Below are 72,089 nucleotides of genomic sequence, written 5' to 3'. Positions count from 1 at the left end.
TTTCTCCACACCCTCTCCAGCATTTATTGTTTCTAGATTTTTTGACAGTGGCCATTCTGACTGGTGTGAGGTGATACCTCATTGTAGTTTTGATTTGCATTTCTCTAATGATTAGTGATGTTGAGCATCCTTTCATGTGTCTGTTGGCAGTGTGTATATCTTCTTTGGAGAAATGTCTGTTTAGGTCTTCTGCCCATATTTGGATTGCAGTGTTCATTTTTTTGATATTGAGCTGCATGAGCTGCTTGTAAATATTGGAAATTAATCCTTTGTCAGTGCTTCATTTGCAAATATTTTCTCCCATTCTGAGGGTTGTCTTTTCGTCTTGTTTATGGTTTCCTTTGCTGTGCAAAAGCTTTTAAGTTTCATTAGGCCCCATTTTTTGTTTTTGTTTTTATTTCCATTTCTCTAGGGGATGGGTCAAAAAGGATCTTGCTGTGATTTATGTCATAGAGAGTTCTGTCTATGTTTTCCTCTAAGAGTTTTATAGTCTCTGGCCTTACATTTAAGTCTTTAATCCATTTTGAGTTTAATTTTGTGTATGGTGTTAGGGAGTGTTCTAGTTTCATTCTTTTACATGTAGCTGTCCCATTTCCCAGCACCACTTATTGAAGAGGCTGTCTTTTCTCCATTGTATATTCTTGCCTCCTTTATCAAACATAAGGTGACCATATGTGCGTGGGTTTATCTCTGGACTTTCTATCCTGTTCCATTGATCTATCTTTCTGTTTTTGTGCCAGTACCATACTGTCTTGATGTCTTGTAGCTTCGTAGCTTGATGTCTTGTAGCTTCGTAGTAGATTCTGAAGTATGGGAGGCAGATTCCTCCAGCTCCATTTTTCTTTCTTAAGATTGCTTTGGGTATTCGCGGTCTTTTGTGTTTCCATACAAAGTGTGAAATTTTGTGCTCTAGTTGTATGAAAAATGCCATTGGTAGTTTGATAGGGATTGCATTGAATCTATAGATTACTTTGGGTACTATAGCCATTTTCACAATGTTGTTTCTTCCAATCCAAGAACGTGGTGTATCTCTCCATCTGTTTGTATCATATTTAATTTCTTTCCTCAGTGTCTTATAGTTTTCTGCATATAGGCCTTTTCTCTCTACTTAGGTAGGTTTATTCCTAGGTATTTTATTCTTTTTGTTGCAGTGATAAATGGGAGTGTTTCCTTAATTTATCTTTCAGACGTTTCAGTATTAGTGTATAGGAATGCAAGAGATATCTGTGCATTAATTTTGTATCCTGCTACTTTACCAAATTCATTGATTAGCTCTAGTAGTGTTTTGGTAGCATCTTTAGGATTCTCTATGTATAGTATCATGCCATCTGCAAACAAGTGACAGCTTTACTTCTTCTTTTCCAATTTGGATTCCTTTTATTTCTTTTTCTACTCTGATTGCTGTGGCTAAAACTTCCAAAACTATGTTGAATAATAGTGGTGAGAATGGGTAACCTTGTCTTGTTCCTGATCTTAGTAGAAATGGTTTCAGTTTTTCACCATTGAGAATGATGTTGGCTGTGGGTCTGTCATGTATGGCCTTTATTGTATTGAGGTAAGTTCCCCCTATGCCTACTTTCTGGACAGTTTTTATCATAAATGGGTGTTGAATTTTGTTGAAAGCATTCTGTACATCTGTTGAGATGATCATATGGTTTTTCTCCTTCAGTTTGTTAATATGGTGTATCACATTGATTGATTTGTGTATATTGAAGAATCCTTGCATTCCTGGAATAAACCCCACTTGATCATGTGTATGATCCTTTTAATGTGCTGTTGGATTCTGTTTGCTCGTATTTTGTTGAGGATTTTTGCATCTATGTTCATCAGTGATATTGGCCTGTAGGTTTCTTTCTTTGTGACATCTTTGTCTGGTTTTGGTATCAGGGTGATTCTGGTCTTGTAGAATGAGTTTGGGAGTGTTCTTCCCTCTGTTATATTTTCGAAGAGTTTGGGAAGGATAGGTGTTACCTCTTCTGTAAATAGTTGGTAGAATTTGCCTGTGAAGCCATCTGGTCCTGAGCTTTCGCTTGTTGGAAGATTTCTAATCAAAGTTTCAATTTCAGTGCTTGTGATTTGTCTGTTTATATTTTCTATTTCTTCCTGGTTCAGTTTTGGAAGGTCGTGCTTTTCTAAGAATTTGTCCATTTCTTCCAATGTGTCCATTTTATTGCCATATAGTTGCTTGTAGTAATCTCTCATGTTCCTTTGTATTTCTGCAGTACCAGTTTTTACTTCTCTGTTTTCATTTCTAATTCTATTGATTTGAGTCTTCTCCCTTTTTTTCTGATGAGTCTGGCTAATGGTTTATCAATTTTGTTTATCATCTCAAAGAACCAGCTTTTGGTTTTACTGACTTTTGCTATCGGTTCCTTCATTTCTTTTTGATTTGTTTCTTACCTGATCTTTATGATTTCTTTCCTTCTGTTAATATTGGTTTTGTTTTTGTTGTTCTTTCTCTAATTGCCCTAAGTGTAAGGTTAGGTTGTTTATTTGAGTTGTTTCTTGAGATAGGAGTATATTGGTATAAACTTCCCTCTTAGAACAGCTTTTGCTGCATCCCATAAGTTTTGGGACATCATGTTTTCATTTGCATGGAATATATTTTCCCATCCCCTTACTTTCAGTCTGTATGTGTCCCTAGGTCTGAAGTGGGTCTCTTGTAGAGAGCATATATACAGGTCTTATTTTTTTATCCATTCAGCCAGTCTAGATCTTTTGGTTGGAGCATTTAATCCATTTACATTTAAGGTAGTTATCAATATGCTTGTTCCTATAACCATTTTCTTAATTGTTTTGGGTTTGTTATTGTAGGTCTTTTCCTTACCTTGTGTTTCCTGCCTAGAGAAGCTCCTTTAGCATTTGTTGTGTAACTGGTTTGCTGGTGCTAAATTCTCTTAGGTTTTGCTTGTCTGTAAAGGTTTTAATTTCTCTGTTGAATGTAGATGAGATCCTTGTTGGGTAGAGTAATATTGGTTGTAGGTTGTTACCTTTTATCACTTTCAGTATATCATGCCACTCCCTTCTGGCTTGCAGAGCTTCTGCTGAAAGATCAGCTGTTAACCTTATGAGGATTCCCTTGTATGTTATTTGTTGCTTTTCCCTTGCTGCTTTTAGTATTTTTTCTTTGTGTTTAATTTTTGATAGTTTGATTAATATGTGCCTTGGTGTGTTTCTCCTTGGATTTATTGTGTGTGGGACTCTCTGTGCTTCCTGGACTTGATATTTCCTTTCCCATACTTGGGTAGTTTTCAACTATAATCTCTTCAAATATTTTCTCAGTACTTTTCTTCTTCTGGGACCCCTATAATTTGAATGTTGTTGCATTTAATATTGTCCCAGAGATCTCTGAGACTGTCCTCAATTCTTTTTTTTTTTTTGCGATACGTGGGCCTCTCACTGTTGTGGCCTCTCCTGTCGCGGAGCACAGGCTCCGGACACACAGGCTCAGTGGCCATGGGTCACAGGCCCAGCCGCTCCGCGGCATGTGGGATCTTTACGGACCGGGTCACGAACGCGTGTCCCCTGCATTGGCAGGCGGACTCTCAACCACTGCGCCACCAGGGAAGCCCTGTCCTCAATTCTTTTCATTCTTTTTTCTTTATTCTGCTCTGCAGTAGTTATTTCCACTGTTTTATCTTCCAGGTCACTTATGTGTTCTTCTGACTCAGTTATTCTGCTTTGCTTCCTTCTAGAGTATTTTTAATTTCATTTATTGTGTTGTTCATCATTGTTTGTTTGCTCTTTAGTTCTTCTAGGTCCTTTTTAAATGTTTCTTATATTTTCTCCATTCTATTTCCAAGATTTTGGATCACCTTTACTATCATTATTCTGAATTCTTTTTCAGGTAGACTGTCTATTTCCTCTTCATTTGTTTGGTCTGGTGCATTTTTGCCTTGCTCCTTCATCTGCTGTTTGTTTCTCTGTCTTCTCATTTTGCTTAACTTACTGTGTTTGGGGTCTCCTTCTTGCAGGCTGCAGGTTCATAGTTCCCATTGCTTTTGGTGTCTGCCCCCAGTGGGTGAGATTGGTTCAGTGGTTTGTGTAGGTTTCCTGGTGGAGGGGAAAATGCCTGTGTTCTTGTGCATGAGGCTGGACCTTGTCTTTCTGGTGGGCAGGACAGTGTCCGGTGGTGTGTTTTGGGGTGTCTGTGACCTTATTATGATTTTAGGCAGCCTCTCTGCTAATGCGTGGGGGTGTGTTCCTGTCTTGCTAGTTGTTTGGCATGAGGTGTCCAGCACTGGAGCTTGCTGGTCGTTGAGTGGAGCTGGGTCTTAGCGTTAAGATGGAGATGTCTGGGAGAGTTTTGTCATTTGATATTATGTCGTTCTGGGAGGTCTCTGGTGGACCAATGTCCTGAACTCAGGTCTCCTACCTCAGAGGCACAGGCCTGACATGCAGCTGGCACAGCAAGACCCCGTCAGCCCCAGGGCTCAGAAGAAAATGTAGAAAGAAAGAAAGAAAGAAGAAAGATAGAAAGAGAGAGAGAGAGAGAGAAAGAAAGAAAGTTATTAAAATAAACATTAAAAAAAAATTTTTTTAAGTAATGAAAGAAAGGGGAGAGCAACCAAACCAATAAACACATCCACCAATGATATCAAGCACTAAAAACTATACTGAAAGTAATGGACAGACAGAACCCTAGGACAAATAAAAGCAAAGCTATACAGACAAAATTGCACAAAGAAGCATACACATAAACGCTCACAAATAGAGAAAAAGGAAAAAAAATATATCGTTGCTCCCAAAGTCCACCACCTCAATTTTTGGATGAATCGTTGTCGCTTCAGGTATTCCACAGATGCAGGGTATATCGAGTTTATTGTGGAGATTTAATCCACTGCTCCTGAGGCTGCTGGGAGAGATTTCCCTTTCTCTTCTTTGTTCGCACAGCTCCCGGGGTTCAGCTTTGGATTTGGCCCCTCCTTTGTGTTTAGGTTGCCTGAGGGCGTCTGTTCCCCTTGAGACAGGACAGGGTTAAAATAGCAGCTGACTAGGGGGCTTTGGCTCACTCAGGCCTTGGGGTGGGAGGGTACGGATGCGGGGTGAGCCTGCAGTGGCAGAGGCCAGCGTGACGTTGCAACAGCCTGAGGCGCGCCGTGTGTTCTCCCCGGGAAAGTTGTCCCTGGATCACGGGACCCTGGCAGTGGCGGGCTGCGCAGGCTCCTGGGAGGGGAGGTGTGGAGAGTGACCTGTGCTCGCACACAGGCTTCTTGGTGGCTGCGGCAGCGGCCTTAGCGTTTCATGCCCGTCTCTGGGGTCTGCGCTGATAGCCGTGCCTTGTGCCCGTCTCTGGAGCTTGTTTAGGTAGTGGTCTGAATCCCCTCTCCTCGTGCACCCCGAAACAATGGTCTCTTGCCTCTTAGGCAGCTCCAGACTTTTTCCCGGACTCCCTCCCTTTAGCTGTGGCACACTAACCCCCTTCCGGCTGTGTTCATGCAGCCAACACCAGTCCTCTCCCTGGGATCCAGCCTCTGAAGCCGGAGCCTCAGCTCCCAGCCCCAACCCGTCCCGGCGGGTGAGCAGACAAGCCTCTCGGGCTGCTGAGTGCTGGTCGGCACCGATCCTCTGTGCGGGAGGAATCTCTCTGCTTTGCCCTCTGCATCCCTGTTGCTGCGCTCTCCTCTGTGGCTCCGACGCTTCTCTGCCGCCGCCCACTGTCTCTGCCAGTGAAGGGGCTTCTAGCATGTGGAAGCTTTTCCTCCTTCACAACTCCCTCCCAGAGGTGCAGGTCCTGTCCCTATTCTTTTGTCTCTGTTTTTCCTTTTTTCTTTTTCCCTACCCAGGTACATGGGGAGTTTCTTTAGTTTTGGGAAGTCTGAGGTCTTCTGCCAATGTTCAGTAGGTGTTCTGTAGGAGTTGTTCCACATGTAGATGTATTTCTGATATATTTGTGGGGAGGAAGGTGATGTCCACATCCTACTCTCTTCTGCCATCTTGAAGGTCTCTCCTGTAGGTAGACTATTTATTCAAGAGAATATGAAAGGTAACATCTTGAGCAAAGATTTTTGTCATAGATAGTTCTGGAATGAGGCAGTAAAATATAACCTTAAATACAGACAAAAGCAGATCTTCTTAATCTCATTAGAATCTTATTTGTAGGAATATATTTATCAGAATAGACCAGTATATTTTACCTTTATAGAAAAATATGCCATATTTAAAATAAAATCATGAAATATTGTGTATAAAATATATAGTATAGGGAGTAATCTTTTGTAGGAAGTAACCTAATTTAGGAATAAGAAAGTTTTTGTTTGTTTCCACAGTGAAATTTTAATAGCTCATCTATTTTATAAGACCGTTTAAATAGACTTTTAGTTAATTCAGTTAGGGGGTTAATTAGCGTCACGTTATTTGCTTTATTTCCATTATTTCCATATTCTAACAAACTGAAAAAAACTTAAGGAAGATGAAATGTAACTGTAGATACAAAATAGTTTAGAAAAGAGGGGACATAGTAGCAGATAGAGATTTTTTAAAATCACTGATTTATATGATAAGTGGCAATGGTTTGGGGTCAGATAAGGATGTAACATTTTTAGAAAAACATAAATCAGTAAAGTATTATTAAAAATAAAAACTTGAACATTAGAGCAATTAAATCATTAACACAATAATGCTGTTAAAAACATTTGTAGGCTAGGCACTTTGCAGATTTACTAATTTTTAAAGGATGGAGACTGTTCATCTTGTAAAAGTTTTTTAGGTGTAAAAATACAAGGAGAGCCATGTGATTTTTTTTTTTATGGCTTTCATTGACTTCACAAAAGAAGTGGGAAGAATTAAAAAAAAAAGACAGAGAGCAGTGTTACATTTGAATGTACAGGCTGAAATATTGAATAAAATTTTAAAACTGAATGCACCTTCATCAAGTTAATATAATACTTAAGTTTACTGAAGGAGAACAAGGATATTCTAGCATTAGAATATGCTATCAGTATAAGTTTCTTCTATTACATTGATGATAAAAAGTATTATCTCAAAGTATTATGCACCAGAATGTTTGATAGAATTAATAATTAATTCTTCTTTTAAATTCTCATCAGACTACAAATGTAAGGGAATTCCCTTAACCTGATGAAGTTTATGTACCAAAACTCTATACATCCCATAGATAAGTCATACTTTAAAAAAATTTAAATAAAAGACTGAACAAAAGTAAAGATGACCTCTATATCCCAATTATTTCACATTGAACTGAGAATTCTGGTAGCTAGCCAATTAAATGACACAAAAACAGAAACAGAGGCACAAATATTTTAAAGGAAAGCAAACTCATAGTTATTTGCAGACTCTGTCTACAGGATAAACCTAAGACAATCTGTAAATCATTAGAACCAATAAGAACATGCAGCAAATGTGTTGTATTCAAGATCACAATCTGAAATAACTAAAAATATATAGTATTAAAAAATACTCCATTCACAATATCAACATAAACTAAAATATTAAGAGCAAAAATTGCCGGTATATATGTGCAAATTCTTTATGAAATAAAAGATTATGAAATATTGAAAAACATAAAAGAAGCTCTGAATAAATAGAATTAGATAATAAGTTCATGGGTGAAATATTTTATATCTTAAGTAAGTTAATTCTGTCCCAAATATTTTGATCAGTGCAGTGTAATTACAATGAAAATCTGAAAAAACAAAGTTTTCTTGTAGATCTTAAATTTAATGAGAATGCAACAAAAATATCTAGGATAGTTCTGGGGAAAAATTAATAATGGAAGGTTTCTTCTTGCCAAATATTACAACTTATTATAAGTATGATTCAAGATCAGAAATGGATAATACACAAGTAGAATAGAATAGAGAACTTATAAATAGACCCAGGAAAACACGTTCTCTTGGTAGAGGGGACATTACAAATCAGTAGGCTAAAGTAGAACTATTAAGTAAATGATGTTACAACCATAGTCGTTGCATAAAGGAAGAAAAAAATTGGTTCTTATCTTACATTATATGAAGTTTTTCCAGATGGAGGAAATAACTCAATAGGAGCACTGAAATTTAGAAATATCACAACAAAGTTGTAGGAGAAGGTAAAATATCTGATAGATGATAGTAAAAGAATTTTAAATTGAATACATAAACACATCTTATAGGGGTTGATGAATTTGACTATCAAAACTATGAACTTCCGCATGACTAACATCATCATAAACCAAGTTAAAAGATAAGCTAGAGTTGGCTAGGAGACAATATATGCCACTTTGTAGCAGATAATTATTATCCAATTGCATTTCTGAATTCAATAAGAACACATACATCCTAGTAGGAAAAGAATTAAAAGATTCAATGATAAGCAATTCACTGAAGAGGAACCCAGGAGTCCAATAAAAGTATCAGAATATACCAAAACATTTTCAACAATATGAGAAGTACCAGCTTACAAAGAAAATAATATCTCTTATTCATACGGGCAAAATTTTTAAAAATTTGATAACATGATATACTGTAAAGGGTCTTGGGAAAACTGTCATAGCTATATATGGGAGTATAAAATGTTACAATAACTTAAGAGAAAAATTGGCGAAAACATTATAATTATATCCCTTTCAAACCAATCATTCTATTCTACCTATAATCTGTTTTTAAAAGTTGGTGCACAGGTGCACAAAAATATACATATGATGATTTCCATTTTAGCTCCTTTTGTAATAAGAAATAATTGGAAACAATTTTATGTGTCCATCAACAGACTAACAGATAAATAAAATGTGTTATTAACTCTATGATGGAATACTATATATAGAAGAAAAGGAATTAACTACATTAGCATATACTGATACAATAGAGAGCAAAACAATTGTGAAAAAAAAGAAATTGCAGTATTGTGCTCAATATTTAAATGAAACTCACACAAAGTGCTATTATATGTTGCTCTCTCTCTTACACACACAATCAAAAGACATACTGGAAAGTTGCTTATAGTACTGGGAAGGTACAAAGGGATAGAATTTGGGGTGAGGGACACAGGTCACTTTAGATTTATTTATAGTGTTTTATTTCATTAAAATAGACTTAGAACAAATATGGTAAAATGTGGCCAAACAGAGAAGCAACAAGAAGAAATATTAATCATTCCACCAACGAGGGAGCGCTAAGCACCACCAAGAGAGTTGAAATTTAGTGAACCTTATTTCAGAGTTTTGTTGTTGCTGTTGTTGTTGTTGCTTTTTTATTGAGGAAAAGTGGTGAAATGGTCTTAAAACTCTTAAGATTATAGTTTGGATGAGTTTATAAGTAAAGCAAGAGCTTACATTGAAAAATATTTAAAGTATATCTTATTATTGTGATTCACAATCTCTTTTTCCATCAAACAACCAGACCTTTTCATACATAACTTGTTTCCATGGGCCAACAAAGTTTTACAGATTAGAGCATAGTGATTAACGGTACACCATGTGATAACATTTCATTTTTTTCCTCTATCACTGATCCAAAATACCAGTGTTTCTCACAACATAGCTAAAAAGACTCTGCCTTAAATACTTTTAGAATTTTTTTTTTTAAGAATTGGAAAGAGAAATTGATTTTTAAAGCTTCTTTGTTCAGAGCATTTGTTTAATTCAGTTTAAGTCTCACTTTTTTAATAAGGAGTTGGTATCTTTCATGTCTGTTGAAAACTGTTTTGGACACACCTAAGTATTGACCACTTCAACTATGTGGTAATGAATGAGACCTAATTGCAACCTGCTGGCTGCGAATAAATTGTATGATTGATTTTTTTGATAAAAGAATAAACCATTTTAAACGTTTGAATCTACAGATCCACAGTTATGAAAAAACAGCAGGCATTACATGGCTCCAAGCAGAGATTATGAGAGATGAGTGAGTAAAGTTTGTTGTTTTCACACTCAGAAATAATCTGTCAGGACTGTAAACTGGTAACCATTTAAGAGCATTAAACTCAGTGTTTCCCTATTTTGCTTAATTTTTTTACCTTCCTCTTTTATTCTTCAGTGTGATTATTCAAAATTTCTGTTGTTTATGGGTCATTCAGTCCTGCAGGCAACAATTCAGTTCTATTATTTTGCTTTCTGCTATTGAAATTACCTCTTTTTCAGTAATGATGGTTTTCTGAGATGTGAAACACCCATATGCTGCAATGATGAACATCATTTAAATACCTGAATAAACAGACTTATCCGAAGGCTATCAATTTTTCTTTTTGAAGCTCCCTGAAACATTTCTTAATGTATCACCCTTTGTTAACAACTTCATCACGTTTCTAATTAATTGTGTCCCCTTCTAGGCTAAGAAATAATCTAACTAAGTATTTCTGTGGTTAGGGGAAGAAGTATTGGGAATTCTGCAACTTTCTTTCTAGAGGCCAGGAAGAAAAGCCTGAAATAACCACCATGTCCTATGTGCTTCTTGTGTTTGGCACTGTATTCTCTATCATTTGCAGAAGTTACTCTTTGGCACGCCACTCAGTGCCTGGCATATAGCAGACATTATTGTTTATATTAGCCTGTTTCTTTGATTTTTGTGAATCTTCTTGTACATTCAACGTCTTCTCTAGAAACTAGCTCCCCTCTCCTTCACACCTTGGGTCCTTGTCTTAACCATGTTTCTAGCTTCTGAAAACTTCATGCTTTAACACCTACCCATTATTCAAATGTCCAACACTCTGTTCCAGACAACATGATAATGCGCCTGAGTCACCTTGCCTTGGCTTCTGCCTCCTTCATTACCCTCCCTCTTTGCAAGGAGTCCTCCTCCTGGGAGCACGCCTTTCACATACAAACCAACCAGTCCAGAGGCTACACCCCCAACCATCACCCCTGTCAGACTGTCTCACACTCTGGGTCATTATCTACCTGCCCCAATCACCCAGGGCAAAATTCCAGACAAGAGAATGTCCCTATGCCCCAGTGCCCACTGAACTTATTCAGTCTAGCCAGTCCTAAGCCTGCTTACCCAGCCTTTCCTATTCCTTCTCACAAAACCACTAAACCCTCTTGTTGACATTACCCCTCTCCTTCTATCTTGTGACAGATCCATCTGAGCCCCCCACAAAATGAGTGTTCCCTTCCCCTAGGAACTGTGAGTAACAAATATCTTTTCAGTGATAAGCATCTCCTGATCTGTTGGCCTTGCTATACCTCAAAATTTCCATTAACACTATTTTAAAACAGTCCCAGCTTTTACTTTTTATATGTTTTTAACTGGTTTATGTCTGCTCAGTTTCATTTAAACCTTCCCGTAGTAGAGTATGTTTCTGTCTGTACATTGGCTCTTGACCAAATTTATCCTGGGTTCATCAATTTGGCATATTGGTGAGTTGACCCACCCAATCCTGATCTTTTCACCATTAGATCTGATATCTAAGGGCCTACTGAATATATCCTTTGGATGGTCTAGAGGCAACTCAAAGTCAACATATACTTAGATGAACTCAAAATCTCACTTGAACCTCTCCTCCATCAGTAATTCCTATCTCAGATCTTGGGCCAGAATAGCAAGAACTACCTGAATATGTTCATTCCACCAGTTTACCATTATCCTAGTTCCAGTCCTATCACATTTTGTTTGGACTGTGACATTGAACTTCTCATTTGTTGTTTTGCCCTTATCATCACATTATTTTTCACACTGACTCCTATTATTTTGAAATATGAATGTGAACACGACCTTCAAGATAAAGCCCCAAATTTGTAACTTGACATTTCAGGCCTTTCGTGGTCTGACTATTGTCTGCCTCTCAGCTTCACCTGCTGTAATTCCCTGTCTTTATTTTCTTTCACTAACAATACTGAATTGCTTATAATTTCCTACCAAGGTGACAGAGACTTTGTGATCTTCCATCTGCCAACTACCTTCTAATTGTTCCCTTGGCTATATCCAACTCATTCTTTAAGACTTACCATGTATCATCTCTTCTAGAAAGACTTCCCCTGAACCCCCCTGATCTAGGGCTGTGCTTTTGTGCTTTTATAACTTGTGCCTTTGAAATGCTCGGTGCAGTTTGCACGTGGTATTTAATATATTTCTTAAAGATTCTCAGCTGTATAACACATAATATACTAATGAATAGTACATCTTAATTTTCCCCCTCTAGTGCCTGTCACAAGGCCTGGAGCCGTGTAGTCATGTAGACAGTATTATTTCAAGTGAAAAATAATTATGTACCTGAATATGCCAGGTAGAGGACCAGTAGACTGTACCTCTCTTGGTACAAAGAAGATGAATCAACATGAAGAGATTTAGTAAAAATATCTCCAATAAAAGATTCACCCTGAATGGCCTGTTGGATTCAGAAAAGCAGAAGCTAATTAAATGTGCAATGAGAATTAAGGTTCAAATAATTGGTAAGGTAAATATTGATAAAGAATACTTGCAATAGAAAATAGTTTCCAGGTTTCCTTTTACATTTATGCTCATCATATAAGTTGTACTCACTTCTATACCATTCTAACAACAAGTCCTTGTTCTTGACTCTTCACCTTTTGCCTTTGGCATAGCATTTGTTTGTCTTAATGATTGGCTTGTGGACTGATGACAGCTCTTTGGTAGTTACTGCATTTGGAGTGAACCTTAAGTCTCACATTTCTCTCTTCCCATCTGGCTCTTCCTAGCTGTTGGACCCCCACATTTGACTCTGACTGAGTAACAATCAGGATGTGAGCCTCCTCCAGATTCATAGACATCAATATCAAGAAATTATGGTCTCAACACCAATTCATTAAAATAATGCATTCAAGCACTGCTACATCATAGCACTAGGTAGAAGGTAAACTAAAATCAGGCTCCCTGTCCTTGTGTTATTCCATTTTGCCTTAGAACTATTCCATAGCCCAAACTTGAAACAACCATGTGAACTGCTTAAAGAAATGGTCTCTTTCACCTTCATCCACAAAGCAATATAGTTTTAGTGATATTTTTGTAAAAGAGGCACAGGAGATTGAATAGTGTTAGTTTTTAACGCTATGTAGCTGAAAAATACCACACAATTATTCCCAGCCTCTACTGAGTTTGAAAAGAGAGAGATAATGGAAGAAAATATTTTTGTCAAGCAAATTGATAACCATTTCTCCTTCTTTATTCTTACTTGTGCTGTACAGTATACTTATAAATTATCTTTTATGTGTAAATTATTGTTGATTTTTAAATTTTATTATATTAGATATATTTTATATATTACTTTTATAAACTTACATATAACTTTACATATATATTTTTCATTATAACATTATATATACTGGTAAATATTTAGTGAGAAAATATATAAATTCTTTTTTCATTTTTTATTTTTGTCCCATAAAACAAGAAGGAATTACATCAGCTGAGATTAGGCAGAGTAAGAGGTTATGAAGATTTAGAAAGTGCACTAATAAGGAAAACATATAGAGTTGCCAGGCATGGCTAAGGGCCCAATATATATTTATATATATATATAGATAGAAACATACATACAGACACATGCACACATACTTATATTTAGTATTATAATTCAGTTTTCAAACAAAGGTAAATTTTATGTAATTGAATATAAAATTCATGGAGAGTAATTTTAAAGATGAGTGACTTTTGGAATCTCTTTTTTAATTAAAAAGAATAGACATTTTGAAGGTACATAATGACTGTTCTTTTTTTAGATGCACTGTTTTTGTCTCTTACTAAAATAAACTCACAGACTGTAGTTCCCTGAAACACCCTCTAAAAAAGTTAAATTTGCAAACAAATAGTCTTCTAGCACAGTGTTTCTTTGTAATGATTGGTTGCACATGGCCAACAGTTTCTCAGTTTCATCCTAGAGTTCCTTAAAACCCTCAGATAGATACCATCTGGTCCTGGTGATTAATCTACATTTACTTTATGAATTTTGTGAAAACATCCTGACTGTGGACCAATATTTGATCTTGTATATCCAACCTACTCATTTCCTGGAACAAACTGGATTTGGGAATCTCCCTAATATCTTCCTAATAAAAATCTATGGCAAAGATTTACTTCTGTCTATCATACCTCACATTTTTATCCTGGAGTATATTGTTTGTCCCAGAGTCACCCAAAGATCCCAGGGATGATGCCCCAGCTGGATTTCTACACTAGATAACAATGAAATACTTTTCTATTGGCTTTTGAGTCTCTCATGAGGTATCCTTTGTCCAGCCTGCTTGTAGGCTACATTGATGAACTTCTCTTTTCTCCTCATTCTGTCTGTCTTTGCACTCCTAACGCATATTTGCTAAGCAGTCTATTTTTTTGCAAATACTTGGTGTTTTTGATAATTGGCACACATTTTTGGTGTTCACAAAAATGTGTATATCAATTGTAACCAGACATTTTATACATATTGATTCTGAGAAAGGCCCCCTATTTTTTTTTCTTGACATGTGAACATCTTTTTTTCCTCTTTTTAATCAGGTGTTGAATTTTCGTAAAAACTATTACTTAAGAGATTAGAAACTATTACTATAATGAGAATTTTTTATTCTTTAATGTAAGTACCTGAAATTCCTGACATTGTCAGTTGTTTGCTTAGCTGCACACAGAATAAGATAGCAGTGATTTGGGCTTCCTTGTATAATATATAGGAATAGCTAAAGAAGCTTCTATACAGAAAGAGTCCCATGTCTTTTCTGAAATTCCACTAATAAATGAATGTCTAGAAATACTAAATTCAAGGTGATTAAATATTTCTATTAATTTGCAACATGTAGAACTAATTCAATAAATCATACTTTTTCTCTGAAGAACTCAAACATGTAACAGCTTCATCACTTGAAATCTCACAGTCAAAACTGTGAGCTGGGGACGTGTAGTGAGAGAGGTTGGTCTGATCAGTATCACTTACCCCAAGATTGCTGTTTTCTGCTGCTCTCATTCTGCTCACAGATAGACATGCTGATATTTTCCACAAGACACCACAAAGTATTTCAGTACAGCAATAACCCACTAAAGCTCTTCACCTGTGCAAAATCTAAAAGTCATTTTACTTGCAGCCATAGCCAAACATTTATAAATATCACAAAAATAAAACTTTAGTAATTGAGCAATTTCAATTCAGTATTCACGTTTAGAAATTATTGCTTGCCGTGCATCAGCAACCACATCTAGTAAGTAAATGAAATTGGGAGCCATCAATGACCACAAAGGGAGTGTAAGCTGTAGAGGGAATAGTGAAAACTATGATTTGCCACAGTGTTCATTGCAGCCAGGTAAATAACTACTTATCATACTCTCCCTAAGGGAGCAATTAAAACTGAGTCTCAGGTGATGAAATGTATTTTCAGCAATGGAGACACACTCATTTTGCCATTGCTCCTATTTTGTTTGCATATATTCATCATTAATTAACATAATCATATTTTTTCAATTTATATACATTAAAATACATGAAATCAAATGAAGAAACAACATACATGTTACATGCATATACACACAGACATGTATACACACAACATGCATGTATATTTTACTCAACTTTGTCTAGTAGAGCTATAGGTGAATTTTCACCTTGAATCTGTTGTTGAGATGATGTGCAGCTCTAGGCAAATTATTTTAATGCATGAATTTTAGAACTTTTTAGAAGCAGTTAAGATAATTTACCTGAGATCAATGCTACTAATTCAGTTACTAAATTGCATTTTCATATTGAGGATTATGCTTGAAATGGATAAAAATTGATTTGGGTTTCCATAGTATACAATTAATAGCACTTGGCCATCTAGAAGAATAGTCTTAGACCATCTTTTCTTTCTGCAGACTTGATAACCAACTCTGTACCAGTTCTCTTCATCCTAGTCTTCTGCGTTTATATTTTGAAGCTTATACTCTTGTTTCTGTTCAATCACTATTTACTATGGCCTACTGCAACCCAACATTCACCTCTACTTCCTTATTAAAATGTTCACTCTCACTTCCCTCCTGCCATCTTTCTCAGTGACTTCTGCATTCACATAGAAAATTTGTTACAACCCACAAAATAATTATACATGTTTGACTTGTTGCCAGAGGGCACCTTTTTTCTGTCTGATTCTCAGGGATTATTGACTTTGTTATCTACCCTATTTTATACACCTAGAATATATGCTTTGTATCTCTCTGGGGGCATTCTACCTCTCATTATTACACCTTTTTCTTAGATTGAGACTTTTTGGCCACATGAGATTTTCCTGTCTACCATTAGTGTTCTATTAATAGTTGCTTTAATAGCGCTGGAAATAGTACGTAAGACTCATTTCTTCCTGGATCCTTTTTTAGACTGAACGTTCTGGTCAAAAAGGGTATATTAGTCATCTGCATGTATGCCTTAAGAACCAGCACTATGCTTTGATCTTGATGCATTCTCAGTAAACTTGCAAAGTTCAACTGAATAAGGAACTATTGAGAATTATATCAATAGAAGGAACTTCTATTTCCAATGATAAATGCATGTGTTTATCACCCATCCCACCCCATATGCCATTGAAGTGATAGGAACAATACTTTAAAGAATTAATATATAACAATCCTGGAAAATAAGAAAGAGTTCCTTTAGTTTATTAGAAACTTGGGGGAATTTCTATTTTCAAAAAGTTGTTTTAGGGCTTCCCTGGTGGTGCAGTGGTTGAGAGTCCGCCTGCCAATGCAGGGGATGCGGGTTCGTGCCCCGGTCCGGGAGGATCCCACATGCCGCGGAGCGGCTTGGCCCGTGAGCCATGGCTGCTGAGCCTGCGCATCCGGAGCCTGTGCTCCGCAATGGGAGAGGCCACAACAGTGAGAGGCCCAAGTACTGCAAAAAAAAAAAAAAAAAAAAAGTGGTTTTAAAATGATGCTGGAAACAGATCAGAGAAACCACAGTCCAAAAACAAGTGTAGGCAAGAACCGCTGCGTAGATGAATGTCCTGCCTCCATACTGAGGCCTGAAGAAACTCTACTCTCAGAGTCATCAGGTACAAAGGGTAGTAGGGGCCCATGGGGCAGTCAAAAAAGTAAAGAGCAAATTAGAGCAAATATATATATATATTTGCTCTTTACTTGTTTGATTTTTTGATTGATATATAAAAATGATTACAATTACAATACATGTGTAATTTTAATATAAGAAGAAAACTGAAAAACTTTTTAAACAAAGTTAAATTAAGAAAAATTAATTTAAATTAATTTTTTACAAAAAGCAAAGCAATAATAAGGTTTCATACTGGATTTGAATTGAAGGAAAAGAATAAGGACTTCCCATCTTTACTGTATAGATTTTATTGTCATTGCTTTTTTATTACAATGAGTATGTATTTGACAGACACAGTTTCGTTTTCTGACTTCCCTGCTAATAATATAATCCAATGATCAACCAATAAAATCTCACTTAGTCCCCAGTTTCCAGCCCTCTTTAGAAGCTAGCAGTTGGCATACAGTTTAGTCCTGGCCAGCGGAGTACACTGAGAAGTTTGCTGGTTAAATTCTGATAAAGGAGACAGATGTTTCAGCACAGCCCTGCTTGCCCTTCATTCTGCCTTGAAAGTGGACATGATGGCTGGAGCTATAGCAACAATTTGCATATGTGAGGAAATAAACATGAGAACAAAATAATATAACTATCTGTGACATTGTTGGCAGCTGTATGGCTGGTTGTGCAACTCTGGCCTCAAGACTATTGGTTAGATGAGAAAATGTAATTCCCCATTTGTTTAAATGAATGTGTTTCTGGTTATCTGCTGGTTGTATTATAAGTTAATAACTTAAGAAAAAAGTTAACATTTCTAATTTTTTAAATTAAAAAATTTTTTTTTAGTTCCTCAGTTTTAAAAGTCTAATTGAACATATAAGAGAAACATAAATTGTAAAAGTGCCTACAGAGATAATAAACATTGTATATGAATATGAAATAATATAGAATAAACCAGACCTAACTTACAAACCAAGATGGTTGATGATTTTCATGTTAAATTACTGTGAGCTTTTTATTAAAAAAAAAAACACCTCAAAATTAACCTTACTTTTAATAACAAGATTTTGTCAGATTCCTGTCAAGCCCATTCAACTGAAGTCATTTTATAGCACTCCACTGAGTCACTAAAATATTCCTAGTTTAAAAGAATGTCAGTTTTTTATCCAGTTAGCCCTAGGTGGAGAGTCTGTGATACTGAGATCCTGGACTTTCCAAACTGACAGAGATGCCTAGTTAACTTGGCACTGTTATAATACAAAACACACCATGTTTTGTGACTCAGGGTCTGTCTGTTCCTCTCTTTCTGACAAATGCTGGCACTATCAAAAAAAAAAAAAAAGCTGTCAATTCCCTTAGATGTGTAATTTTATAAGGGGCTAATTTCTTCTCACTGCCTAATGAGATTTTGCTCCAAATAAGTGCGTGAAACATATGGAGATAATGTTCATTAGATCTAAGGGAACTGTTATCTTTAGAACTGTCAGAGTTGAAATTTTAAACGGATAAAACTTAATATCTTTTATTCAAAATAAATTGCTTTTGTTTACTGTTCAACACATGTGTTAAGGCTAAAGAGAATTTGTGATAATATCTGCAACCATCTGATAATTCATTAAAAGAGCATCGTGTTCACAGTTTTTTTGGAAATGACCATTTTGCTTGCTCCATCCAGGTCCCCTGAGTTTTCTACTGGCAACTTTCAATATTAGGAAAGTATTATATATCCCTAAATGTTTATCTTTCTTTGTGTCTATAAAATATTTTAGCCTCACGGTTATTATTTTTAGAGTACAACGTATTTTATCTACACACTGTCTCTCCAAATTAATTGTAGGCACTTAAAAGAGAGATTGTTAATTTTATTTTTAAGTAAAAACATGGAATCGTTCTGCCAGAAAGAGAGTTCAATTTATTTATGGTTGATGCTGATAATTATGGTATTTAATGATAGAGTAAAAATAATATGCCTGCATTTTAAAGGTATTTAAAGGCACACACGATTCACTTTTTGGTTGAGAGTTTGCTTCAATCAGTATACTCTGTGTTATCACAGAAAGGGAAATCTCAGGTAGAAACTGGCTCATGCCAAAGTGCCTAAGTAAGTAAATTAACACTTGTATACTATCACAGAAGCATGCCTAAGTGAGAAATAGCCTAAGTGGGAAGAGTGTTGGTGCTGGTGTTTTAGCAGTTATCACAAGAAACCATCCTTGAAGACTACAATATTTTTTTTTCAAAGCCTAGGATGTATACAACATACAGTCAGTGTGCACTTTTTTTTGGCCTTGAATCACAAGGAATGTGTCATAGACTACTGTAAAGACCTTGTCAGGTCTTTTGGGAAGTTCAGCCTGCACCCTTCTCAAGGGGCCTTGATAGCCTTGTGGCTGGATCCAACTGTTCCTAAAGGTTTATGGAAATTCTGATATGTGCCAGTGGGGTAAGCTGTGGCCAAAAGTGAGCCGTAAACAACACTAGATGGTATAATTACCAGCATAAGGATATCTTACCCCTGGAATATTCATTCCCATTATTCCTATTATCTGTGTAAATAAGACTTTCCAGGCCCACCTGGGTTTAATGTGAAATAAATCCCAAGTGCCCCTGGGATATAAAATCAGTAGGTCTAGACTTCAGCCCAGTCTTTCATGGTTGGATTTGTGCTTGCATCTCCTGGTTCCTCTCTTTATTTACTCTGTTTGTCTCGGACAGGTAATTTCATCCCTTGGGTCAGGCTCCTCATTTATAAAAGAGGGATATAAAAGCAATGTAATTAAATGAGATAGTGTACTCAGGAGCCTTAGCATAGTGCCTCATATTTTTTTGTCTCTCACGAGATGGAGGAAGAGAGGCTAATTCTTTTCCCACATTTACTTCATGAAATACTGGATGGCATTTCCTGTTAGATTTGTAGATTAGATTTGGTCTTAGAATCAACACAGTATCAAGAGTTAATGTCAGAGTGGGGAGCAATATTTATATAAAAGTTAAAATTCAATGAAATTTCAGCAAAGGCTCAACAATATAGTCACAATTGTTTTCTTCTCCATCACACAGATCATACATCTATCCCTTTGTTAATGTTTCAGCGTATCTATAAGCTCTAGAATCAAGAATGCAAAGGCATTTTGGTGATTAACCATTTATTTATAACCAATTAATTATTTTCTTTTATTTATAATAAACTCAATAAGCAGAATCTCACATTTTATACCATGTAAGCATCCTTAAAATTTTAAAAATAAGATCTTTTGAGACTTAAAATGAGTTCTTTCAGTAGGACTGTTTTGATTTAATCATAAATGTCATTGTGAAAAAAATTTATACTCAAGAATTCAGAATTACCTACTATATTCTATGCATAATATGAAAATTTGACTTTTCTTATTTGAGCATAGGCAAATACATTTAAGTATGTGATTGTGCCTTGCCCCTGTAAATAATGAGTGGGGAAATTCACTTAACCTGGTAACATGTCAAAACATTGATTGCTTTCTAACAAACCCAGTACCCAGTAATCATACTCAATATCCACTAAGCTACATTTCATTTGTTTTCTTTAGTGAGAGGTGAGAAATTCATTCCTAGTTCAAATTTTTGTGGCAGGTTAACATGAATTTGGTTTACAGCTTCACATTCTATCTCTTCTTCAAAATCATCCAAATCTATTTACAGGGAAATAAAGCCAACATTGATGGCATTGTTGGCCAAACTGATGTCAAGAAAGTCTGGCAAGAATATTAGAAAAATAGAAGACATAATAAATAATAGTGAATTTTTAAAAAATCTCCTGAAAACTTTATGCAGTAAAGGAAAGAGCACAGTAGCCAGAAGCAAGAGCACAGGGGAGAAAATAACACTTTAATCCCTTGCTAATTCTCACAGATCTGAGCTCTCTGTGGAAACTGAAATATGAAACTCACTGGCTTTAGGCATATAAAAAACATCAAAAGTGAAAAAGGTCACACCAAGTTTGAGAAACCTTGATCTTTATGTTAAAAAAAAAAAAAAGGGAAAGCCTAATCTTTTGCTAGCTCAATGTAAGATGAGACATTTTCAGTCAAATCGTGAATGTTAAGAAAATACTTTCAAAAACAGAAATAGCATTTTTGAAAGCCTGAAACCAAATATATAACAAAATAAAATCATTTAGGGTATCAAGGAACACATAAAACTACTGTACTAAAATGGTGTAGTTTTAACAATAACATATAACAATATTGTTATACAATAACATATGACAACTGAAAAAAATTTAAAGACTATATTTGAAGATACAGGTTATAAAACAATACCCTAATGAATGAAATAAGTTATGTAAAATATTTAATCATTTAGAGTTTTATTTTAAAGGATATTTTCCCTATAAAGTTGAATTATTTAAAATAAGATATTTAGTAGTGATTTAAATCAAGGTCATAAAATAAATTTTGATCATTGAAGAAAATTTATGATTATTGAAAAAAATCAAAGTTTCCCTTAATAACAACCAACTTCTCATATCTCTTAATGATAATTTTATTCACAATATTATAATTCTGGATTGGGATGGTCATAGAAGGTAAGATACCAAATGATGTAATTTCTACTGAAACTAATTCATCACTGTCTGTGTTGCATATGAAGAACAGCAATGTCATTTTAAAAATAAAATGACTCATCGTGGAGAGAGAATCACCATGAGTTGCTTTTTTTGTTTTCTGTGTTTTAAATTTTTACTCCTATCATGTTAAAGAACAAATAGTAGCAGTCTTTGAAGAATTGAAATTTGGTCACCTGTGGCTTTAAAATGAAGTATCATCTTAGATTTTATGGCAATAGTTCTCAAATTGAATGCATGTAAGGAACACCCACCTTACTTGATGAAAGTTAATAAATTTCTAGGTCATGCCCCTGAGAGGTTGATCAGTGGGTCATCTAGAGGCCTGGAATCTACAGTTTTAACAAGTTCTCCAGGAAGTTGGGTTACAGTTGCATGTTGGCTCTAAGTTTGAGAAACTGTCCCAGAGGCTCAAGTAAAAATCCACTTCCCATATTTTTACTCCCTGGTAGTAGAGAGAATCCTTACCATATGAAATATGGAGAAAAGAGTATTGCATTGTTTTGAAATATGGAGAAAAGACTATTGCATTGTTCATTTAAAGAAAGTCAAGGTGGGAGATTGTCCATCCACAAAAATCTATTCTCTCCTTTGTCTATAGTAACTATAGCTGTGACATGATTGACCAGTCAGCCACACTTACAGATAGGTGAGCACGTGACCAAGCTGTCATCAGTAGAAAATGATTGAAAACTGTATGTCCTGTTTCTGCTCAGTGCATTTAAGAATGGCATCATGCTTCTTTACATGCCCCCACCCACCCCCTACTTCATGGGGCTTGCATGGTGATGATCAGAGAGAATTTAAAAGCCATGTTATAAAGTTGGAAGAGCTGCCATCAAATGACTGCCACTTGTTGATGCAGATCACCATTCCTGAACTGTTAAGTGAAAGGGAAATCAACTCTATGTTTTAAAACCTCTGAAATATTGTTGGATCACTTATTAGTCATACTAACTACTCCACAAAGTATAAAGAAAAATATTATCATTTTAATACTTTTACTGTAATTCATATTATTGAACTCTAACTCTAGGCCAGGCACTAAGCTATTGCTATAAACATCTCATTTCATCATTCAAACAATCTCATAATATGACACATTTTCCTCATTTTACCAGTAAGGCAACTGAAGGCATAAAGAGGGCACAGAACTGATTTCCGGTTACTCATCCAGCAAATATTAAAGTCAGAATCTGCTAGAGCCAGGATTCCAACCCAGATGTGTGTATACTGAGATTTTTGCTCTAACCAGTATAAATTCAGAAAAAAATTAATATTTGCATTCATTTCCACAGAAAACGTAGTAATTTGTTGTATCCGTAAACCTAATGAAGACATTTGTCAGCATCACATTTAAACTGATAATCCCAAGAAAAATGTCTCTTTTAGTGACAGGAAGATTAATATTTCAGTGACTGAGAAGGGACATTAACAGCAAAACAACCTGAAGTAAGGTCTGAAATAAGATATTTCCAAGAGGACTGGTCAACCATAGAGTTAAATTAAGGATGGCATGGGGGAGAGGCTTCTAAGAACCATGCCAAATAGACTGTCTAGGCTTCACAAGATCAGGCTATACTTAGGAAAATCAGTGTTTTCTGCTCAGGGCAAGGAAATAAACTGGGATCTGGTCTCTGGGTAAAACAGCAAACTGAAAAAAAAAATTCTTTATTTCCTCTTGTTCCTTGTATCTTTTTTATGATTCCATTTGTACTTGGCTATAATTTGTTTTTAGGAATAAATGTTGAAAATTATGACAAGGAAATAAATATCTACTCCTTCTCAGGCGAGACTGACAAAACACAGGAAGTCCAGTGCCCAGTCCTATTGTTCCCAGCAAGAGTCCTACAGGGGAGACCTGACAAACCTGTTGTAGCTTGCAGAAGCTTATGCTCTGGACCACAAGAATTCAGGGCAGAAATAATTGCTTATTTTTCTTTATAGGATCAACTTCCTTAAAGGCCTACCTGAACTTGAAATTCTGGGGTCCTGGGTATATACTGAGCAATTCCCTTCACTCTTTTTTACAGGCGTTATAGAAAACAGATCAGAGCCAAAAACAGTTCAGGTGTTCTGACAGGGCAATGAATTGATGGCCCTTCAAACAAATACATTTAAAGTACCTATTCATCATTACTTTAGAAAAGCAGTTGAGTAGTCCAGGGGAAATGCTTTAGCTCACATACTCCTTTTTTTTTTTTTTTTGTGGTACACGGGCCTCTCACTGTTGTGGCCTCTCCCGTTGAGGAGCACAGGCTCTGGACGCACAGGCTCAGCTGCCATGGCTCACAGGCCAGCTGCTCCGCGGCATGTGGGATCTTCCCAGACCAGGGCACAAACCCGTGTCCCTTGCATCAGCAGGCGGACTCTCAACCACTGCGCCACCAGGGAAGCCCTCACATACTCTCTTTAACATAGAAAAAGTTCTGTACTTCACAGGACTCTTGCATTTCCTGGGGTATTTTGGATAAAAGTAAGGATACTTTTGACTATCACAACTGAGGGGCATTGCTGGAATCGGTTGAAGGAGCCATGAATGGGAGACACTTTGCAATATAAGGGATAGTTTTTCTACACAGTAAGGAACTGCCTCTGTCCCACGGATTTTAAATGTCTTGCTGGAACTTCATGGGTCAAAAATGTACTTATGACTTTCTGAACTTATTTTTGCATGATTTTAGAAGGCATTAAATTCTACAGTCATATAACTGGAAATTTAGGGAAATTTTTAACACTGTTCTCTTTAGAACATTAGCAACAGTTGTTTACCATTTAGAGAAATTAAATTGCCAATGGTGGTGTTTGATTCGCCATTTAAAGATACCTATCAATGTAAGTTTGTGGGTGTTGTATTCATGATAAATTTATATCGACAAGATAATTATATACACACATGTGTATATATACGTGTTTGTGTGAGTGTTTAAGTAGTTCTCATCTCAAAATGTCAAATAAATGCAAAATGTTGACAATATTTAGTTGAAATTTGAAGTTGAGTTTTATAGCTTTGCCCACAAATCCACAGTTACGAATTACTCTGCCAGCACTTTTTCTTTTTTTAATTACACTATGGAATGGTCAAAATTAAGTGTACATTTTACAAAAAAAAATACCATTGTGTCTGACAAAATTATACTTCCAGGATTTAAAGTAATGTCCGAGAGCTATAATACTGTCCCTGGAATGCTTATAAATATTCCAATCCAAATAATAAAGCACTCGTTTCTTAAAGAATAGCAAACTGATACAAAAATATCAAAAGCTAAAAAATATTGGAGAAAAAGATAAATTTATCAGCTCAGCAGGTCATTAGTTTAAGGAAGGAGAAACACCCAAATCAAATTATTTTCTTCTATTGAATTAAGCAGTGAAAATGATTGAAGAAGAATCTATAAGATAGTGAAAGTTAAAAAAAAAATCCACCTCTGTAATGAACAGCAGATAAGCATCCTTTCTTTAGAAGTGAATGAAAGTATCCTCATAAAAATAAAGCTCTACTGCTTGGAGATGTATGGTTTATCACTAATTAAAAAACCATAGAGGAAATGTGACTTTCAGAATTGCTAACTTGGCAGCTATGGAAATATGCTGCTCAGATCTGCTACAGGCTGGCGACATTCACTGATGTCAGCTGGACTTATCTACCCTCTGGATCTACCATTGTATTCATACTGAGGCCATGCTTCCTGTGGGCTGTTCCAGTGAGTACAGTGGAGGTACCAGCACAAGTCCATTCTAACAGGGCAGTAGGTTCCTGTAGTGGGTGACTTTAGCTTGAGGATCTCCCATCTGCCTATTCTAATTTTTCTTAAAACTGCTCCGTAATCCAAGGTTCGTTATTCCCAGTCCTACTTCTTTTCCTCTCTCCTTTCACAGGTGTCAGACCTGTGCTGCATTCTGAAGACACTCCTTGTCGTCTTCTGTTTCCTTCCCTTTGTTCTTCATAGGCAATTCCTCCAAGAAAATTTTAAATGTCTAATCCTGCCTTGGTGTCTGCCTCTTGAAGAACCTGAGCTGACACCCTAGCAATAAGTATTTATACTTGTTGACAATTTTTATAACGTTTATATATCAGTTTACATGAAAAATTTCCTCTCTCCAATATCATTGCTTATGAAACAGATGGAGCCCTAAGGTTAGGAAGTCAGTAAGATGGGTTTAAAGTCTCATTTTAAAGTTGAATCAAGTATTTTAGCATATGTTTCAATATTCGTCAGTTGCACTTAACCACCAAGAATTAAAGTTAAAGACTTCATAAACCAAAGAATGTTGTTATTAATGATAACAACATTATCATGGATAATTAATGTCACCCGCTGAATGATAAATTTCATAAACTGTGAAAAGACAATAAAGAAGAAATGAACAACTGATCCTAAAATTATTCTAAAAGAATTTTGTTCACTAATTGATTCTGTTGTAGAATTCTTTTAGTTAATCAAATAAAAATTGAATACCAAAGTTAAAATATTATTAAATGATGTGACATATTTTTAATATGTATTTGAAAAGATAAGTGAGGTTCTTTTATGCCATAAAGTAAAGGGAGTATTAGTAACTTTATTAACAATTGTATACTATTTTAAAAATCCTTGCTTGCCAGGAACTTTCACTTTCTATCTTTGCAGCAGTTAAATAAGGATAAGCTCAAGCACACAGAAATGGAACTACACTGCTCTCATTTGTGTTCTATTTAAAAAGATATAATGCTTAAATTTAAAAATCTGTATGAACATGTAATACTAGATTGGATGATTAATCCACTTGAAATGGATATGAAACATGCTAGTCAATAATTCAGGAAGAATTAATTAAAAGATGATTTTGAACCCAAAACATGATTTAATACATCTAATTATGATAAGTTTTGGACCCCATTAAAACTTACAAAATCATTCCTTGGAAAGAAACTAAATTTCTTATTAGAGCATTTCCAATTATGTATTTCGATTAAAACAGGTGTTTGAATGGCAACAACACTAGTTGCAAATAAATAACAAAGAAATTTCAGGATTTATTTTTTTTTTTTTTGATTTTTTTTTTTTTTTTTTCCGTTCGTTTTTTTTTTTTTTTTAAACATCTTTATTGGGGTATAATTGCTTTACAATGGTGTGTTATATAATTGCTTTACAATGGTGTGATTCACTCTGCTTTATAACAAAGTGAATCAGCTATACATATACATATGTTCCCATATGTCTTCCCTCTTGCGTCTCCCTCCCTCCCACTCTCCCCATCCCACCCTTCCAGGCTGTCACAAAGCACCGAGCTAATATCCCTGTGCCTTGCGGCTGCTTCCCCCCAGCTATCTACCTTACTACGTTTGTTAGTGTGTATATGTCCATGACTCTCTCTCGCCCTGTCAAAACTCACCCCTCCCCCTCCCCATACCCTCAAGTCCGTTCTCCAGTAGGTCTGCGTCTTTATTCCTATCTTACCCCTAGGTTCTTCATGACATTTTTTTCCCTTAAATTCCATATATATGTGTTAGCATACGGTATTTGTCTTTTTCTTTCTGACTTACTTCACTCTGTATGACAGACTCTAGGTCTATCCATCTCATTACAAATAGCTCAATTTCATTTCTTTTTAAGGCTGAGTAATATTCCATTGTGTATATGTGCCACATCTTCTTTATCCATTCATCCGATGATGGGCGCTTAGGTTGTTTCCATGTCCTGGCTATTGTAAATAGAGCTGCAATGAACATTTTGGTACATGACTCTTTTTGAATTTTGGTTTTCTCAGGGTATATGCCAAGTAGTGGGATTGCTGGGTCATATGGTAATTCTATTTGTAGTTTTTTAAGGAACCTCCATACTGTTCTCCACAGTGGCTGAACCAATTCACATTCCCACCAGCAGTGCAAGAGTGTCCCCTTTTCTCCACACCCTCTCCAGCATTTATTGTTTCTAGATTTTTTGATGATGGCCATTCTGACTGGTGTGAGATGATATCTCATTGTAGTTTTGATTTGCATTTCTCTAATGATTAATGATGTTGAGCATTCTTTCATGTGTTTGTTGGCATTCTGTATATCTTCTTTGGAGAAATGTCTATTTAGGTCTTCTGCCCATTTTTGGATGGGGTTGTTTGTTTTTTTGTTATTGAGCTGCATGAGCTGCTTGTAAATTTTGGAGATTAATCCTTTGTCAGTTGCTTCATTTGCAAATGTTTTCTCCCATTCTGAGGGTTGTCTTTTGGTCTTGGTTATGGTTTCCTTTGCTGTGCAAAAGCTTTGAAGTTTCATTAGGTCCCATTTGTTTATTTTTGTTTTTATTTCCATTACTCTAGGAGGTGGGTCAGAAAGGATCTTGCTGTGATTTATGTCATAGAGTGTTCTTCCTATGTTTTCTTCTAAGAGTTTGATAGTTTCTGGCCTTACATTTAGGTCTTTAATCCATTTTGAGCTTATTTTTGTGTATGGTGTTAGGGAGTGATCTAATCTCATACTTTTACGTGTACCTGTCCAGTTTTCCCAGCACCATTTATTGAAGAGGCTGTCCTTTCTCCACTGTACATTCCTGCCTCCTTTATCAAAGATAAGGTGTCCATATGTGCGTGGGTTTATCTCTGGGCTTTCTATCCTGTTCCACTGATCTATCTTTCTGTTTTTGTGCCAGTACCATACTGTCTTGATTACTGTTGCTTTGTAATATAGTCTGAAGTCAGGGAGCCTTATTCCTCCAGCTCCTTTTTTCGTTCTCAAGATTGCTTTGGCTATTCGGGGTCTTTTGTGTTTCCATACAAATTGCGAAAATTTTTGTTCTAGTTCTGTGAAAAATGCCAGTGGTAGTTTGATAGGGATTGCATTGAATCTGTAGATTGCTTTGGGTAGTAGAGTCATTTTCACAATGTTGATTCTTCCCATCCAAGAACATGGTATATCTCTCCATCTATTTGTATCATCTTTAATTTCTTTCATCAGTGTCTTATAATTTTCTGCATACAGGTCTTTCGTATCCTTAGGTAGGTTTATTCCTAGATATTTTATTCTTTTTGTTGCAATGGTAAATGGGAGTGTTTTCTTGATTTCACTTTCAGATTTTTCATCATTAGTATATAGGAATGCCAGAGATTTCTGTGCATTAATTTTGTATCCTGCTACTTTACCCAATTCATTGATTAGCTCTAGTAGTTTTCTGGTAGCATCTTTAGGATTCTCTATGTATAGTATCATGTCATCTGCAAACAGTGACAGCTTTACTTCTTCTTTTCCGATTTGGATTCCTTTTATTTCCTTTTCTTCTCTGATTGCTGTGGCTAAAACTTCCAAAACTATGTTGAATAAGAGTGGTGAGAGTGGGCAACCTTGTCTTGTTCCTGATCTTAGTGGAAATGCTTTCAGTTTTTCACCATTGAGGATGATGTTTGCTGTGGGCTTGTCATATATGGCTTTTATTATGTTTAGGAAAGTTCCCTCTATGCCTACTTTCTGGAGGGTTTTTATCATAAATGGGTGTTGAATTTTGTCGAAAGCTTTCTCTGCATCTATTGAGATGATCATATGGTTTTTCTCCTTCAATTTGTTAATATGGTTTATCACATTGATAGATTTGCGTATATTGAAGAATCCTTGCATTCCTGGAATAAACCCCACTTGATCATGGTGTATGATCCTTTTAATGTGCTGTTGGATTCTGTTTGCTAGTATTTTGTTGAGGATTTTTGCATCTATGTTCATCAGTGATATTGGCCTGTAGTTTTCTTTCTTTGTGACATCCTTGTCTGGTTTTGGTATCAAGGTGATGGTGGCTTCGTAGAAGGAATTTGGGAGTGTTCCTCCCTCTGCTATATTTTGGAAGAGTTTGAGAAGGATAGGTGTTAGCTCTTCTCTAAACGTTTGATAGAATTCACCTGTGAAGCCATCTGGTCCTGGGCTTTTGTTTGTTGGAAGGTTTTTAATCACAGTTTCAATTTCAGTGCTTGTGATTGGTCTGTTCATATTTTCTATTTCTTCCTGATTCAGTCTTGGCAGGTTGTGCATTTCTAAGAATTTGTCCATTTCTTCCAGATTGTCCATTTTATTGGCATAGAGTTGCTTGTAGTAATCTCTCATGATTTTTTTTATTTCTGCAGTGTCAGTTGTTACTTCTCCTTTTTTATTTCTAATTCTATTGATTTGAGTCTTCTCCCTTTTTTTCTTGATGAGTCTGGCTAGTGGTTTATCTATTTTGTTTATCTTCTCAAAGAACCAGCTTTTAGTTTTATTGATCTTTGCTATTGTTTCCTTCATTTCTTTTTCATTTATTTCTGATCTGATTTTTATGATTTCTTTCCTTCTGCTAGCTTTGGGGTTTTTTTGTTCTTCTTTCTCTAATTGCTTGAGGTGCAAGGTTAGGTTGTTTATTCGAGATGTTTCCTGCTTCTTAAGGTGGGCTTGTATTGCTATAAACTTCCCCCTTAGAACTGCTTTTGCTGCATCCCATAGGTTTTGGGTCATTGTGTCTCCATTGTCATTTGTTTCTAGGTATTTTTTTATTTCCTCTTTGATTTCTTCAGTGATCACTTCATTATTAAGTAGTGTATTGTTTAGCCTCCATGTGTTTGTATTTTTTACAGATCTTTTCCTGTAATTGATATCTAGTCTCATGGCGTTGTGGTCGGAAAAGATACTTGATACAATTTCAGTTTTCTTAAATTTACCAAGGCTTGATTTGTGACCCAAGATATGATCTATCCTGGAGAATGTTCCATGAGCACTTGAGAAAAATGTGTATTCTGTTGTTTTTGGATGGAGTGTCCTATAAATATCAATTAAGTCCATCTTGTTTAATGTATCATTTAAAGCTTGTGTTTCCTTATTTATTTTCATTTTGGATGATCTGTCCATGGGTGAAAGTGGGGTGTTAAAGTCCCCTACTATGAATGTGTTACTGTTGATCTCCCCTTTTATGGTTGTTAGTATTTGCCTTATGTATTGAGGTGCTCCTATGTTGGGTGCATAAATATTTACAATTGTTATATCTTCTTCTTGGATCGATCCCTTGATCATTATGTAGTGTCCTTCTTTGTCCCTTTTAATAGTCCTTATTTTAAAGTCTATTTTGTCTGATATGAGAATTGCTACTCCAGCTTTCTTTTGGTTTCCATTTGCATGGAATATCTTTTTCCATCCCCTTACTTTCAGTCTGTATGTGTCTCTAGTTCTGAAGTGGGTCTCTTGTAGACAGCATATATAAGGGTCTTGTTTTTGTATCCATTCAGCCAATCTGTGTCTTTTGGTGGGAGCATTTAGTCCATTTACATTTAAGGTAATTATCGATATGTATGTTCCTATTTCCATTTTATATATTGTTTTGGGTTCGCTACTATAGGTCATTTCCTTCTCTTGTGTTTCGTGTCTAGAGAAGTTCCTTTAGCATTTGTTGTAAAGCTGGTTTGGTGGTGCTGAACTCTCTCAGCTTTTGCTTGTCTGTAAAGGTTTTAATTTCTCCATCAAATGTGAATGAGATCCTTGCTGGGTAGAGTAGTCTTGGTTGCAGGCTATTCTCCTTCATCACTTTCAGTATGTCCTGCCACTCCCTTCTGGCTTGTAGGGTTTCTGCTGAGAGATCAGCTGTTAACCTTATGGGGATTCCCTTGTGTGTTATTTGTTGTTTTTCCCTTGCTGCTTTTAATATGCTTTCTTTGTATTTAATTTTTGACAGTTTGATTAATATGTGTCTTGGCGTGTTTCTCCTTGGATTTATCCTCTATGGGACCCTCTGTGCTTCCTGGACTTGATTAACTATTTCCTTTCCCATATTGGGGAAGTTTTCAACTATAATCTCTTCAAATATTTTCTCAGTCCCTTTCTTTCTTTCTTCTTCTTCTGGAACCCCTATAATTCGAATGTTGGTGCGTTTCATGTTGTCCCAGAGGTCTCTGAGACTGTCCTCAGTTCTTTTCATTCTTTTTTCTTTATTCTGCTCTGCAGTAGTTATTTCCACTACTTTATCTTCCAGGTCACTTATCCGTTCTTCTGCCTCAGTTATTCTGCTATTGATCCTATCTAGAGTGATTTTAATTTCATTTATTGCATTGTTCATCGTTGCTTGTTTCATCTTTAGTTCTTGTAGGTCCTTGTTAACTGTTTCTTGCATTTTGTCCATTCTACTTCCAAGATTTCGGATCATCCTTACTATCATTATTCTGAATTCTTTTTCAGGTAGATTGCCTATTTCCTCTTCATTTGTTAGGTCTGGTGGGTTTTTATCTTGCTCCTTCATCTGCTGTGTGTTTTTCTGTCTTCTCATTTTGCTTATCTTACTGTGTTTGGGGTCTCCTTTTTGCAGGCTGCACTTTTGTAGTTCCCGTTGTTTTTGATGTCTGTCTCCAGTGGCTAAGGTTGTTTCAGTGGGTTGTGTAGGCTTCCTGGTGGAGGGGACTAGTGCCTGTGTTGTGCTGGATGAGGCTGGATCTTGTCTCTCTAGTGGGCAGGTTCACGTCTGGTGGTGTGTTTTGGGGTGTCTGTGGCCTTATTATGATTTTAGGCAGCCTCTCTGCTAATGGGTGGGGTTGTGTTCCTGTTTTGCTAGTTGTTTGGCATAGGTTGTCCAGCACTGTGGCTTGCTGGTCGTTGAGTGAAGCTGGGTGCCGGTGTTAAGATGGAGGTCTCTGGGATATTTCCACCGTTTAATATTATGTGGAGCTGGGAGGTCTCTTGTTGACCAGTGTCCTGAAGTTGGCTCTCCTACCTCAGAGGCAGAGCCCTGACTCCTGGCTGGAGCACCAAGAGCCTTTCATCCACACAGCTCAGAATAAAAGGGAGAAAAAGTAGGGAGAATTAGTAGAAGTATGAGTAAAGAAAGACGGAAAGGAGGAAAGGAAGGAAGGAAGAAAGAAGCAAAGAAGGAAAGAAAGGAGGGAGGGAGGGAGGGAGGGAGGAAGGAAGGAAGGAGGGAAAGAAGGAAAAAAGACAGAAAGAAAGATGATACAGTAAAAATAAAATAAAGTATAATATAGTTATTGAATTAAAAAATATTTAGAAAAAAAAAAAAAAGGGACGGATAGAACCTTAGGACAAATGTTGGAAGCAAAGCTATACAGAGAAAATCTTACACAGAAGCATACACATACACCTTCACAAAAAGAGGTAAAGGGGGAAAAATCATAAATCCTGCTCCCTGAGACCACCTCCTCAATTTGGGGTGATTCGTTGTCTAAAGGAGGGAAGGAAGGAAGGAAAGAAAGAACGAAGGTAAAGTATAATAAAGTTATCACAATTAAACTTAATTATTAAGAAAAAGAATTTTTTAAAAGTCATGGACGGATAGAGCCCTAGGACAAATGGTGGAAGCAAGAGTATACAGACAGGATCTCACACAGAAGCATACACGTACACATTCACAAAAAGAGGAAAAGGGAAAAAAATCATAGATCTCGCTCCTAAATTCCACCTCTTCAATTTGGGATCATTCCTTGTCTATTCAGGTATTCCACAGATGCAGGGTATATCAAGTTGATTGTGGAGCTTTAATCCGCTGCTTCTGTGGCTGCTGGGAGAGATTTCCCTTTCTCTTCTTTGTTCTCACAGCTCACAGGAGCTCAGTTTTGGATTTGGCCCTGCCTCTGCGTGTAGGTCGCCGGAGGGCGTCTGTTTTTTGCTAAGACAGGACGGGGTTAAAGGAGCCGCTGATTCGGGGCCTCCGGCTCACTCAGGCCGGGGGTTGGGGGATGGGGGAAGGAGGGGCACTACGTGCGGGGCGGGCCTGCAGCTGCAGAGGCAGCGTGACGTTGCGGCAGAGGCCGGCGTGATGTTGCACCAGCCTGAGACCCGCCGTGCGTACTCCCGGGGAAGTTGTCCCTGGATCCCGGGAACCTGGCAGTGGCGGGCTGCACAGGCTCCGCGGAAGAGGGGTGTGGAGAGTGACCTGTGCTCGCACACAGGCCCCTTGGTGGCGGCAGCAGCAGCCTTAGCGTCTCCCGCCCGTCTCTGGGCTCCGCGGTTTCAGCCGCGGCTCGCGCCCGTCTCTGGGGCTCGCGCTTCCCGCCGCGGCTCGCGCCCGTCTCGGGGGCTCGCGCCCTCAGCCGCGGCTCGCGCCCGTCTCTGGGGTTCGCGCTTTTAGCCGCGGCTCGCGCCCTTCTCTGGAGATCCTTTAAGCAGCGCTCTTAAACCCCTCTCCTCGCGCACCAGGAAACAAAGAGGGAAGAAAAAGTCTCTTGCCTCTTCGGCCGGTGCAGGCTTTTCCCCGAACTCCCTCCCGGCTAGCCGTGGTGCACTAACCCCTTCAGGCTATGTTCAAGCCGCCAACCCCAGTCCTCTCCCTGAGCTCCGTCCAAAACCAAAACCCGAGCCTCAGCTCGCAGCCCCGCCCGCCCCGGCGGGTGAGCAGACAAGCCACTCGGGCTGGTGAGTGCCGGTCGGCACCGATCGTCTGTGCAGGAATCTCCCCGCTTTGCCCTCCGCACCCGTCGCTGTGCACTACTCCGCGGTCCCGAAACTCCCCCCTCCGCCTCCCGCAGTCTCCGCCCGCGGAGGGGCTTCCTAGTGTGTGGAAACTTTTCCTCCTTCACAGCTCCCTCCCACTGGTGCAGGTGCCGTCCTTATTCTTTTGTCTCTGTTTTTTCTTTTGCCCTACCCAGTTACGTGGGGAGTTTCTTGCCTTTTGGGAGGTCTGAGGTCTTCTGCCAGCCTTCAGTAGGAGTTCTGTAGGAGTTGTTCCACGTGTGGATGTATTTCTGGTGTATCCGTGGGGAGGAAGGCGATCTCCGCGTCTTACTCTTCCGCCATCTTCCCCAGCTACATGTCTGCACTTTTGAATCATCTCCTTAGTGATGGAGCCCTGTATCTGGGTGCTCCTTCCACACTTGCTGGTGGCTGGGAAATGGGTGATACTGCTGCTTCCTTGAAAGCGACATGTTGGCATTGGCCATCTGATCTGCCCTGGACGGCTCACCTCTAGACGATATCATAGGTTAAATCCATTGTGCGTAAGCCTTCACATTTGAATCCCATCATTAGCCTATTTCTTAACAATACAAATTGTTTGTTTGTATGACTTGTTTTCTGTGATACTTGTGACTACCCCAGTCTATGTCATAACACAGAGGAATGTTTTGACATTAACTTACACCTAAGGACCTGCTTATTTGTGAGAATACTTTCTTCTTCATTGCTTCCAATCTCCACAGTCTGTAATTTGTCTTGGCATGTTATTCCTGTGCCCGTTAATGTCATTTCCTTATTTCTCTCATCAAAAACAAAAACAAAAGAAAACTAAAACCTGGTGTATTTTTACTTTTCCTAACACCAATTTTTATTCTGTATTTTTCTGTACTTTTTATATGGATGGCCTCTGATTTTTTCTTCTACTTTTCTTAATTAATTATTACTGAGTTCCAGTATCAGGCTATTTCATTATGTCTTTATGTTTCATCATGTCCAAGCAATTTACATTGAAATGCAGTGTTCTATTATCAATTATTTTTTCATTTGCCTTTATATTTTAGATAAGAAATATATAAAATTTTTTGGAAATTTTGTGTTATGTTATCCATGAACTTTATTCCAGGATAGTAAATGGGGTATGCCTTATAGAACTAACATTTTATAATAATGTGTGTTATAAAATGTGAGTACTGAGTCTAAAAGTCTTGAAATCATCTCTGTCATGTCCCTCCAGAGATCTCACCCCCTAGCCCAAGTGGCTTATCCAAGATTCTCTTGCAAATACATATATTAAAGTTCCCAGGAGGAAATATGGTAAATGCAATCTATCTGGGCCAGCAGATTGGTGTCTGACGGATTGGGACTCATCACTGGGGTTCACCTAGGCCTTAAATCATTCAGCTCTGAAGTATCCACATCAATAAGAAATGTTGCAAGGAATGAGTATCATGGGAAAAACTAGATATCACATAAGGCAAAGTAGTGGAAGCAGTATCATGACACGTGGATCATGTTGAGGAATGTGTTCTAGAGAAACAGAGATACCACAAGGGAATAGCAGGACAGAAAGGTATAGCATGGGAGCTGGAGTCTCATAAATAGTTACAAGGATTAAAAACTAGAAAAACAAAACAAGGGGAAATTTTTCAGCTGGAGAATAGGAACGTAAGAGGAATTTTCATTTATATATCCTTTATCACATTTGGTTTCTATCTCTAACACAGTTTGGAGTAAGCATTAGAGGGAGATTATGAAGCAAAAACAAATCATGATTTTTATGAATCTTGTAGTATAGAGGTTAGAAATATGAACTGGATAGACTTTGAGATGATGAGTAGCTTCTTACTGAGATACTATTGTATGATATGCAATGGATTAGGCAGTTTCTATATATCTCATTTACTGTCAATAATCATTGAATTATACACTTTAAATTGTAAATTTTAATGTATGTAAATTATACCTCAGTGCACCTGATTATTAAAAAAAAAAAAAACTTCATGTATACTAACTTAGATGGAATTCTATTACCAGAACTAGAGTTTATTCATTTTTCAATATGATTAATTCTTATTTTGAGAAAAACACATGAGTTTATTTATTGGAGGGAGGAGTGACAGTACCCTTGTGCCTTAATCTGGTTGCAAAGGATGGTGAAAAAAAATTATATTGAATCTTTGGGAAGAAGAACAGGTACCAAAAATGGTATGATACAGGTTAATTCTCTACACTTTTCAATTTGCCTAAAGCTGTCTCTGAACAGGCCATTCCGAATCAGGAACACTAATTTTGATCCTATTCCCTCTAGGCTTTATTTGCATATATTTGTTATCTTACAGTGCATATAAGTAAATCAGACTAATTACTATAAACAAACATACATGAGAAACAATATTTGGACAGTGATGATCATCTTAAAATGCGACTACATAAGGTGATTGGAATTTCATTAAAATTAAAAATAGAAGTCCCCAAGGATGAAAACTTATATATGAATAAAGTTGATTCTTTAATATTATATTAACTGGGCATGTTAGTATTGTAGCAGGGAAGGGATACAGTGGTTGCCACACAACCATTTAGACCTTTTAATAATCTTTCAGTGGAATAAAAAAGAGATAGTATTTGGTGTGCACAGATGGTTTAAAAAGTGTTTAATTGTACATTGTTTTGGCATTAAAGAATTATTAAAATATATCACTATCTGAAAGATAACATTACAAAACGTAAAAAATTTCTCAACATACAAGATTGAAATGTCTTATCTTAAGCAAAGTGATACTTAGCAAATATCAGGAATGTACATTTAAATGGAGTGATGGGATCATTAAATAAACATTTACTGGATTCATTTTATGTTTCAAGCACTTGCATTACTGGATATTTTACTCTTTCTGCTTTTCAGAAAAAAAAAAAGGTAGTCAAAAGTACTTAAATAACATACTTAAGATAAATTATTTTAGGCATTATATATACAAATAATTCATTTCACTTGTTTTAGAGCCTTCAAAGTTTGAATGAAAAAACAGAAGTGTCAGTTAAGGAAAACATATCCTAAAGGATGGTGAAGGGGAGTGGAATTTTCTACCCCAAAATATCCTTCTTTGGCAGAAAGATTATCTTGAGCTGTTTTGTTTTGTTTTATTCTTTTTTTTTTTTTTTTTTTTTTTGCGGTACGAGGGCCTCTCAGTGTTCTGGCCTCTCCCGTTGCAGAGCACAGGCTCCGGACGCGCAGGCTCAGTGGCCAAGGCTCACGGTCCCAGCCACTCCGCGACATGTGGGATCTTCCCAGACCGGGACACGAACCCATGTCCCCTGCATCAGCAGCCAGACTGTCAACCACTGAGCCACCAGGGAAGCCCTGAGCTGGTTATTTTTAAGGAACTGCAGACACAAGAAAAACTGTGAAAGGCAATAGAATTTATCCTTTTGTAGGAGAAATTTACATTTATAAGGGAAATCACCATTGTAAGGGTGTCTCCCTCTCTGTACCAGGAAGAGGAGGATGACTAATTCTCTAGAAATTTATCAATGGAGAATGCAGGAAGTTAAGTCTGCATAACAACTGTACCCTTGTTTACTGTGCTTTGCCTGATAACCTCCCAGAACAGCTTCCCCTACCCAAAACCTCTTCTTTTGTCTTTAGCTGGAGATGGTATTTAATGTGGTAGCTTGGGCCATTTCCAGGAGTTATTCAGTTTTCCTGGATATCTCCCATGTATAGGGGAGGTATACACGTTATTAAACTTCTGTTTGTTTTTCTTAATCTATTTTTTTATTACAGGGTGGTCTCAGCCAAGAACCTAGAAGGGTAGAGGGAAAATTATTTTTCCTCTCGTACAATGGTCTGTTGCTATACATAGTACTGGTAGGATAGTGTTAGAGTCCATTTCTAATTTAGTTTATTCTATTAATAGCACCCCTTCCTTGTCCAGAATTTTAAATTATATTTACAAGTTATAGTCATTATGTAATTTTCTTACAATTTTACTTAAATTAATAAGACAAAGTTGATCAAATCCTTACTAGGTACAAAGAGCTACTGTAAGTAAATACACTGATGACTAAGACAGAAACTTAGCCTGTCCTTATGGAGCTACATTTACATATTTTTATTTGTGTTTCTTTTTGCCTTTTTTATTACTTTAATATCAACAGTCTCTCCTGTATTATAAATACATTAAAACGTAGATCAGGTCCATTTTATTGACTACTTACATTTAGCACATAGCACAGTGCTTGGCACATAGTAATTGTTCATTAAATACTTTTAAATAAATGAATGACTTCTTTTTCAAAAGCTTAACAGTATTGCTAAAGTTAATAAATAATGGGGGTGGTGGTGGTGGGATGAATTGGGAGATTGGGATTGACATATATACACTAATATGTATAAAATAGATAACTAATAAGAACCTGCTGTATAAAAAAATAAAATTCAAAAAAAATAGTTAATAAATAGTAACCTGAAAACTCAGAAACAAACCAATCTTATTTTTTAACTCATTTTCTCATTCAACTACTCAGAGATAAAACAAAAACGTAATATTGATACATGGTGCCTATACTCAGTGAATTTAGAGGTTAGATAGACTTAGGTATGGTATAGACAGGCTTATAAGGAAATAATTGCTCTAAAGCATCATATGTCTCTGAAAAAGAGGATTCAAGATGATGGCTACCTGATCCCTAATAAATGAACACCAGGTAAAACCAGAGAAGGAAGATAGTTTCCTCCTTTCCTTTCTTCCTTCTTCCCTTCCTTCCTTTCTTCCTTCCTTCCTTTTCAGAGGCTCAAGAATGATCTCCAAGCAGTCACTAACATAACTTTCTTTTCCCTCTATTATAATTTAGGATCATGCCAGGTGATTAGTATATGGTACTAGCTTATCAATAAGTTGGTGAATTTTGAATGAATGTCAGTATGAGAAATACTCCAAATTATGAATAATACAGGTTGTTCAACAGAGCGATTAGTTCTCATTTTAGTCATATGCTCTTTGATTAAGCAAGGACCAAATCCTTGTAGGATGTCTGCAGTGATATATTTAGCTGCTGTTTAGTGGATGTGTGGGATGGCACTGAGTACCATAAGTATTCAGAGTCACCTAGGGCAAAAACCTAAATACATATTCCTGCCTGAGTGACAGGAGTAGAATGTTGGGAAAAATAGGAGGGAGGAAATGATATTAAAAAGTGTGGCAGGGCTTCCCTGGTGACGCAGTGGTTGAGAGTCTGCCTGCCGATGCAGGGGACGCGGGTTCGTGCCCCGGTCCGGGAGGATCCCACAAGCTGTGGAGTGGCTGGGTCCGTGGGCCATGGCCGCTGGGCCTGCGCATCCGGAGACTGTGCTCCGCAGCGGGAGAGGCCACAGCGGTGGGAGGCCCACGTACTGCAAAAAAAAAAAAAAAAAAGTGTGGCAGTCTCAAAATGCTGATATTATTTGGTCATATAAGCTACAGTACATACATGTGATAGCTATTTTTAACACACAAAACAGCAATTGTAATAATATACCATAAAGTCAAGGATCAGAAACATATTATTAGTCTTCCCAATGATAACTGTTCTACAAGATAGAAATAATAAGATGTATTCATTAGGAACGTGATTTGATTTGGTCCAGTTTTTACATGTTCTATGGCCTTAGAGGACTTATATGATCCCCATGAGCCTCAGTTTCTTCTTACTCTCCATCTTTCATAGTATTCTTTGGGTTTTACAAATTGTTAGCAGTAAGTAAAGTTGTTTTTGGCATATGGAGGTATTTTAAAAATATAAAAAGTAATAAAACTCAAAGAAGTTTAAAATTTTGCATGTTCAGTACTGGTACCCAATACAGAACAACTTTACCAGTTAAGAAAACAATAACAAAACAAAATGCCTGACATATCCAAATATTAGAGTATCTTATCAGAAACATTTTTAAGAAAAGCTAAAATAATATAGGTGGCAATGTTGAACTTCATCTGAGTCCAGGAAACAAAGATGGTTAAGAAATACCTCCCTCTTTTGTGTTCCAGAAAAGGCTTCCCACAAAGAGCCTCCCTACCCCATATGACTTCATGGTAAGATTCATTGTCCACTGAACCTCCTTGAAGTGCCAGATGCAGATCCTCCAACTCCCAGGTTCTGTCTCATGACTAATTAGCTGACATTAGAACTGTTGGTCCTCCTGAAACTACCTAGACACAGGGATAAATATTTTCTGTTCAGCTCACTGACTGAGACATCTCCTGATTGCAAACAACCCCACCGGTAACTCAACTCACCTTTATCTTGTTTAATCCTCCATGTAGAAGTCTAAGGCAAACCCACATGGCTGAGACACTGACTTTTAGATCTCCCTAATGCAATAGACTGAATAAAGTCAGTTCCCTTACTTGCTTGGTTTTTTTCCTATCCAAAAAGATATTCATTTATATATTAACCAAACATTTACTGAGTACCTACTCTGTGCTAAGTAGTGTTTGAAGTTCTTAGAATTTGGTAGTAAAACAAATTTTTCCTGGTCTCAAGAAGCTGATATTCTGGTGTGAGGTGAAAGAAGATAATAAGAATGGTAGCAAATGCATATTTATATGTCAGACAGAGATAATTGTTGTGAGGGAAAAATATAGCATGGTAAGGAATAGTGGCAGAAGGAGGAATGCTGTGTGAAGGTGTTAATACACAGGGTGGTCAGAGACAAGATGGCCTGAATGCCTGAAGAGGCTGACATCATGTGGCTAGCTGGGGAAATTGCATTCTAGGCTGAAGGAAAGGTAAGTGACAAAGGAGCCCCGAGTGACTGGCACTGCAGAGTTTAGGAAGAGAAGTGGGAAATAAAAGAAACGGGGGCCTAGATCAACAAGGACCTTGAAGTGTAGAGGGGAAGACATTGGTGGGTTTGAAAAGAGAAATAACAAAATTTCACTTAAATTGCAAAGACTTGTTCCTACTTTCTAGAGAAACTTATGAGCAAGACTAGTTCAGATTCATTTGCTATGATCAGGGTCGGGGGAGATGGGTAGAGGGAGCAAGTGATTGTGACTTCCTTAGATTTTTGAGGTGAGGATGATGAGACATTGTCAGATTCCAGAAGTATTTCCAAGGTGGAGCCCACAGATTTCACAGAAAGAGAAAAGTAGATGGGTCTGTGGTAACTTCAAGTTATCTATATATATTTTCAGTTTTCTTTTTCAATAGCACTTACAGAAATGGAAATAATGGAGAGAAAAATATTAGGTGGTCTGGGAGTATTTTGGGGGGGAATATGTTTGGTTTTGAGATGCATATTTGACACTGTAGGGGTTCAGAATAGGCCTCCCCAATTTGTTCCACCTTTGCAAGAGAATTCTTTTGAACTAAAAGCAATCTAAATCCTGCGGGTTCAAGAGAAACTACTGTCCCTCCCTTAACCACTTGGAAGAATTTAAATTGGGGTTTTTTCCCCAGAAAAAGAGTTATTACCAGAGATAAATGATATCTGAGTGGCTTCATCTGTATAGTGCAAATACCTAATTACCAAACACCTGCTCTTCTTACCGTCCTGTGAATGACCCTCCTCTCTTTGGAAGCCCCAGAGCCCTGTCCCATTCCTTAGCTCAGGATGGCATGGTCTACCTCATTTTACTCTTCTGTCTTTGAACCTCTCATGTGTGGGATTCCCACGGGTACAAAATTAAATTTGATTTTCTCCTGTCCATCTGTTTCATGTTAATTTAATTCTCAGACCAGCCAGAAGAACCTAGAAAGGTAGAGGAAAGTTTTCTTCCTCCCCAGCAATATCTAAGTAGATATGCCACATGTAAGATTGTGTATATGAGTCTGGGAGTGGAGATATAAATTAGGTGGTACTCAGTGACATGATATTATTTAATGCCATGAGATGCAAGAATATCCCCCAGAGGAAGCTCTTAGAGGAGAAAATAGGCAAAAGATTAAGTCCTGATACTTAAGCTTAGAGGCAAAATAGGACAGTGGGCTTCAAACCATGTTTCCCTGTGTCCCCTGAAAGGATTTTGAAACAACCAGCTGTCCCTTTGCACATTTTAAAATAATGTTTTTTATCATGAGCCCAAGATGTTATAAGGAAGATAATTTAATGTATTATAAATATTGATATTTTTAAAATTTAAAATAACACTGTTATATCACATTTATTGGTTTTGCTTTTTTGGTACGTGGGGCTCTCACCGTCGTGGCCTCTCCCATTGCGGGGCACAGGCTCCGGACGCGCAGGCTCAGCGGCCATGGCTCACGGCCCTAGCCGCTTCGCGGCATGTGGGATCTTCCCGGACCGGGGCACGAACCCGTGTCCCCTGCATCGGCAGGCGGACTCTCAACCACTGCGCCACCAGGGAAGCCCTGTTATATCACATTTTAAGCATACTTACTGATTCTAAGATGATGAACTTTGATGGTTACCCTCGTTCATCTAAAAATACCTGATCAAGTGCTTCTTTGATAGTCAGGAATTTTACACTTTTTCTATTCAGCTAATATTTCTATTCTACTTATTTTGTAAAATATATTTAATATTATGTACTGTTGTGCTTGAAAAAAATTTTAAGGTCACCCACTAAAATATTTCTCTGGCAAAAAAAAAGTTTATATTTTTAAGTGTAAATTTGTTATGTCTTGTAATCATTGGGAGATAAGACTTCTCTGTAAAAATTTCCATAAAGTTCTAAGTGTGAAAATTATTTTCTGATTGAATTATTGTTACGATTATTAGTAGTACAATTATTAAATATAAAAACAAAAACATTAAATTTTGATTACAAAGTTAATAATAAGATAGGGGGGCTTCCCTGGTGGCGCAGTGGTTGAGAGTCCGCCTGCCGATGCAGGGGACGTGGGTTCGTGCTCCGGTCTGGGAAGATCCCACATGCCGCGGAGTGGCTGGGCCCGTGAGCCATGGCCGCTGAGCCTGCGCGTCCGGAGCCTGTGCTCCACAACGGGAGAGGCCACAACAGTGAGAGAGGCCCGTGTACCACAAAAAAATGAAAACATAAAATAATAATAATAAGATAGGGTTAGCATCAATTCTATTAATATTTTTCATTACGTGTGTGTGTGTGTGTGTGTATAGAATCTTCAAAAAGCCTTGCTCAAATAAATATGTAGATGGGAATCAACAGTCACCTGATTTTAAAACCCTTAAATTTTTTGCCAAAGACATGTAATCTACAAAGATTGGTTTTAACTGTCAAATGCCAGATCTCCAAATATCACCAACACAACCTGTTGATAAGTCAAAGCTGAGTTTAGATTTATAGTGGTAAGAGAGAACGCCACCCAGTCAGGGCTTTGTGGTAGGGTCTTGCAGTAATGCCAAAAACATGGTCAGATATTATGGAGAATTTCAAGTCTGGCTTAAGGCATGCGTTTCAGTAAATGGCAGGAGGAGGGTACAGTGATTTGATTAGAATTGGGTAAGAATCATGATATAAGTTTATAATTACTGGAACCAGAATGCTAGTATTTTGTGAAGCAGGGTAACCTGCCTGTTGATGCTTTCTACTGAAGAATTTATGAGTCTTTCAGGAAATTCCTGTAGTGAACACTTAAGTTATTTGTCGCTGGATGAGTCTCTCCTGGAATAATAAAGCTATAAATATTTATAACTTTAATTCTTATAACATTAAAATGGTAAAGTCACCTTAATGTAGACTGTAGGATGTGTGTATGTTGGGGGTGGGGGTGGGGATGGAGTCGGTGGTTTTGATTCTCAGTGTCCAGGCTGTGTTTGGTGGTTCATGAGTTCTGGTTCTCATAAGATTCTACCCAACACATCACAGAGTTCTCCTTCAATTTCGTTAAAAATAAAGATTGGAAAGATCTGGCGATACTGATTTGTAAAGCTATTACTCACTTAGTTGTTATAGTCTTTCATTTTCTCAGCACCTACATTAGCATCTATGTGGCACCCTCTTGTGCTTAGGGCAGTTCATTATAGTGAGTTTCAGAAAAGGCAAAGGTATATTCTTCTTTGGTAAAGTGAGAAGAGTGACTGTGAAAGGAAACAAAAAAGAACCAGCATGATTTAGTCTCAGGCAAAAATAAAATGGATACAGTGATTCCCTTAAAAGTGTTTGTCATTGTAATACTTGAAAAGTCTTTGTAGACCCCTGTAATTATGTACTCATAAATTTGAAAATCCCTGCTCTAGAGGAGAAAGCCCCAGAAAAGAAGAACCAACTGAGAACGGTGTCCAGAAAGTAATTGGAGAGAGAGTTTTAAGAAGGGGGAGATGGTCAGCTGTATCAGATGATGAGTTTGGTTGAGTAAGATGAGGATTAAGTATTGACTGTAGGATTTAACAATGTATAGTTGTTGATGAGCTTGACAGTGGAGTTTTGATACTGCAGTTTAAGAAAGAATAGGATAAAATTTACTGGAGCTAGTAAGACTATAAAATTTCAAAGGGAGCAGAGGTATAGGGCAATAAATTGCAGATGAATCAGGGACAAAACTTTTTGGTTTTGTTAATTTTCAATTACAGCACTTATATAAATATACGAAGTATACTTGCGGTTTTAATTACAAAATATAATTACTGCATGTGTACAGAGAATGTATATATTATACATATATGTAGTCAATGCCCATTATTCACAGATTCTGAATTTGCCAATTCACTACTTGCTAAAATTTATTTGTAACCCCAAAATCAACACCTGGTTAAAACTCTGAGTGGCCTGACATGTACATTCTCCATTGAGGTCAACAAGGCAATGTTCTGCCTTCTTGTTTCAGCTCTCAAACTGTAAACAAGTGGTTTTTTTTCATGGTCTACTTAGTGTCACAATTTTTTAATTGTTTTGCTTTTTGTCTAGTGATTCCCCTGTTTAAAACACCCTCCCAGTGCGATACTAAGTACAGCTATCTAGTGCCCCTAAGCATAAGAAGGTTCAGTATACCTTAGGGAGAAATATGTATGTTAATAAGCTTCATTTGGGCATGAGTTATCATGCCATTGGTTTTGAGTTCACTGTTGATGAAGCAACAATACAGTACAGTTAGAAAAAGGAAGAGGAAATTCAATGAACTGTATGTGAGTCTACTCCATAAACTGTGTAATGAAACTATGGTAAATATGGAAAAGTGGCTAAATTTGTAGATTCATGAGATGCTGATTTTAAAAAAGGCACAGTGAACTGTACTGTAGTGAGGATGAAAGCCAAAGAAATTTGTAGTCCCATTATCCAGGTTCAGGGAAATGTTAAACCCATCTCAGCTAGTTCTGGCTGGTTCACACATTTCAGAAAAAGGATCTGGTATGAAAATGTTAAACTTGAAGGCAAGGTAGATTCCACAGATCAGGAGGCTGTGGGAGAATTTGAAAAAATAACTGCTAAGCATTATACAGGGAAAAAGTTATATGGTTAAGTATGTTTCAACACTGAGACTGGCTTGTTTTACAAGGACTTTGGAAAACAAACCTACATAATGCAAATAAATTTCAAAGTTCGTAACCTTAAATATTCAAAGACCATGAAATTAATTATATTTAAGAAATATGTATTAAATACAGTTCCTTTAAACAGAAACACATGTAAAACAAAATGCTGTAAACTGAGGCTCTCAGGAACATAACCCTGTGTTTCTACTAGGAGCAAAACTTACATATTCGCTAATTCAGCGCTCCTGGTGAATTTATAGAACAAAACTAGTGTGAATAGAACTGATTTTATATACATACATATATATGTATGTATATATATAATCATATATATATGCATTCATATATATGTGTACTCATGTATATGAATTCATGTGTGCTTATATATTCATAAGCATATATACACATACTCTTTGGAATTTTCCAGTAGATATGAAAAAATCTGATAATGATTGAGAGAAGGAACTATTTAAGGAGGAAATTCTTTAAATTAATGCGATGTTGGAATCCAGTGCATAAATTGAGGTGCCGTCAGTAGATTCTGGCGGCCAGCCCATCTGTTGTAACGTGAGGAAAGACAAAATATATATCTACAGATACAACTGAGTTGGTAGACATGTAAATGGAAGCATCTGGAAATTTTCCAATTTCTCTATTAATGAAAAGCATGCTTAGTAACTGAGAGTGAGAAGGAGAAAAGGTTGTAGAGGCTGGAGGAAAGAGGAGCAGATGAGAAAGAGTTGAGTGACAGAGTGACTCTACCAGGGAGACAGAGAGAAGGATTGCCTGGAAGGACCTAAGTCCCCTTCAGGTTTGTAATTGTGAATTTAAAGTGAGTCCAGTTAGCATTTTTATGGCTTTTCTCAATCCACTTTTAGTTTTTCAGGTGCAGGCAAGGAATATTTGCAGAGTCGCATTTAACCATGTTGAAATTTTGCTAGAAGGAAGATTGTTAATGCTATGATTCAAATATATTTTTAGAATTTTAGAATTGGAAGAGACTCTAAAAGTTTTTATTAGCTTTGGGAGAAAACATATTTCAGAACACAGTTTTTGAAGCTGGGTGAACTTGTTTCCAAATGCCAGATACATCTACTATTAGACTTAGCAAATTACTTTAAAAAAACAACAACAGTAAATTGGAAACAATAACCTATTTCCTTCAGAGTTGTTTAAAGATTAAAATAAGACAAAGAAGAAAAATATAAAGAAAACACCTATTACAGGACCAGGCACATAATTGGTGCTCAAGACATGTTGATTTTCTTCTACCTTTGTCTACATTTTAAAATGATAGACTGGGGATGTTTAGAAACATTTTTAGAGTCTCAAAAATATTTACAGCTTTTTTCTCTGCTTCTGCTGACTGTTTTAAGATTTTTCAATGGCCTAGGCAAAGGAGAAACTTTAGTAGAAAAACTACAGTTCTCTGACTCTTCTTAATCACACAAAATTTGCCTTTCCTTAAGGTCAGAGAGTGAGAATAATGACTCTGTAGTGATTTGTCCTTTTGCATTTTGCTCATTACTTTCTTCTTGGCCAATTTTTGATGTAAAGCAAAAAGCTTTCTCTGTAGGCAGTTCACCATCAACAGAGAAAATGTCAACTATGTAGTTTCTTCAGGAAAAGAGTAAAACTCTTCAGCACCTCAGTTAACTTTAGAATAAATGTTTTAGCACAGGACGTCGGCATATTTAACCAACCCCCTTTTGGTGATTATCCTTTCTATAGAAAAGACCAGTGCTTTTTCAAGTCTGCTGAGAGTTCTGTGGGCCTGATATTCAAACCTCAGCTTGAGGTTTTAAAATTGCTTCAATTTTCTGGATGTATAAGTAACACAATCACCCACCATGTTTGTTCTCTTCTGATGCTCTGCCTCAATTCTGTGCACACGCTGCTTAATTTGTGCTAAAATTAAGCCCACCACAGGTCTGGCAAGGCAGCCTTTCCTTCTGACATCACCTGTTGATAAGACATCACTAGTCAGTAAAAGACTAGGCACTACTGTCTTGGTCCTACAGCCCCTCCTCCCTCCTCCCCCCCCCCCCCCCCCCCAGTACACAAAACAACAGTTACACTAATATTGTTTTAGTGAGAATATACTGTATACAAGTCACCGTACTCAGCACTTTTCTTGTATCATCTATTTATTCCCATGGTAGAGGCTACTATTATAACAATTTTACAAACATAGACACCCAAAGGAAAGTTAACTTGCCCCTGCCCTCTTGAAGCTAAATTCTAGCAGCAGAGATAATTATTAAATAATTATATAATAATAAATAACTAATTACAAAATTAATCATTAAGTGACATAGCAGTAAGTGCTATGACAAGGTCAGACACACTGGGAATATATTGCATACTGTAGACCTGACTAATCTGGGGAGTCTGGAAAATCAGAGAGAGAGCGTCCTTGAGGAAATGTTATTTAAACTAAATTCCAAAGGGTGAGCTGAAGTTAACTCTAATGATAAGGAAGGAGTAGAAGGGTGGTCATTTCAGAAGAAGAAACATCTCTTCTGAAGACCTGACAGAAAGGACTGAGATAAACACAGAGGGGACTAGAGTGCCAAGAAGTAAGAGTGGCATGAGATCAGGCTAGAAGGCAGAAACCAGATCATGCAGGATATTCAGGCTGCCCTAGAACTTTGTTAATTTATCCGGAGAACAAGGGAAATCCTCTCAGAGTGATTTGGGGAGAGTGAAGGGAAGTGGCTCTAGTGAAAGCCGGGAGACCTGCTAGGAGGTATTGCAGTATTCCAAGGCGATGAGAGATGATGGCAGCATGGACTACTATGGTGGCAGATAGGAAGGAAAAAGTAATGGGTTTAAGAGAAATTCGGTAGGAGGAATCAGCTGGACATCATGGCTGAATTAGCTATAGGGGTGAGAGTAATAAATGAGTGCCAGTCAACTGGATGGAGTACTCTAATGACACAGCTTCAATACACCAGAAAAGCCATGTTTGTTTACCCTACAGGGATATAAGGGATACATTTTAGAATGATTACCTTTTAGAGTGTTTAAAAAATATTCTTATTTCAGGATATGTTTCAGAGATTTGAAATGTTTCCTTCCATGGTGCAGCTCTGTCACCTGGGATTGGGAAACAGAGGGCAGGCCTAGATTGGCAGGGCGAGGACGGAAGTTCAGCTGTCGGAAGAACCCAGCTACTAGGTGGCAGAAGGGTCAAAGATCAAAACCAGGGTTTAATTATTTGACAGTGTGGTTTCAGGTATTGAGTAATTTACTTAGAACTCTATATTACTGACACTTTGGTTAATATATTGATATATTATTTATGAACACTATAATAACATAATAATCGCTATATTGAGTGTCTACTTTCTACAGAGTATGCATATAACCTGATTTTGTCAATCCTTATGCTAACCTTGTGGGTTAAATACTCTGTGTGATCAAGTGGCCCTTCCAAAGTTAGTAAAGTGGTAAGTGGTGGAGGAAAGGTACAACCTAGGTGTGTGTTGCTCCTCAGCCTGGCTCTAAGTAGCTCTGCCTCGTATCCAAGCACAAAGGGAAAGCCCCTGAGCAAGGCGCCCCATTCCCTCCCGCTGCTGTCCTTTGTGACTTAGAACTGAAATCTCAATTGTGACCCAAGTCTAGCTAAACACTGAGGTGAGGTTTTCAAGGAATCAGAAATCCTCTCCTTTCCCTTTTGATTAGAGTTTCACATTCTGATTTGTCTCAGGGAAAATGGGTTGAGTCCATTTCCGTCTGTTATCAAAAGCTCTATACAATGAGGAGCGGATGATGGTAGTAGATGTATTTGAGACAACTATGGTTGAAAAAGCTGGGTGCATTTTGGGTAAATAGATAGGACCTCGAGAAAGTATCAGGCATCATATAAAAATACCTGGCACTTTCAAAGTACTAAATGAAAGCACAAGTTATAGTTTGTTTTACAGTTTCTCTCTAAAAATAAATCTATTGTTCACTGTTAAAGAAAAATCTTTAGTTTCTTTTCAGATATGGGACACAGATTCTTTCCCTATATTGCATTAGTGTTCAGATGTCCATGTCTTCCCAATCTCTTTTTAGTATATTTTAACAAAAAATTTACTCTTTCTAGAAGATTGACCATATATATCTTGTTTTAAAGGTTCTTTAGTTCAAGAGAGTCTAAGAAGCCAAGAATATTTGTGAAGATACAGTTTATAATGGGATTATCCAATGTGTTTTTATAGTTTGCTTTTTTTTTGATATAAAAACTACAGTCCAATCCTGTCTTTAGGTTCACGTCTGCTGAACCCACTTTTTCACACACCACCCTTCTAGGCTGTCTGGATACAAGGTGATTGGTGCAAAAAGACAATGGTAAAAGTCTGAACTACTTTTCCTGCCCTTCACTGAACTTTCTCTTGAGCTGCATATGGCACTGTAGGTAATGAGTTAGTTCCAACTGTGTGTCACCATCTTCACCTACAGAGAAATAGCATTCAAATGTTCTGAGTCAAGAACTACCAGAGAAGCTGTAAAAAAGTATAGCTAAAAAATAATTAAGAAGCTTAATTTTGGAACCCAGCAGCATTGTATGTACACTGTTACATTGTCTCATGCTCTGCTAAATGAAGCCCTTCAGAGGAGCTAATGGAGAAAGACATCCAACTAAATAGCTCGTAATCAGAACCCAAAATAAAGGTTCTTAATATAATTTGCTCCAACTTACCTTATTTAGTGTGTGATTGGGTCAGAGATCTTTATAATGCAGAAGCTAAATCCATTTAGAATTTTCACATATACCATTAGAATCACAGAATTTCAGAGCTGGAAAAGCAAAAGCTGATAAAACAGTTAAAATTAAGTCACTCTTTTAACCTGGGTAAATCAGCAGTAGCAGGCTCTGTTTATTCTTGGGAAATACTCTAGGTTCACCTTAGGGGACTCATAACTTGACTTAACATGCAGAAAATATATGTACGTGTGTGTGTGTGTATGTATATATATATATATGTATACACACACACGCATATATGACTACACAAAGATGATTGGCATTAGAAAGAATAACACTGGGCAAAACATTGGGAAGGACCTCATTGCAAATCAGCAAATAAGCTGTGGTAAACTAGTTTTCTAATTTTCCTAAACACTGTCAAGGAAGCAGTTTATTTAGATTACAAAAGATATTTGGATCAAATAGAAGAGCAATAACAACTTGGCATTTGGTACAGTGTAGGTGACTTTTCACTATAGCATCTGAAGTGTTTTCTTACAGATTTCTTCATGCATCTGTTTGGCATTGTAACGAAGAAGAAAAATTATCCTGGTTTTACAGATGGAGAAACCAAAGCACACAGAAGTGTTGTGACTTCCCTGGTATCAGAAAGCCTTTTACAGAGACTCAGAACTAAAATCCAAATATCTAGGTTTCTAGTTTAATACTCTCAGTCATTAGATTTCACTGTTTCCTGACCTTGGGCCTCACTCAATACCTGAATGTATTATTAGCGTTCTGTGAAATCTTCCCCAAGGATCTCTGAGAACAACCCACACTGTTATTTTGCTTTGGGTACAGTCCTACTTAGAAGGTGGAGAAACACTATTTTTCTGCTTTTTAAGAGCTGAATCTTTCTATCTCAAAGTAGGTCAACAAAGAGTATGCAATTCGCCAATATGGGAAGCAGTTCACATCACCCACAGTGGACTTGAACTTTGCATTCTGGAATAACAGATTCATATTGGCCTAGTTCAATTTTATTTTCTCAGATGGCTACAAGCCCCATTGTCTAAAATGGGGTGTATATGGTACCAGAATAAAAGGGTCTATAGCAAACATAAAGCAAACGCTCTTTAATCTGACTGTTCAAGCACCAAAATAACTTTTAGAACTGTGTTTATTTTGCATGTATTAAATTGTATTGGGAATGAAACACCAACTGATCCAGACCGATCATATTATTGAAGATAAGAGATTTGCTGAATCTCAGGACCAAAGGATCTTAGAAGTCACCTATATCAATGCTACCCTCATTACTAGCTCTATAATATAATCATCTGGGAGATTTAAAAATATATATTTCCACGGTCTCATCCTACACAAACTGAATTTGGTCTGGAGTAGACAGATCATATTAGTACTTTTTTTCTTTTAAGTTTTCCAGGTGATTTAATTATTTAGGCAAGTTTGAAAGACATATATATAGGCACTCTGCCAAATTGAGAGGAAAAAAACCCCAATCATTTTCTAGGAGAAAAACCAGTGTTCTTTGGGCTGGAAAAGTATAAACTGTTTCTCCAGCAATCTGCCATTCCTGGAAGAAGAGACCACAGAGGTCTCAGACCATCTGAGTTTGGAGATTATATTCTCAAACCCAGAACCCTAGCAAATAAAAACTGAAAATTTTACTTAAAATAAGAGTAGTTATAGTTCTATGAGAAAATAGTTTTATTTTTAACAAAATTACAGACCAGTGCAAGATTGTATAAAACAAATTTATTAAACAGTGTCCAAAAAGACATATAGAATGTGCAGTTTCTGAACATCATAATACAGTCCTGGATGCTAAACAAAAAAATTCCTATTTCAATATGAACTGGTGTTTAACTTAAAATGGATGCATATGGTTGCATACAGAAATATTTGTAGGTAAGTGAATATACATATACATGATATCTTTTTGCTCTGTCATCTGAGAGGTCATAGAAACAGTGATATCCCAGTTTCAATGAGCTCAACTAGCACCAAAATCTTGTAGTGCCAGAAAGTAAGTACTAAAAGCAAACAAACAAAATTCAAAATAAAACAAAGTTGGAAATATGTCAAAGAAATACAAAAGCCATCTGAAAGAGCTCTTGATGGCCAAAGCTGGAATGATTTCAGCAGCAAAATAAGTAAACTCATTGAATTATAACCCAGCATACAAAATAGATATTCATGAGTCCATTAGTTATAAATAAATGATGGATCAAATAAATTAAAAGGAAGAAAAGAGACAAATCTCCAGTGCAAAATAATTCCAAGTAATTGATGTAAGTGTTCTGTTTTTAAGGAGGTAGGGCATAAGCTCACTCCTTAAATGTGGGCTCTACACAATGACTTTCAAAGAATACAGTACAGATAGGGAGAAAAAAAGATAAGTTTATGGTGGGTAAAACTGACAAACACTACATTAAGTGGAGTGATCGCTAAGATCAGCAATGATAAATCATACTGATAGTATGTACCCTTGATGTGAGGAAAATGGCAATTTGCCTCTATGGTCTTCCTCCTTAAAATATATCACACCAGTCTAATTATGAGAAAATACCGGACAAATCCCAGCTGAAGGAGATTTTACAAAATATCTGACCAGCACTCTTCAAAACTCTCAAGTTCGCCAAAAACAAGAAAAGTCTGAGAAACTGTTACAACCAAGAGGGACGTGACAAATTGATATAATTAGGTATCATGGATGGGATCCTGGAACAGAAAAAGGACATTAGGTAATAACTAAGGAAATCTGAATAAAGTATGAAAGTTAACTAATAATGTAACAGTTCGTTGTTCATTAATGGTGACAAATGTAGCATGCTAATGTAATATGTTCCTAATAAGAGAAATTGAGTGTGGGGCAAATGGGAACTCTTGCACAGTTTTCACAATAATTCTACAAATTTAATACTGTTCTAAGATAAAAAGTATATTTAAAAGAAAACATTTCCTCCTCCCTTAGGAAAGGATGGATAACCAACCTGTTCTTCGTTCTTGCACACAGCTATGCATGATTCTTGTTTAGAAACCAAAGTTGACTAGATATTATCACTAATTTCAAAACCCAATCATGGAGAAATTTTTCTACATTAAATCTAGAGCCAGCTATTACAAATATTATCTATGCTATAATAGCTTCACATTACTGGGGACCAGTTTCATATTCTATGGAGAATGATTCAAGTTTTCAAGATAGAAAATCTCCAAACATTGTTCTCCCACTAGTAACGAAGCCTATATTTTTTCACGGTCACTAGTCCTGCCAAGCTATTTTTCTCCTGGATATTCTCATGGATTTTTTTTCCAACAGTGGCTGCTGTTCAAACTTACATAATAGAATTGTCACACTTTATAAACTGTGTTGAATATTATGATCCCTTTCATTTGAAGAGGTCCTCTATTTCATGCCCAACTAGCTTTGAGGTCCTTCCGAGATAATCAAGTAGTCATTGGCACCTTGCACGTAATAGCCCCTGCTGCGTGAATAGTCCATACATTCAATTCTCTGTGCAAAAACCATGGAAAACAGAGCCTTCCAGCTTAAATCACTGGCAAGCTACTCTATTAGATATATGAGGCTGACCCTGATAAACAAAATTTTGGAGGAAATCTTCTATTGTTGATAGTACAATATCAGATGGCTTAGATGTAAATTTTAACAACTGCTTTCTCCATAGAGTAATGTTATACACTGGTTTTTCAGGCTACTTTTTTATATTATATTGATGCTATTTTAGTGGTTTAGCGACCTCAGTGATTTGTGATTACAGTTCCTCCAGCCCTAGAGAGACCATTGTCCTGAGTCAGTGTGATAATATGATCTACTCTGAGAATTCAGTCTGCACTATTATTCCTGCTACACATCAGATAGTGAGCTGCTGTTGCACCTACTAAACTAGTTACAAGTTAGAATTCCATCTAACTAGTATAGTTTGCCATTTATTTATTGCTGACCTGAGGCAGTTTCAGACACATGTGACTCTCTTTAACTTGCTGTAATTGAAGTCTTCCTATATTCTCCTGAAAGTAAATATTAGAGACTCAACTTTGCCACTATCTGTAAATCTCACCCTAAAGCCTGTGTGTGGTGCTCCTCCAAGATGCTTCAGGTAGAAATATCTTTTTAAATATATATTTCTACTTTATCAGAGCCACACATCTTCGCCATATCATCTTTCCCTATTATAAAACAGCAGGAGAAAAACAAGTTCTCTTTCTCATGTTTTCTGTTTTATAACAGGAAAAAATGATATGATACCATTAAGCTAGTCTAGGCAAACAACAAGCAAACTAACAAAAAAATCTTCAAGTTGAGGACTAAATGAAAATAAGCACAGCTAATACACATATATGTACATATATATGCATACACACATATGTATGTTCATAGCTAGTACAAACACATGTATGTAAATCTCTGAGCCACAGAGAATTCATATATTTTTTTTTACTTTTTATTTTCAACAGACCTCTTTAACTTAGTGATGAGGATGCATTTTAAATTAAAAGATAAATAAAAGAAAGCTTCCAAATAGCAAAAAATATATATATATATAAATAGACACATCCCTTCTCATTAAACATTGCTAATTTTAACTCAGGTAGCTGTTGAATTTTTAATCAACATTATACCTACTTTCTATTCTTGTATCAACCTGAAATTTAGTCCTCATCCTCATCAGTACCACAAAGAGGGTAAATAAAAAGAAACTCACTTTTGCACTTAATTAGGAATCCATTTTTATAGTTTATTGATTCTGTTCTATTAAATAATTGAGTATGTCTAATCTACACAAAGCATAGTAATAGTCTCAAATCACTCTAAATTTTCAATAAATTCAACTGATTACTTATGTGCTGATCATGATAACTTTACTAACACTATTAAATTGAAACATTTAGATTTTTCAGTGATCTAAATAGTGATCAGTTCACAGTTTAACTGAATACAGGATGATTATTTTTGTGTCTTTCAACATCCAATCATTAGTGTGAAAGCATGCAATTTTTAGTTTAAAATATTCCTCAAGCTTACTTTTTAACTATAAGGTGTGTATATCTTATGATAAAATGAAAATAGCACAGGTTTTGATATTAGACAACATAATTTAAACATCAGGCCTAGCGCATACTGACAGTGGGCCCCAGAACAAGTTATCGATCTTGCCAAACTCAATATTTTATTTGTGATGTAAAGGCAAAAAGAATTTTCCTTTCAATAAAGATTTTATTTAAAGTATAAAATAAGAAAGGACCTTCAAAATGGCAGAGGAATAAGACATGGAGCTCACCTTCCACCCCCTAAATACATAAAAATACATCTACATGTGGAACAACTCCTACAGAAAACCTACTGAATGCTGGCAGAAGACCTCAGACTTCCCAAAAGGCAAGAAACTCCCCACGTACCTGGCTGTCTGGCTGACAGGGTCTTGGTGCTCCAGCCAGGTGTCAAGCCTGAGCCTCTAAGGTGGGAAAGCCGAGTTCAGGACAGTGGACCACCAGAGACCTCCTGACCCCACATAATATAAATCAGCTAGAGCTCTCCCAGAGATCTCCATCTCAATGCTAAGACCCAGCTCCACTCAACGACCAGCAAGCTCCAGTGCTGGACACCCCATGCTAAACAACTAGCAAGACAGGAACACAACCATACCCATCAACATAGAGGCTGCCTAAAATCATATTAAGGTCACAGACACCCCAAAACACATGACCGGATGCAGTCCTGCCCGCCAGAAAGACACGATCCAGCCTCATCACCAGAACACAGGCACCAGTCCCCTCCAGCAGGAAGCCTACACAACCCACTGAACCAACCTTACCCACTAGGGCAGACACCAAAAACAACAGGGACTACGGACCTGCAGCCTGCGAAAGGAGACCCCAGACACAGTAAGTTAAGCAAAATGAGAAGACAGAGAAATACACAGCAGATGAAGGAGCAAAGTAAAAACCCACCAGACCAAACAAATGAAGAGGAAATAGGCAGTCTACCTGAAGAAGAATTCCCAGTAATGATCGTAAAGATGATCCAAAATCGTGGAAATGGAATGCAGAAAATACAAGAAACATATATATAACAAGGACCTAGAAGAACTAAAGAGCAAATAAACAATGATGGACAACACAATAAATGAAATTAAATTCACTAGAAGGAATCAATAGCAGAATAACTGAAGCAGAAGAACAGATAAGTGACCTGGAAGATAAAATAGTGGAAATAACTACTGCAGAGCAGAATAAAGAAAAAAGAATGAAAAGAATTGAGGACAGTCTCAGAGACCTCTGGGACAACATTAAATGCTCCAACATTCAAATTATAGGGGTCCCAGAAGAAGAAGAGTAAAAGAAAGGAACTGAGAAAGTATTTGAGAGATTACACTTGAAAACTTCCCTAATATGGGAAAGGAAACAGTCAAGTCCAGGAAGTGCAGAGAGTCCCATACACAATAAGTCAAAGGATAAACACGCCAAGACACATATTAATCAAATAATAAAAAATTAAATACAAAGATAATATATTAAAAGCAGCAAGGGAAAAGCAACAAATAACATATAACGGAATCCGCAAAAGGTTAACAGCTGACCTTTCAGCAGAAACTCTGCAAGCCAAAAGATAGGGACAGGACATATTTAAAATGATGAAAGGGAAAAACGTACAACCAAGATTACCCAGCAAGGATCTCATTCAGATTCGACGGAGAAAATAAAACCTTTACAGATAAGCAAAAGCTAAGAGAATTCAGCACCACCAAACCAGCTTTACAACAAATGCTAAAGGAACTTCTCTAGGCAGGAAACACAAGAGAAGGATAAGACCTACAATAACAAACCACAAGAAACAAGAAATATCTCAAACAACCTAACCTTACAACTAAAGCAATTAGAGAAAGAAAAACAAAACAGCCCAAAGTTAGCAGAAGGAAAGAAATCATAAAGATCAGATCAGAAATAAGTGAAAAGAAATGAAGTAAAAGATAGCAAAGATCAATAAAGCTAAAAGCTAGTTCTTTGAGAAGATAAACAAAATTGATAAACCATTAGCCAGTTGCATCGAGAAAGAAATGGAGAAGACTCAAACAGAATTAGAAATGAAAAAGAAGTAACAACTGACTCTGCAGAAATACAAAGGATCATGAGAGATTACTACAAGCAACTATTCACCAATACAATGGAAAACCAGGAAGAAATAGACAATTCTCAGAAATGTACAACCTTCTGAGACTGACCAGGAAGAAATAGAAAATATACACAGACCAAGCACGGCCACTGAAATTGAAACTGTGATTAAAAACCTTCCAACAAACAAAAGCCCAGGCCCAGATGGCTTCGCATGTGAATTCTATCAAATAGTTAGAAAAGAGCTAACACCTGTCCTTCTCAAACTTTTCTAAAATATAGCAGAGGGAGGAACACTCCCAAACTCATGCTACAAGGCCACCATCACCCTGATACCAAAACAAAGATGTTACAAAAAAAAAAACTACAGGTCAATATCACTGATAATCATAGATGCAAAAATTCTCAACAAAATACTAACAAACAGAATCCAGCAGCACATTAAAGAATCATATGCCGTGATCAAGGGGGTTTATCCCAGGAATGCAGAGATTCTTCAATATACACAATTCAATCAATGTGATACACCATATTAACAAATTGAAGGAGAAAAACCATATGATAATCTCAATAGATACAGAAAAAGCTTTCAACAAAATTCAACACCCATTTATGATAAAAACTCTCCAGAAAGTAGGCATAGAAGGAACTTACCTCAACATAATAAAGGCCATGTATGACAAACCCACAGCCAGCATTGTTCTCAATGGTGAAAAACTGAAACCATTTCCACTAAGATCAGGAACGAGACAAGGATGCCCACTCTCACCACTGTTTTTCAACATAGTTTTGGAAGTTTTACCCACAGCAATCAAGAGACGAAAAAGAAATAAAAGGAATCCAAATCGGAAAAGCAGAAGTAAAAGAAGTAAAACTGTCTGCAGATGACATGATACTGTACATAGAGAATCCTAAAGATTCTACCAGAAAGCTACTAGAGTTAATCAATGAATCTGGTAAAGTAGCAGGATACAAAATTAATGCACAGAAATCTCTTGCATTCCTATACACTAATGATGAAAAATCTGAAAGAGAAATTAAGGAAACACTCTCACTTGTCGTTGGAACAAAAAGAATAAAATACCTAGGAATAAACCTACCTAAGGAGACAAAAGACCTGTATGCAGAAAACTATAAGGTACTGATGAAAGAAAAAAATATGATACAAGCAGATGGAGAGCTACACCATGGTCTTGAATTGGAAGAATCAATATGGTGAAAACGCCTATACTACCCAAAGCAATCTACAGATTCAATACAATCCCTATCAAACTACCAGTGACATTTTTCACAGAACTAGAACAAAAAATTTCACACTTTGTATGGAAACACAAAAGACCCCAAATAGCCAAAGCAATCTTGTGAAAGAAAAACGGAGCCGGAGGAATCAGGCTCCCTGACTTCAGACTCTACTACAAAGCTACAGTAATCAAGACAATATGGTACTGGCACAGAAACAGAAATAGGGATCAATGGAACAGGATAGAAAGCCGAGAGATAAACCCACGCACATATGGTCACTTTATCTTTGATAAAGGAGGCAAGAATATACAATGGAGAAAAGACAGCCTCCTCAATAAGTGGTGCTGGGAAAACTGGACAACTACATGTAAAAGAATGTAATTAGAACACTCCCTAACACCATACATAAAAATGAACTCAAAAGGGATTAAAGACCTAAATGTAAAGCCAGACAATGTAAAACTCTTAGAGGAAAACATAGGCAGAACATTCTATGACATAAATCACAGCAAGATTTGTTTTCACCCACCGCCTAGAGAAATGGAAATAAAAACAAAAATAAACAAATAGGACCTAATGAAACTTAAAAGCTTTTGCACAGCAAAGGAAACCATAAACAGGACGAAAAGACAACCCTCAGAATGGGAGAAAATATTTGCAAGTGAAGCAACTGACAAAGGATTAATCTCCAAAATATACAAGTAGGTCATACAGCTCAATATCAAAAAAACAGCCCAATCCAAAAATGGACAGAAGACCTAAATAGACATTTCTCCAAAGAAGATATAAAGATTGCCAACAAACACGTGAAAGGATGCTCAGCATCACTAACCTTTAGAGAAATGCAAATCAAAACTACAATGAGGTATGACCTCACACCAGTCGGAATGGCCATCATCAAAAAATCTACAAACAATAAATGCTGGAGAGGGTGTGGAGCAAAGGGAACCCTCTTGCACTCTTGGTGGAATGTAAATTGATACAGCCACTATGGAGGACAGTATGGAGGTTCCTTAAAAAACTAAAAATAGAAGTATCATATGACCCAGCAATCCCACTACTGGGCTATACCCTGAGAAAACTATAATTCACAAAGAGTCATGTACCACAATGTTCATTGCAGCTCTGTTTACAATAGCCAGGACATGGAAGTAACCTAAGTGTCCATCAACAGATGAATGGATAAAGAAGAAGTGGCACATATATACAATGGAATATTACTCAGCCATAGAAAGAAACGAAATTGAGTTATTTGTATTGAGGTGGATGGACCTAGAATCTGTCATACAGAGTGAAGTAAGTCAGAAAGAGAAAAACAAATACCATATCCAAACACATATATATGGAATCTAAAAAAAAAAAAAGGTTCTGAACAACCTAGGGGCAGGACAGGAATAAAGACACAGACGTAGAGAATGGACTTGAGGACATAGTGAGGGGAAAGTGTAAGCTGTTATAAAGTGAGAGAGTGGTATTGACATATATACACTACCAAATGTAAAATAGGTAGCTAGTGGGAAGTAGCTGCATAGCACAGGAAGTTCAGCTTGTGCTTTGTGACCACCTAGAGAGGTGGGATAGGGAGGCTGGGAGGGAGACACAAGAGGGAGAGGATATGGGGATATACATACACGTATAGCTGATTCACTTTGTTATACAGCAGCAACTAACACAACAATTCAAAGCAGTTACATTCCAATAAAGATGTTAAAAATAAAGTATAAAATAAGAAAATAAATGTCAAATAAGAAAATAAGTGCTTGTTCTCTAGGAAAAAATATATATTAGGTACTAAATATTTCCCTTCCTCATTACCTTGTACTAGAAAGGGCCTTGGACTTAGACTTTTATTTCTTCCCTCATTTAACAAGTACACATAGAGCACCTTAACCATTTACATTAGCACCCCCAAAACAAAATACTTAAGTATAGTTCTAACAAAATATGTACAGGATCTATATGAGGAAAACTACAAAGCTCTGATAAAGATATCAAATAAGAATTAAATAAATGGAGAGATATTCCATGTTCATGGTAGAAGATTCAGGGAGGGGCACAATGTCACTTCTTCCCAAGTTAAGCTATAGATTCAATGCAATCACTGTAAAAATCCAAGCAGTTATTTTGTGGATATTGACAAATTGATTCTAACTCTTATGTGGAGAGACAAAAGACCCAGTGTAAGCAACTTAATATTGAAGGAGAGAAACAAAGTCATTGTACTGGAATTACCCAATTTCAAGCCCTATCCTAAACCAACAGTAATCAAGACATTGTGATGGTGAAAGAATAAACAGCCAAGTAGAACAGAATAGAGACCCTCAATACAGGCAACTGAATTTTGACAAAGGAGGACAGACAATATAATTTTAGTATATATATTTATATAATATGTAAGTATTAATATATAAAATATGTTAATAATATAAAGTTTATTAATTGAAGTAAGAACTACAAATGTAAAAAGATTAAACACAGTGAGAAAAGTGACACATAAACTGGGTATGAAAGAAGATTCAGCAATATGTAGCCCCCAAAGAGGACTATTTAAAAGAAAAGATAAAGAATATTTGAAAAGAAAAGCTGAAAAAATACAAAGATAGGGCTTCCCTGGTGGCGCAGTGATTGAGAGTCCACCTGCCGATGCAGGGGACGCGGGTTTGTGCCCCGGTTCGGGAGGATCCCGCGTGCCGCAGAGCGGCTGGGCCCGTGAGCCATGGCCGCTGAGCCTGCGCGACCGGAGCCTGTGCTCCACGACGACGAGGCCACGGCAGTGAGAGGCCCGCGTACAGCAGGGAAAAAAAAAAAAAAGATAAATACTAACCAAATAAAATTGCTAGGATAGTAACTTCAATATTAGGTAGAATAGAATAAGAGGTGAAGGAATCATAGAGAAATAATATACATTGAAAAAAGTAAAAAGATCAAGAGGATATGTCACACATGCAAATATATGCATTTACAATACAGCTTATATATTAAAACAATAATTTACAGGATTATCTGGAAGAAACAGAAAAATCAACAGCTATAATTAGACATTTTAATGTACTATTTAAGAAGCGAATATATCAAAAATTAAAACTAAGCAAATTATTGGAAAGGTAAAAAAGATCACAATTTATAAGTTTGAGTTTATATATGTATATGTATCTATGAATATATGTATACGTATATACACACACATATAACAACTGCTTACAGAAAAAACATGGAGTGAATAAACATTTTGAGTCTATGTGAAACATTCACAGAAATAAGCTATGTACTAGACCAAGATAGGATATTTTAGCAAGAGCACAAAATACAGATTATTTATGGTCTCTAGCAAAAGTATGATACAATTAAAAATCAATGGCAAAAATTGATGTCTGAAAATAATAACCCTACATAACATTTAGCTAAAGAGCATTTCCTAAGGAAATTATAAAATATTTACTATTTAATGACAATCAAAGCACTAATGGTAGAAGTGTTAGGGGTTATAGTTAAGGCAATACTTAGAGGAGATTTTGTATATTTTTATCTATAAGGAAATGAGAAAGACTAAAAATAAATGAGCAAAAATGGTGAAAAGCAAAACAGTTATTCCACGAAAGGTAGAAAAAATTAATTTAAAAAGACCAGAAATGAGTAGAAAGGACAATAAAAGTAATTTATGAAAAACAAAACTGATTGTTTGCAAAGATACATAATCTAGACAAAAAAATGAAAGAAACCTGATCACCAAAATACAAAGAAACAAAACAAATAAAAACCAGAGGGAGGAGGGACAGAAATTAAAGATAAAACAAAGAGACAAGAGTTAACAAAATACTATTACAAACATCTGTATGTCAAGAAATTTTTGAACTATAGGATACGAATACATTTTGGAGAAAATAGAGTAGCCTTGTACCAATAGAAAAAATAAATCAAATTTTCCGTAATAATGAAAAATTTAACCTCTGACACAACAAACATTATTCTTTAAAGTAATATCAATTCTAAAATGAGGCTTCTGGATTTATCCATGTATTCTTGTTTAGAAAATATGTTTTGATTGTTATAAGACAACTAATGGGAAAAATTCAAATGTCCTTATAAATAAAAATTAGAATTGAGCCACTTATTTTACCATGTGTTTCCTAAAGACATCTTTATGACTATTAAATCTGATTGGAGACAGAGCTTTGAACCTTTGGTCAGATAGCTTGCTAATATATGTACTTGAATTACACAGATTTACTCAGCAGAGTACTGCACAGGAACATATCCTACCCTGCCAAGACTCCTATAAAATTGGGAGCAGTCCAGGACACACTGTCTCTGCAGGTAATTATTCCCAAAAGGAAGGAGGAAAGACCTAAACTAAACTTGTACAGACATTTTTTTCCAAAGATACCACAGAAAGGTGTGAGAAGTAAGGAAGAAGGCAGAGGTGGTACCCATGGCCAATGGAAATCACTCCAGAAATAAGTGAAGTAAAGGAGAAAGGATGTTCACCCTATACCTGCCAGTGAGCATAGTATTTAAAGCACTTTGGTGTCTTATAATAAATGCTAAATTTAGGATTCTTATCTTTTCTACATAGACAATGAGGCATTATTCCATCTTTCCATATTAAAATCTATTCAACAAATAGGAATAAAGCTCAGATGAAAAGATATTCTTATCTATCCAGATCCATTAAATTCCAAAAGCCAATCCTCTGAAACAGAACCTATGTAGAAATGAAAGAACCTAATCAGAAAAGTTGTGGATGGCTAGAGAGCAAAAGAATACTGCATGAATCCAACAGCTAAGTCCTGGGTATGTCAGATTGTTTGCACTGCCAAAAGCAAGTCTTTGCTTAATCAGGAGCACACTTTGGTCTGGTGGCTGGGTGAGCACAGTTAGTAATTTCATGCAAAGCAAGTGAAGTTTAGCAAGGTTGGCTCAGGTTCAGATACAAGACCAACATTTACTCCTGCAGCCATCTATAGTTCAGCCTCTTCTCTTAAAACAGATAAAATAATAAAATCTCACAGAGATATTTTCAGTATTTCAAAAACTTTTATCACATAGTCTATCCTCAAATACTTACATAACATAAATAGTGTGGTTGTTATTTTCAGCATCTTACACAAAATGTTTGTAATAATTAACACCTAGCTGGTATGCCCAGCTCGGCTGTTTCGTGTTCAACTCTTAAATTGGATTAAATATATTCACCATTACGTAATTGATATGAGGATTCAAAGACATCTAAAAACATTGAAGGTATTGTTATTACTAAAATTACAATAGAGCAATATACCATGGTATGGTATTTTCTAAAAAGTCTGGGCTAGGAGCCAAAATCCGAAATTCACATCTTAACATCCTAGTTCTTTCCCTCTGTAATACATCACTTTAGAAAAGTCACTTAATTTCCCTGGGCATCATGTATAAAAATGCCTTCAGCTTTGGCATTCTATGATTGTAAGCTAAAACCACATTAACTAAAATCTAACACATCTCATTGTCAATTCTTTGTAATTTCCTTAAAATCATTATGCTTCATTTTTTTTTGATCTCAACATATTTTTTCTATTGTTTACTACATTTGTTTATAATATATTATTTCTAGAACTTTATAAAGATCTTAACTTCCAAAGACTGCCAATTATAGTGCGGGCTCTCAAACTTTAAAAGGCAAGAATTAGATAAGGCTGGCTTTCTTGGATGTTCATACCAGGATGTTTTTTACTAAAAGTTTTTTATTCTAAGGGCCTAGAGTATATTCTAACTGAAAACCCTTCAGCCACAAAAACTGAGGAAAGAAAGCATGGCATTCCTGGAAACTCGTTAAGGAGTTTCTTTAATAATATTATATTTCAGATTCTGGATCTAGAGGTACTGGGATTCACATATCTTGTTAAAAATGAATAGGATTAATGCAGGTTTTCTGACTGCAACTATGTTTAAGTAGAGTTGTTTCTGAGGAGTCAATCAGAGCTCATCCAGGTATGACTACCTCATTTCCATGGTAACCTCAGCCATAGTAAATAAAACCAGGATCCCAGAAGTAGGCCACCAAATTCTCTGATAACACAAACATCTGTGAACCAAAATGTATGGACCACTGCCTTTACTTTTTGGAAAACACATTTTGGAAAATTTTTACTTAAGGCTCTCTTTATTTTAAACCAAAATTTGCTAGGTATGGTTATCTTGAATCCAAGGCTAGAAATAAGTTCACTAAAATATAACAGCAAAGGAACTGCAAAAATGAGGTATACTGATTAGGTGCCATAAAATAACCAAGAAGGAGGGAGAGAAAAAGATTTTTGATAAACATACAAATTAAAAAGGCTTAACAGTCTGGTGCCATTTTTGTAAAGCTAATCAGCCATGTACAGCTAAATAGCTTCCAAGTTCATCTTTGTAATAAAAGTAGACCCGAATAATTACCATATGTTAAATTATGCTTTTTATACTCTGTTCCAAAGTCCACAAAAAATTGGTGTCAAAGTAAAAACTTTACCTCAAAAAGTTTTAAATGTAGAACATACAAAGAAATAATGACTTTTACAAGAAGTTTCATTTATGTGAAATGCTTTATTTCTATATAATGCCTGAGAAGTAAGCCATTGTTTTACTCTAGAGCTGACTAAATGTCAACTCTTTGATTCTATAACATTAACCATCAAGATTTTAAATGCATTAAATTCCATGTTGCCTTAAGACAAGTAAACATTTGCTTTACTTACCTGATTGTCTGTCTTCCCCACTAGGATGGGAATTTTTGTCTCTGTTTATTGGTATATCCGCAGCACCTAAATTAGTGGTGGCACGTACTAGTTGTGTAATAATTTTTATTTTTGATTTATAATTCATGAGGAATAAGGGAATATTAAAAGCATATTTTGTGATAGCACTCTGCAAAACTAATATTAACCCATAGCACTTTTGTTATTTAAGCCTCCATCTTTAATTCCTGGGAGCAAACCTCTTCAATTAAAAACCCATTCCTAACAAAGTTAGTAAAATGCAAGTAAATAAAATGACAAATAATGCTAATAGAAAAAGTAGTAATAGAACTAATCCTAGTGTGATCTCTAGCATGTTAAATAAAAACAATTCTTTCTCTGTATATCCCTGGTAGAACTTTTTACTTTATTTTGTGCCTGTCTTTGCTTTATTTTGTTTTGTCTTTCTTCCCTTTAACATTTAAAAGTTAACTACATTTTCCTAATGTACAGTTAAATAAAACAAAAAAGAAATAGATGGATAGATCTACTTTCAAACCTATGAACTATATATATATATATATATATATATATATATATATATATGAGTCTCTTTATGCAAAACACATGTGCATACAAACAAAAACTATGTGAGTTTCTGGACTACTTTCTAAGACACACAAAATAAGGTAAAGGATACTTCCCAAAGTACAAAACACTGCCATAGCCAAAGAAAATAATATATTGTTAAAATAATAACTATGATGCATGGAATCCTTACTAAATGCCATGTTGCATATTTATGTACCTAATTCATCTATCTAATCTCATTTAATACCCACAAAACTCCTGTATTAGTTTTCTATTGCTGCTGTAACAAGTCACCATAAAAGTAGTGGCTTAAACAACATAATTTATTATCTACAGTTCTGTAGAAGTCTAACTCAGGTCTCACTGGACTTAAATCAAGATATTGTCAGGGTTGTGTTCCTTTTGGAAGCTCTAGGGGTGCATGAAAGTTGGAGTTAACTAAATGTAGGCTTGAAACACATTTCCATTCCAAGAAGGGCAGCTTTGGTCAAGTTATGCACAGTAACCTCATATGTGTAATGGAGATAATTCCTTCCTTACAGCAATTTTCTGGCAAATAAGCCATTATGTATATAGAGCATCTACCGCAATGATTGACACATAATAACTACCTACCCACCTCTTGAATTTCACTTATTATGCACATATTGACCAGTGAACTAAATTGCGGATTTGCTGTTTGTGAGTCATGTGTCCTAGAATAAACCATTTTGCCTCTTTGATCCACAGTTTCTTTACCTATGAAAGAGGACTTACAAAAAATCAATTTGCCCTGAGAATTAAGTGAGATCCAGGGTTTGAAAGCACTTGTAAACTGTTAAAATAATTTGCTAATGTTATTCTAGGGCCACTGGTTTAAAGTTCAGGAATTCTTAAATCTGAAATGGTTATCAGTGTTCCACATCTCAGAAGACAAAGGGCCAATGAGCTGTCTCATTTTCAATTCCAACATTGCATAACTATTAAAGCCAAACCCAGGAAATATTTCTGAGCCAAAATTCAGAAGTTTTTCCCTAGGCTTCTAACACCAATTGTCCTTCTATGTAATACACTCTAAGAAAAAATTTCTAGGAACTGTTCTCCAAGTGCATGTCTGCAATTTCAAACAGACTCACGCTGCCATCTGCTCCTTCTGATAAGAGACTCATCTGTCTGCTGAGAAAGTAGGGAAAAGGCTCACTAAGAAAGAATAATGCGATTCTTCAGCCCCTACAGCCTTGCTGGGTGGCTCACGGACATGCACCAACTAATTAGGGGTCAAACCAACATTTTTAGGATGTATTTGGATGGGATTTGAATTCATTGTGACTGCACTCTGAACAGCACTACATACAGCTACTGGTGTAATTTGGACAATAAGCCCAGCATCTGCTACCTTTCAGCAATAAGGCATAACAAGAGAGAAGTATGATTAAGGGAATTCACCTAGCTCAGTGGTTTTCATGATTTTAAAAAGCTGATATGAGAGATGTTTCTACATAGACAAAGGAACATGTATATGTTTGTGCTTGTGTATATATGATCTAAGAATAACTATAATAATGTAGCTTTCTCATGTTAATGAAAATTATAAAATTAATCTTTTTTTAGATTTAAGGGAAAAATTAAACTTTAAAAAATAATCCAAATAAAGCCTTCAATTCACAATAATTATCAGGATTTTAGTCATTAACATAACACATTAAATTATATAAGTGATACAATTCGTATTATGTCTACATTGGGTTTATAGTTAGAAAGGAAATTGAGATATTTACCCACATATATATGCCTGTATATGCACAGAAAATTCCTGGAGGTACATGCAAAAAAATTGTTAATAACGCATATCTCTTGGGAGTAGAATAAAATTTTGGTTGGCAGGGAAGTTTGGAGAGGAGAAATTTTAACTTTTTATCAATTACCTTCCTGTACTCTGTTTTGAAATCCTGAACCTATATTACTTTATATAATTAAAAAACACTCATCTAATTTAAAAAGGGAATTGGAAATTAAATCTAATTTGATCTAATCAGTCTAATTTTAAAGAGTAATTTTGTACTTGGAATCAGGAAATCAAGTTAGTTTTTCTCTTCTACTAGCAGTACTGCAATTGATATTGAGGGACTTCATCTGATTGATCTTTCTTTCTCATCAATGAAATTGCAACAATATAATCAGACCTAGTCCATCTTTCAGAGCTCTATTAGGGCTAAAACCAGACTTACTGTAACATACTGAATTATTAGTATTATTATGGTAGTAAACTGTGGTCGTGTCTAGCTATCAAGAGATGGAGGCAGTTTTGTATATATTCAGAAATTTTCCATTTGCTTGAATAATTCAAATAATGCTACCAACAAAACCAGATATTCATTCAAAATATCAAAATTATATTTTTAAATGAAGGCTATATGCTGACAATGTTGCAGAATATTTTTACCTTAAAATAGCTATTTCATAAGTTTTCAAGACAAAAAGTACTGGAGGATTGATACTGTTATTCAAAATCCCATATTTGACATTTCTTTCACTTAGCATTCATTTTAACTCATTAGGAAAGACTCACCAAGAGTGATAAGAATATAGGTCTTTGACTTTTACCAATATTTTGCTTTGTTTTTCTACTCCCATAGGATACATTAACTGCAATTCTTGATTTGTATTTTTGAAAGTTCTACAAAACAACCTCCCAGCTGAAATGGGAAAGTAGGCTATAAACTGGAGAGATGAAAGAAGGCTGCAGTTTCCCATTTTATCCCTTTTTTCCCCCTTAATTTTTTTCTCCGGCTAATTCTGAGCCTACCTGAGTTTGGGGATGGAGGGGAGAAGTAAAAATCAGTCTAAATGAATGAATGAATAAATTAAAGAATCAACCAATCTTGACAACCTGGGCTTCATGTCTTCAGCTACAGAGAGACGATGAAAAGGGATATTTATTTGTTTTAAGGCAGAGAAAGAGTAAATGTAACTAACGGGAAATCTTCACAAAGTTTGCAGGTTCTATAATCTTCTGAGGTTCTGTGAATGCTTATATGCTATTGCTCACATAATCCCTGTGCTTCTGCAGCAAGTAATAGGTGTGTACATGTATTTTAATTCTTAAGTCCTCTACTGTTAGTAGGTGTGTTATGAAGCTAGATGAATCATCACATTTCTGTGATTATTTGTATGGTTGTATGTATGCTATGGTTGGATTTTTGTATGCCCCAGTAGAAAATGTCAAAATAGAATAATGGAAACAATAATGGCAAAAATAATCCATACAGGGAAAAGGGCTCCTTTTCTTTGCACAGGTTTTCAGCAACTTAGAGGAACATGCAACATCCTTCCCCAATAGGACATTCTTTCCTTCCAGCCAAATACAAGCTAATAACAATATAATACCTAGTATATTTCTAATACCTCTTCCCCAAGGAGGCCACAGCATTTTGCAGATATTATCTCATAAGTCTCCAGATTTCTGTGCGCTTTGGAGGAACTATGTATTATTAAAGTCACCTTACTTAGTTGAATCAGGGCACAGAGAGGGAATATGTATTCCAAGAAAAACAGCAAGATGGTTATAGGACTTAAACTTCATCCCACTGAGTCTGTGTTTTTGTTTGTTAGTTAGGGATTTGTTTTCACGTAATGATGGTTGTTTTGATCCTGAGATCCGTGCACGAGTAGTATCAGCATCACCTGGGAACCTATTAGAAATTAGACTCTCAGGCCTCACTTCAGACCCACTGAACCATAATCTGCATTTACCGAGATAGCCAAATGACTTGTATGTTCACTGAAGTTTGAGAAGTAAGAGACTATTGCATTAAAAAGACCTAACAACTTTAATGCTTTTAAAGATTCTCCCTACACATATGTAGATGGCAGATACTGGGTAGCTATTCACCAACCTCATTTCTCTTTCCTTCTGAGAACACTGCCGTATTACATTTCCCACTTTCTCTTGCAGTTAGGTGTGATCACGTACCTAAGCTTTGGCCAATTACACATGGGTGGACGTGATAAGCGCTCTTTTTAGTCTTAGCCCACATGACCCTATGCTCGTTGTCTCTCTTATTCTTATCTCAGTTTAGAGAGTGACCAGGAATGTAGTGAATGCACTGAAGTTACAGTTTTTTTTTTTAAATATTTATTGGAGTATAGTTGATTTACAATGTTACGTTAGTTTCAGGTGTACCACAAAGTGAATCAGTTATACATATATTATACATATATCCAGTCTTTTTTTAAAATTCTTTTACTGTATAGGCCATCACAGAGTTTTCAGTAGAGTTCCATGTGCTATAGAGTAGGTTCTTATTTGTTATCTATTTTATATATAGTAGTGTGTGTATATGTCAATCCCAATCTCCCAGTTTATCCCTCCCCCCACCTTGTCTCCTGCTAACCATAGTTCGTTTTCTACATCTGAGACTCTACTTCTCTTTCGTAAATAAGTTCATTTGTACCCTTTTTTATATTCCACATATAAGTGATATCGTGTATTTGTCTTTCTGTGTCTGACTGACTTCATTCAGTATGACAGTTTCTAGGCCCATCCATGTTGCTGCAAATGGCATTATTTTGTTCTTTTTTATGGCTGAGTACTATTCCACTGTGTATATGTACCACATCTTCTTTATACATTCCTCTGTTGATGGACATTTAAGTTGCTTCCATGTCCTGGCTATTGTAAATAATGCTGCAATGAACATTGGAGTGCATGTATCTTTTCGATTTATGGTTTCCTCCAGGTATATGCCTAGGAGTGGGATTGCTGGGTCATATGGTAGTTCTATTTTTAGTGTTTTAAAGAACCTCCATACCGTTCTCCATAGTGGCTACACCCATTTACGTTCCCACCAGCAGCGTAGGAGGGTTCCCTTTTCTCCACATCTTCAGCATTTATTGTTTGCAGACTTTTTGATGATGGTCTTCTGACCGGTGTGAGGTGATGCCTCATTGTAGTTTTGATTTGCATTTCTCTAATAATTAGTGATGTTAAGCATCTTTTCATGTGCTTCTTGGCCATCTGTATGTCTTCTTTGGAGAAATGTCTATTTAGATCTTCTGCCCATTTTTTGATTGAGTTGTTTGTTTTTTTGATATTTTTGTTGTTGTTGTTGTTTTGCGGTACGCGGGCCTCTCACTGTTGTGGCCTCTCCCGTTGCGGAGCACAGGCTCCAGACGCGCAGGCTCAGCGGCCATGGCTCATGGGCCCAGCCGCTCCGCGGCATGTGGCATCTTCCCGGACCGGGGCACGAACCCGCATCCCCTGCATTGGCAGGCGGACTCTGAACCACTGCGCCACCAGGGAAGCCCTGTTTTTTTTTTGATGTTGAGCTGCATGAGCTGTTTGTATATTTTGGAGATTAATCCCTTGTCAGTTGCTTCATTTGCAAAAATTTTCTCCCATTCTGAGGGCTGTCTTTTTGTTTTGTTTATGGTTTCCTTTGCTGTGCAAAAGCTTACAGAGTTTTAAACAGCTTGGATCCCTAAATGCCTTGGACTGCATGAGGAAGAGAAAATGCTCTTGTGTTTAGCCATTGAGTTTCAGGGTTTACCTGTTTGAGGTAAAACATTGTAAACTTTTTCAGAGGTAATTATTAAGCTTTAAAAATAGTAGCTTGAATTGTGATACAGTTAAAAGAATGTTAGGTGAATAATATTGGGCTAGTTTTATCCCTTTAACTGAATGAGCACAGCCTCAATTCCTTTGGACTCATTTTATGTCATGTTTCCCTTTCTTCATAACTTACTTATTCATCTCTACTTAAAATCTATTATTCATGACTTCTTAGCTCTAGAATTCTTTACATTGCTTAATTCTCATTTTCAAAGTCAGGGAAAATTTAGAGAAAAATTACTAGTTGCGATCCCAATTTTGTAGATGCACCATGCCCCCGATCTACATTATTACATATGTATGGCACCAGGAAGACTATGGCGGTTTATAAGCATAATAGCATCCCTTACTCATTTTTACTTTTGAGAATATGTTTAATAATTTATGTATCTATTCAGAATGTTTGTTTATTTAGTCTTTATTATAAGTGAGCCACTTGTGGAAAAATTATAGACATCCCCACTGGCAGAAAAATACCTCTTCTGACTGACGGAGTTTTAATAAATGATTTATAATTAGCTCTCTGATTTCTTGTTATGACTGGTCTCCTCAAACACACCACACTTTCAGACATAGATACAAACACAGTTTCTATTTTGAATAGAATCTCTACATTCACGTGGAGAGAATGATCTAAAATGGAGAATCATTGAATATCTTTTTATAAATATTTCTCTGTAGAATAAAACCATAAAATGCACAGTGTCTGATTATGTACTACACAGCTCAAGCCATTTGTCAGCCGTTCAATAGTAGTGACTTTTTTTTTTTTTACAAATTTGAAGAAAGGAAAGAAGGGAAATAAGACCTTACCAAGAAAAAAAAAAAAAGAGATTTTTCAAAGAAAATTTTTTGAAGAGTAAAATCAATGCTGGTTTATTTC

This window comes from Phocoena sinus, chromosome 14, assembly GCF_008692025.1.
Source record: "Phocoena sinus isolate mPhoSin1 chromosome 14, mPhoSin1.pri, whole genome shotgun sequence".
In the NCBI taxonomy this organism is placed as follows: Eukaryota; Metazoa; Chordata; class Mammalia; order Artiodactyla; family Phocoenidae; genus Phocoena; species Phocoena sinus.
The sequence above is the reverse complement of the archived record's forward strand: the minus strand, read 5'-3'. Positions refer to the sequence as shown.